The following is a 71,546-nucleotide window of genomic DNA, read 5'->3' as shown; positions in this document are numbered from 1 at the left end:
GGGTTGTTCAAGGATCAACTGTGTTTATTTATTCTTATCCAATGGTTAGAAATTTTAAGAAGCAGCACTGGACCCGAGATCCTCCCACTGCACCTGCTGAAGAAGCAGGTCCTGAAAATCAGCTTCTTCCTTAGTCTAGGGTGGGGTCCTGGCTCCTGCCCACCCCTCTGTGGCTGGTCAGCTGGTGGGTGATGAACAGGTTTTCATTAGACCTTAACCTGGAGGGCATGCCTTCCCCACCCTCCAAGAGCCCACCACTCCAGAGGCACCTCCTCCTGCTATGTCGCATGCATGGGCAGTTCTCTCTCTGGCCCCACTCCCTGCTCACAAAGCAACTCTAGCAGGCCCGATAGACTCTCATTGCTGAAGGCTTTGGAGCTGAAAGGAAGCTTCTGTGACCATTTGCACATCTGTTCCCTGTTCCTTCCCAGGGCACACCTTTTCATGTCTCAATCTATTTGTCAAGCAGTTTTTATGAAGCAGCAGATGAATACAGAGGTTACATGTCTGCACTTGGGAGCTGGGCTATCAGGGTTCTAATTTCAGTTCTGCTATCTACTGGCTTGTGTGGCCTTAAGCAAGTTACTTAATATCTCAATGGCTCAGTCTTCCAGTCTGTGAAATGGGGACAATAATAATACGCTCCTGGCAGGGCTATTACAAGAATAAAATGAGTTAATACAAAACACCAAGAACAAGATCTGCTTATAGTAAGGGCTGGTGAATGTCTGCCTTCATTTTTATTATTGCAAAGTAAAAATTCACCTAGTGAAAATTATACAGAAGAGCATACAATGAAAAGTCAGTCTCCCTATGATTGTGTATCTTCTGCCTTTCTCCCCAGAGGCAACCTCTGCTCGTAGTTTCTTGGATCCACTGCCAGAAATGTTCTCCGTGTGTGGGGTGTGTGTGTGTGTGTGAGTGTATGATTTTTAAAATTATATGTATTACATATATATTGTAGAATACTGAATACTTTTAGATATTTGTATATACTTTGCTTTCTTTCCTTAACTCAGTGTCAAGGAGATTTCTCCAGCTAGGCTCAGTGGCTCACGCCTGTAATCCCAGCACTTTGGGAGGCCAAGGTGGGTGGATCACCTGAGGTCAGGAGATCGAGACCAGCCTGGTCAACATGGTGAAACCCCAACTCTGCTAAAACTATAAAAATTAGCTGGGTGTGGTGGCACAGGCCTGTAATCCCAGCTACTTGGGAGGCTGAGGCAGGAGAATCACTTGAACCTGGGAGGTGGAGGTTGCAATGAGTCAAGATCACGCCATTGCACTCCAGCCTGGGTGACAGAGCTTGACTCCATCTCAAAAAAAAAAAAAGAAAAAAGAAAAAAAAATCTTAATGCATCTAGATTCAAGGAATAGTGCTCTAATGGTGGAATTTTAGACTATTCATGACCTTAGGGAAGAGACTCATGGAGAAAAAAAATCCTCCAGGAGTTGTTCCTCAAATCCTTCCATTTAGCTCCTGACTCTGGTTATAACTTTTAAAGGTTTTGTCCAAAATTCACTGAGTAACCCTGGAAAGTCCCTACTCTCTGGCCTCAGTTTTCCCATCTGTTAAATGGGTATTGGACAAAGTTATCCCTAAGTCCTTCTGAAGCAAGACATTGTAGGGCTTCAGCGTACAAGTGGGCTTCAGCCTTGCTCGGGATTGAGGACATCAGGGTTCCGGGCTTCTTTTGCAGCCTAGGCGCTGCCCAGCCCCGTTCCACACAGCCTCTCAGGAGGCGTGGAGTGTCTGGTGACAAGGCCAGAGCAGGAACGAGGCAAATGTCCTGGGACTGCCTGAACCGAACCCGGGGCATTTGGAGACGCCAGGCGGGCGGCTTCGGTTTGTGTTGGATGCTTCACAGCCTGCCCGTGGTAATCGAACCGGCTTTTGTTTGTTTTTCTAAATAGGAAGACAGAAGCTCGGGGCTGCCTGGGATGGCTCCACAAACAGGCCCGTGGCCAGAGTAGGCGTCCGGGGACCGAGCTGGGCAGCCAGGGGCCGCAGGGATTGAGGAGGGGACTCTGGAGGCCAGGCTAACTGAGCCTGTGAGGGGACCGGCACGGTGGGCAGGCAGGGCTGGGGAGAGTGGGTCCGTCATGTCAGGCGTCCCTTGCAGAAGTGGGAGGGCAGCAAGGCAGAGACTGGACTGGCCCAGGGCAGGGCCTAGAGTGGACCCGCCTCCCTCAGCCCTGGCTCTGCCCTGCAGCCTCCCGCCTCACCCCAGGATGTGCAGGAATGGGCCCATCCCCTGTGAGCTGCCTTTTTCTTGCCTATCAATAGCAAACCAGTGCCAGTGTCAAATGGTCCATTGATGTCTCCCTTCTGCTGCAGAGGGGGCCGTAGCCAATGAATTGGGGCCTTCCCTGGTCAGCCAAGAGAGTGGAGGGGGGCTGCTTCCTCAGAGGCCAGGGGAGCCGCAGATGCTGCGCAGGTATCCACGGGCCTTCTTGGCCCTGGGGTTCTCAAGGCCTGGTTTCCTCTGCATCTCGGGGCATCCCGGAAGAGAGGGGAGGCAGTGGTGGTACCCTCAGACTTACAGGAATCTTTTGTGAAAAAAAGAGATATAGACAGACATAGATATAACTATAGATGATATAGGTACAGGGTTAAACTATTTGAAAGAACCACTCTAATAGATCAAAAATGGTCTAATATCAATTTTATGTGGTTCAGTCCAACAGCAGTAGTTACAAAGGTGTAAAAGTAATGATGACATAGATATAAACATACACACATATACACAGAAACACAAATATGTCTGCCTATGTTTAAATGATACGATAGTCATTAAATTTACCTGTTTTTCTGAACTGGCCGAGACAAATCTCACTGATCTTTTTTCTGCCCTCTGTGCCTGACCCCACAAACACTAAACACGTCGATGTGGTCTAAGGGTCTCTATAGTCTCAGGGCTCACTTCAATAGTGATCAGCCCTCCAGGGATTGCTGGCTAGGATTGAACCTCATTCACCTGTTGCCAGGCTAGACAGCAAAAAGAGAGCTTTGGCATCAGGAAAATCTGAAGCTGAATCCCCCGCCTTGAAACTTACTACTGGTGTGACCTTGGTTAAAGATGTCAACTCCTGGAGCCTAGTCTGTGAATAGGGGGTTAAAAACAAGACCTCCTTGGTTTTGCCTTTGTGGAGATGCAATAAGGTAATATACACCAGGACCCGACACACTGATACACAAAACAGCCTTAACAGGTTGGTGTTCCTCACCTCTGTTTTTCTTACTGGGCCCTTCTGGGCTACCAGGAGGGAAAAAAAAACTGCTTTGGCCCTGGTGCATGGGGAAGACAGAAAGCATTTTTTATGTAACTTTTTTTAATTACAAAAGTAATCCAAGTTTATGATATACAATTCAGAGAAGTAAAATAAAAGAAGAAAGTAAAAGCTCTCTAATCCTACAACCTGAGACTACCAGTGTTAATATTTTATGTTAAGAAGAAGTCTTTCATTTACAATTTGCAAGTAGAGAAAACCTGGCTCAAACCAGTTTAAGACAAAAAGGAATTTTTGAGGTCCTGTGATTAAAATGTTCAGAAGAAGCTTGTCAGGCATCAGGCACGGATGACCCAGGCATTACATGATGTCATCGGGGGATCTACTGTTTTCCATCTTTACATCTGCCTTCCTCTGTGTGGCTTCAACCTTTGGCAGGAATGATGGCCACCAGCAAGTCTAGGCAGACCTTATGTACAGCAATAGAAAGAGAGCATCTCTGTATCCTTTGCTCTTGCAGAAGTCCCAGAATTCCATTTGGTTGGCCCAGACCAGGTCATGTGCCCACTCCTGAACCAATCACTGTGATTCTGATGGGTCAAGCCTGCGTCACATGTTCCCGCTGGGGCTTGGGGATAAAGTCAGTCCCACCTGAATACGTGGCCTAAAAGAGGAGGTGGATCAGTTCCCCAAAGGAAATTGGGATGCTCTTTTCAACGCAAGGGTGCACAGATGATGGATAGGCAAAACAACTCATGTTCACCACACATTTTGAATGTAATCATATACAAATATATTTTTCCCAAAAAATGTGCATAAAAGTATTGGGTAGCTTGGAGAGGCATAGATACCAGTCACCTATCCAAATGCCAGACCTATGGTCCTTATTCAAGGCTGCACCCTGCGATTCTCCTACAGATGCTCTTTGCCTTTATGCCCTTCTAATGTAAGTCTGAAAATCAGACTTCCCAACAGACATATCTCCTCTAGAGAGAACCAAGGTGACTGCCGACCCTGACAAGGCAGAATTATCAGAAAAGAGACATTGGGCCTCACAGGCTTTGAAAAGAAACATGGCATCAAATTCCATATGCCACTCAAACAAAATGCAATTACTGCAACCATCAAGAGATCAAGGCTCCAGTTCTGCCTCTTCCCTGACTTCCCCTCTCCTGTGCCCAGTGGATCCACCTGTAAAGGAAGCATTTTAATCAGTAGCAGACACTCATTGGATCCCATCACCCAGTCTCCTGAAATCAGCACCCTTATTTCCTTTTGGAGAATTATCTCTCTCCCTCAAAGGGGTAGTTGGGTGGAATGATGAATTCAGGTGTTTGCTATGCTATGTGGAAGCCAACAGGACAAGATTAGTCCTCTCCCCTCCACTCTGCAATCAGAGAACAGGTGTGTGATCTAGGCACACCTAAAATCATGAGGACTTTGTTCATGGAACCAATGATTCATGGATGAAGACGTGAGTAGACTTTCCTTGCCCCAGGTGGTCTAACTCATAACCAGGCCACTCCTACTGTGACACCATGTTTGTAGTTGCTATTCCCTGGGTGTCCAGAACATCCCTGCCATATCTATGCTTGAAATTCCTTGATATTCTGCCAATGAATGTCTCAATGCTTATCTGTTTCTGTTGCTTACAACGAAAGGACCTAAACCAATTAGTGCTCTAAGGGCCCTTTCAATTCTGTAATTGTCTGAGAGGATAGTTGTGAATGAGACCACTTCTGAACACTCACATCCATGTCCTTCCCTTCCTCCCTGGGCACACCACAAGATCATATTTCCCAGGCTCACTTGCAGCTAGGCAAGACCATGTGACTAAATTCTGGCCATTGGAATGTGGGCATTAAGCAATGTGTGTCACTTTCAGGGTTGGCCCATAGAACCTCAATGCAATTCTCCCTGGAGTGGACTCAGGTCCTGGAGGAGGGCAGGGCCACATGCTGGGGGAGCTTGCAATGAATGCTTGCACTGAGCACAGAACCATCCTCATCTCCAACCCCTGTCACCATTTCAGATCTCATGGGTGAGAAATGGAGCTGCATCATCTTAAGGCACAGAGACTTTGAGGTTTACTTGTTATAGCAGCTGATGTGGTGTGCCCTAACTCATACAATAATTCTCCAGAAAGGGATCTATGCCTTCAAATTGGCAAAGAAGACATCATCAAAGCCAAGAAGTGAACATCAGCTACTGTTTCTCTTGTCAGCCAGAGCAGTAAGTTTCCCCAGACCATGGGCCAGGCCACGTCTCCTGTAATGCGGAAGGGGTTTGATCAGCAAAGAGCCTCAGCCTGAGGCAGGCCACTCTGTGATGACTGCTCCTTTATTGCTCCTTCAAGTAGAACCTCCAATTACATGAAGGGTGAAGTTTCATCAGGGACCCTGGGATTTTGAAGTGACTTTTGGATGTTCTGGAGTCTTCCCTTCAGAGTTCACTGGGCTGGACTCCTTTTCCCAGAGCACTTTGGGAAGATCCTTCCCTGAGTAGATGAGCAGATGTTGATTTGCATATATGCATGTTTCTGGCCTCTGATGAGATTAGGAGGTGCATTTTTAATCAAAGCCTCCAGCGAGGCTGGGCCCTGGGAGGCAGACTCAAGGTGGGAAGAGGAAATGTCACAGCAAAGAGGGTGTGGGCCTGGGAGAAAGAAACTCTCAGAGCTGAGCTTTGTTTATAAAATTAGAGATGGCTTGGTGTACCTCTGTGGCTGGGAAACAGGGATGAAAATGGAGGGAGACACTCATCCAGCGCCCTGCACTCACTGTCTATAAAACCTTGGACAAGTCTTGTCTTTCTCTGTGGCTCAGTTTCCTGTATGAAATGGAGGGTTGGGGTGATGCCCCTGGACCTGTTAACTTTCCCAGGTTATTGTGAGATTTTTAAAATGTCATGGACATGATATTCTTTGCGAATATCCTGCCCTGATTATCCAGGTGGGAGAAATTCTCTCCTGACAGTTGCAAGCAGGAGAGCCCACCCACCCTCCCTACCCCAGGGCCCCTGTTGCTGAAGAAGGGTCAAAGGGTTTGTCCCAGAAGAATGTAGCCTTTTTGCACCAAGATGCCTGCTTGGAGCCAGTTGTAGGGTAGAAACTCTCCAGCAATCCTTCTGGTGAACGAAAGATAATCTCCTTTTATTGGAAGACAATGTTGAGAAATTATTCCAAGGTGAAATCTGGATTCCCCGAGTTATCTAATTCACAGAGTGAAATACCCTAAAGTCTTTAGAAAGAATAACCTGAGTCTGCAAGTATTCCTTAAACACATCAAGAACCTTTGCCCTGGCTGTCCTCTCTGTTTGGAAAGCTCTTCCCCCAGGGTTGACTACCAGTTTTTATTCATGTCTCTGCTGAAGTGTCACCCCCTCAGAATGGCCCTCCCTGACAACCCTGGCTGCAATACCTCTTTTGCCTCATTCTTTTATCTCTAACACAGAGCATTTAATCTCAGCACTATTGACATTTTCTGCCAGATATTTTTTTCTTGCAAGATCCTATACTGTGCATTGCAGGATGTTCAACAGCATCTCTGATGTCTATCCACAAGATGCCAGTAGCACCCACCCATGGAAAGCTATGACAATCAAAAATCTCCCCAGACATTGTCAAATGTGCCCCTAGGGAATGGAATCCATAATCCTCCCAGTTGAGAACCTCTGGTCCCACGCGTTTCTTTTTGCTTTTTTGGAGACAGGGTCTTGCTCTGCAGCTCAGGCTGGAGTGCAGCAGTGTGATCTCCGCTCACTGCAACCTCCACCTCCTGGGCTCAAGTGATCCTCCTACCTCAGCCTTCCAAGTAGCTGGGACTACAGGCACACATCACCACACCTGACTAATTTTTGTATTTTTAGTAAAGACGAGGTTTTGCCATGCTGCCCAGTCTGTTCTCAAACTCCGGGGCTAAAGTGATCTCTCCGCCTTGGCCTTCCAAAGTGCTGGGGTTACGGGCCCAAGCCACCACATCTGACCCTGTTTTTTGTTTTTTGTTTTTGTTTTCTTCTATATAGGACTTGGTGCCAGCTGAAATACATTTTCCATGTTTTTCTGATCATTTGTTTCTCAGCCCTTTCCCCGACTGGAACGTGGAGTCTGTTCAGGCAGGGATTCTGTCTGCCTTGCTTACCAGGTTGCTCCCAGGCCCAGAATAGCACCTGACAGGCCTAGGAGCCCAACAAATGCTTGTTGAATAAGTAAGCAAGTAAGGAGAAGAAGGAGCAGCTTCAGCAATCATATATGGCATGATCCTGTTAGTGTCGGTGTGCATCTGTGTAAAAGATGCAGAGGGGCATATTCTTGTGGCAGCTGGTGCAAAAAGCCTCTTAGGAAGAGGCCAATGCTCTTCTGCCTGAAGAGCATCGTTCTTCACAAGTCCACTCTGAGCAGGGTATCCCGTGGCCTATTGAGGTCAGCTCCCTGTTGGCCTTCTTAACGGGGCTGAAACTGCTCTGCAGGAGATAAAGATCAGAACCCTCTGCTGGTTCCCACCACACTCAGAATAAAAGCCAGTATGTGCGCAGTGGACTGTAGAGGCCCTATCAGAACTACACCACATGCTTCTCTGGCCTTCATCTCCTTTATTCTGCCCCCTTTAAATTCATTCTGACCAACTGGCCTCAGGGCCTTTGCACTTGCTGTTGTCTCTCGCTGGACACTTTTTTTTTTTTATTTTACTTTAAGTTCTGGGATGCATGTGCAGAACTTGCAGGTTTGTTACATAGGTATAAGTGTGCCATGGTGGTTTGCTGCACCTACCAACCCATCTTCTAGGTTTTAAGCCCAGCATGCATTAGGTATTTGTCCTAATGCTCTCTCTCCCCTTTGCCCCCCACCCCCCAACAGGCCCTGGTGTGTGATGTTCCCCTCCCTGTGTCCATGTGTTCTCATTGTTTAACTCCCACTATGAGTGAGAACGTGTGGTGTTTGGTTTTCTATTCCTGTGTTAGTTTGCTGAGAATGATGGTTTCCAGCTTCATCCGTGTCCCTGTAAAGGACATGAATTCATTCTTTTATATGGCTGCACAGTATTCCATGGTGTACATGTGCCACATTTTCTTTACCCAGTCTATCATTGGTGGGCATTTGGGTTGGTTCCAACTCTTTGCTTGGAACACTCTTTTTTTTTTTTTTTGAGACAGAGTTTCGCTCTTGTTGCCCAGGTCGGAGTGCAATGGTGCGATCTCGGCTCACCTCAACCTCCGCCTCCTGGGTTCAAGCAATTCTCCTGCCTCAGCCTCCCGAGTAGCTGGGATTATAGGCATGCACCACCATGCCCAGCTAATTTTTTTTGTATTTTTAGTAGAGACAGGGTTTCTTCTTGTTGGTCAGGCTGGTCTCGAACTCCCGACTTCAGATGATCTGCCCGCCTCAGCCTCCTGAAGTGCTGGGATTACAGGCGCGAGCTGCTGTGCCTGGCCAGAACACTTAATACCAGCTATTTTCATGGCTTCAACCCTCCCCATCTCCTCTAGGTGTCTGTTCAAAAGTCACCTCTTCAGGGAGGCCTTTCCTGACCACCCTGTTTATTTAGTGTTCAAGTATGGCTGTCTCCCCCATGATAATGGCAGCTCCTTGAGGGCAGGGGCTTTTGTTCTCTCGCTGTTCCTCCAGCACCTAGATAATTGTTTGGCACGTTCTTGGTTTGTGTGCATGGAGATGGCATGTGTGTGACTTATTTAACACAGTGATGCCAGGCCTAAAACCATGCCTGAAACATAATGGATGTTTTGAGTGGATTCCCCAACATCCACCCTGAAACAGAGTTGGGTGAAAGTGATTTAGTAGACAGCATTTTCAGAAACAACCCACAGGGGATGGCAGAGTGGAACAAGGAAGGGAAGAAGGCCAAGAGACAGTGCATATCATGCAAAGTCCTGTGGAAGATTCCTTGGGCTGGAGATGGCGTAGGTCACACATCAGAGCTGTCCCAGTCAGGGGCAGGAGAGGTGAAGTTTTTTGTTTGTTTGTTTGTTTTGCTTGTTTGTTTGTTTTCTTTTTTTTTTTTTTGAGATGGAGTCTCGCTGCATTGCCGAGGCTGGAGTGCAGTGGCGCAATCTCAGCTCACTGCAACCTCCACCTCCTGGGTGCAAGCGATTCTCCTGCATCAGCCTCCTGAGTACCTGGGACTACAGGCACCCGTCACCACACCCAGCTAATTTTTGTATTTTTGGTAGAGACAGGGTTTCACCATGTTGGTCATGTTGGTCTCAAACTCCCAACCTCAGGTGATCTGCCCGACTTGGCCTACCAAAGTGCTGGGATTACAGGCTTGAGCCACCGCACCCGGCCGGCAGGTGAAGTTTTCACACCCTATCCCCATCAGGCTGCTCTAGAAGGCTGTATGTGCTGCTCTCCGTGCATTCAGACAAAGCACCGCAACCCAAGGGCAGCACACCAATAAAAGGATGCAGGTGCCGGCTGCTGGGAGAGATAGTGCATCCAGAGCCAGGATGTGATGAGCCTCAAGATGGAAAAAGGATCTGGGGGTTTGTTCATGGAGCCCCGACAGTGTCTGCCGCAACATGTGGGCTCCATATTTGTTGAATGAATACTCTGGCTTTGCTCAATTGCAACTGGAACATTCTTGTAGCTAAAGAAGTGACCTCATTCCATGCTTCCACTATTCATACTTCTCACTGAAATGAGGACACCGGGACCCACTCCCAGGGTTTGGGCAGGGTTACATGGGTGGCCATATGCACTCACATCCCACTCCCTGAACTTCAGGCAGAGGTGCCCCAGCCCAAGGCTGAGTGTGTTCCCTGGTTCATGTGCTGTGGACCCTGAGGTTGAGCCCACAAAGACGCTGTCCCCAGAGCATTGTCCCTGGGGCAGGCCTCATGCTCATCGGCTTCCTCTGCTGCAACTCAAGTCAGTTTCTGACTTGCTCTCTAACATCTCCATGCCTTCACAGAGGCCATGCACTATGCCCGGCATGCCCTTCTTTCTCTTCTTTGTTTCGAAATCTGAGTTTTTCCTTCATGAGCAGTTCAAATGTCACTTCTCAAGTGAGTAAAACCTCCCCAACTGCATTTTCCCTAGGCTCTTCCAACAAACACCCAGGAGAGAACCCCTATTCCACCTCAACACCAGCGCCCCAGCCTGTGCACACAGTCCTGCTCTGGGTGGTTTCCCTGTTAGGCAGCAGCTGTAGCTCTGTCTCTCTGGTAGCCCAGTGCCTGCTGGGTGCCTGGCTTCCAGATGTGTGACATGTGTTTAATCAACGAACTGATCAACTGACCCACCAAAAAGGAAGAGGAAGGACAGAAGTTACTTAAACCTGAATCCTTCTTCGTGGCATCTTCCCCCACCCCACATGGACCTGGGACTGAGCATTCAGAGATGGTTCTGACTTTTGAGGTTACCAATGGGGACCTTCCTTCTGAGGTTTCCTTTCCTTGCAGTGGTCTGCCATGGCCTTGGGGACTTCTCTCCACATCATTTCCTGCCCCAGAAACTTCTGGAGCCTGGTCAGACTCTGGAGCCCCAAGAGTTAACCGCCTCAACCTCAGCTCAAACTGCTTATTGTCAAATGGATTTCTTGAGCCAGCCAGAATGCTGGGGAGCCCGGGCTGAGCTGGGTCGAGCGGAGGTTTATTTTTCTGCTGACTACCATCTCCCAGTTGAGTATCTTTCCCAGGACAGATCTCCAGCCCCGTTTTCCCTGGCTCTCTCTCCCCATATAAAAACAACTTTATCTCTAAAGAGCAAATAACACCCAGGGCTCATAACAGATGCCAAGAACTGTTTCTATTTTGATTTTTGAAAATAAAAATTCAACTGTGTTCAATAAAATTCAGAAGCCGCTTCCCTCTGTGGAAATTAAAGGAATCCAAGACGCCCGAGAAGCCACCGACCTTCCTAATTAAAGCTGCAGCAACGGCGGGAATCCACTTTCTACAACCAGCCTGCTCTTGCTGAGCCGAGAACAAAGCCGGCCCCCATCAATATTTCATTCTCTCTTTTCTTCCACGATAACAATGCCGTGTGTTCTGAGTGCGCCCCCCAAAAAGACATGCAGAGCTATGTTAATTAGGGTTTAAATAATTGACGCCCCAGATCTCACTGTTTTTCCGGAAGTGTGCAGGGTGAGTTGTTGGCATGGCTCATAATTGCATCTGTTCATGGTCACAGCCCTTCTGTCTCTCTCTCTCTGTCTGTCTGTCCAATTTGGCAGGTATGGGCTCAGGGTTCTCCTAAATTGCTCCCATCCTGAGGTTTTAGGTGTGTTTTTTTTTTGCTTTCAGTAGTAGGCCTGAGTTTGATAAGATGTGTTAACTTGGGACCTACTCACAGGAGGTGAGCTCTGTACTTTGTCCTGCCTGGGCCAGGGGCCAGGCCACCCCCAGGCCTCTGACTATGTTCTGGGCACACTCCCTAGATACCTGATGTGATGTGCAGGGAAGGCAAGTAAACAGTTTTTGAACAGAGGGAAGGGAAGGGAAGGGGAGGGGAGGGGAGTGGAGGGGAGGGGAGGGGAGGGGAAGGGAGGGAAGGGGAAGGGAAGGGAAGGGAAGATGAATGAATTAGTCCTGTGGGCCCATGGTGACTTTTCTCCTCCTAGGTAAGATAATGAAAACAAGATGGACAATCCAGTGCAGGTCTTCCTGTGCAGATAGTACCTGATATGGTTTGGATGTTTGTCCCCTCCAGAACTCACGTTGAAATGTGATTCCCAATGTTGGCGGTGGGGCCTGGTGGGAGGTATTGAATCACGGGAGCAGATCCCTCATGAATGGTTTAACGCCATCCCTTTGGTGGGGAGTAAGTTCTCGCTCAGTTAGTTCACATGAAATCTGGTTGTTTAAAAGAGTCTGGGACCCCCCCTTTCTCTTGCTCTTGCTCCTGCTCTCCCCATGATGTGACATGCCTGCTCTCCCTTTGCGTTCTGCCATGAATGGAAGCTTTCTGAGGCCCTCACCAGAAGTCGAGCAGATGTTGGCATTATGCTTCCTGTACAGCCTGCAGAACGGTGAGCCAGTTAAACCCCCTTTCTTTATAAATTACCCAGCCTCAAGTATTCCTTTATAGCAATGCAGGGATGGCCTAATATAGTACCTTAGTACCTTGTTCTCTAGATAGCAATGAGAAAGCTTTGAGGTTGTGGTTAAGAGCACAAACTCTGAACAAGACAACTGAAGTTTTGATCCCAGCTCTGCCACTTACTAGTTGTATGACCTTGGACAAGGTACTTGGCCTCTCTGTTCTTCAGTTTCTTCGTCTGTGCAATGAGGATAACAATAGTACCTACTTCACAGGGTTGATGTGACCTCTAGGCTGTGGACATCTGATGTGTTACATCAAGTAGAATCCACTCTCACTATTCTTGTTGTTCCAGGTCACTGCCATCCCTGCCACCCCTGCCACCCCATGCACCTGAGAAGTACCTACTCCAGTGTTCAGAGAGGCCTCCCAGCTGGCAGAAGAAGTGTGAACTAGGATCCCAGTACTCTGCCCTCCAGTTCTCATCTTGGTCATTTTCTATCAAGCTGCTGCCCTGATATGCGAGGTCACTGTCACTTCTGCAGGGCTCTCTACTATGCTGATGGCCCCCTAACTTCCAGGACTCATGGCTCCATCAGGTGGTTTTAAATCTCGGGATCTGTCCTCTGAACTCCCCAGCCCCCTATCCTGCACATCACACAAGTGGTCAGTGTCCGTGCAGCCCTATCATTGGCCCCTGCACCCAGAAACCTGGGCAGCTGGAGTCCAGTTCAGAGTCTCACTTTGGCCACCAAGTCTGCCCAACCCCATCCAAACCCAAGAGGAATCTTAGCGCCCTCTCTGTAGATGAAAAAGTAGAAGTTTCTTCCCTAGTGGAAGACCATGGAGGGGATGGGTCCTTCTTTGCAGAAACCAAGCTTTCTGCCTACATTGTCTTGCCCTCCGGCCCTTCTTCCGCCCCCACCCCTCAACCCTCATCCCTGCAGAGTCGTAAAACACAGGAGTCTTTACTTGACTTTGACTCAAGTACTCAGAGGTCATCCCAAGGGCCTGGGGTTCAGGACCTGCTTATCTATGCACAGTCATTTTCTACCTCTTTTCTCCACTTATTCAACAAACAAACTACCATTCTCATTCAGACCTCCCAGCATTTACCCATGCCATTTCCTCCACCAGGAAGGTCCTTCCTCCTCTTCCCTGGCAAATCTTACACATCAGCCAACACTCAGTTACAATGTAATTGTGATAATTAGATGTTCCTTGGGGCTCCCACCATTGGTCACAGACTGACGCAGTGAGTGGTGCCTATAGCTGGCTTCTCAGTTGTATTGGGAAGGCAGCATGGATGGGGGTTGGAGATGAGATATGACTTATCTCCAGTGTCTGACCCAGCATCTGGCTCATAGCAGTTCTCAGTTATATGAGTGGATGGATGGATGGATGGATGGATGGATGGATGGATGGATGGATGGATTAATACAGGTGGATAAAATGGTTACATGGCTAGGAGGTGAGTAGGCAGGTGCTTGGTGGATGTATGGGAAGATGAGTAGATGACAGAGGAGAACATCAGTAGACAATGGCTAGGGGCATGTGCGAAGGTTGGATGACTTTTTTCACTGATCTCCCTATCCTGTCTGTTTCCAGTGTCCACTCTTCTGACCCTTCTGACAGACACATCTTCTCTGGCCCGGACACACAGACCTGCCTTTGTTTTATGAACACATACCTATACTGCAGCTCTGGAGCAGAGAGAGCTGAACTAATTGGGTGAGAGGTGGATGGATGGACCCGTCCAATAAGGAGGGACTGAAGAACCAGAGTCCTGGAGTTCCTGGAAGAGCCACCGTCCTCCAATGGGGACATAAGCTGGGGAAGGGAGTCTCTCTCCCCTTGGCTGTCTTTTGCCCTTATGTGTTGGAGTTCCTGGAGGTCCCACACACTCTGCTGCACTGCCTTAAATTCTATCCTTTGCAATGAGGCCTTGCCTTTTCCAGGAAGCCCCAGCTGAAAGCAGAGTTCTTACTTCTGGGAGTCACTGATGCCTTCATATGATTAGCTTGTAAGCCTGCTGAAAGAATCATGGAAAGGTCTCTGGTTGTCAAGAGAAAGGATAGCTTTAAGAACACACGACCACCAAATGGTGGGGTCCCTCGAGACACAAAATTCTGCTGGTTATCCTGCTGATGTCATGTTTGGCAAGCCTCTCTTGGATGATGGAAGGATTTAGCAGTGGCCTACTGTATGAACAGCTGCTCTTGGTGGGGCCCTCCAACCACTCCCTCTTCTTTTGGGAACTTCACCCTCATTTTCTTTTGAAGACATGCTCTGCCATATCCCATCTCCATGTAGTTCTTGCTGAATTGACACATGTCTCAAGCCAGGCCACACGACACCTAATGGGCACTGAAGCGGCAAATGCTCTCCTTATCCACTGGGCTTCTGACACTCTCAGGGAGTCAGCCTGCAGACTCCCAGCATACAGCCCCCTTGGCGGATGAGGGGGACAGAAGAACCAGAGTGCTAGGGTCCCTGGGAGAGCCACAGCGCAAGGCTGCTGAGAGTGAGGCTGGCACAGAGGAAAGCCAGGTTGAGCGATGGAGCCAGTCACCCTTCTGAAACTCTGTCCACAGCCCCGAGCCTCAGCTTTCTCTCCCTTACAATGGAAGAGCCCTGAAGCATCCACCTGCCTTCCCTCCTTCCTTCTGCCCAGGCCCTGAGCCTGGGTGAGCCTCCTTGGGATGACCCCAACATCCTCTGCTGAGACCCAACCTACCCCATGCCATCTCTCAACAGTTCCCTTCCTAGGCTTCCCCAGCCCCGTTTCCAGCTTGCCATGGCTGGAACCCTAGAAGGTTCCCTAGAAGGTCCCTAGCAGGACCCCTAGAAGGCAGATGTGGGGACTCCTCTCCCTCACACGTCTCTGGAATTGTTTCCGGAAGTGGAACAGCATTGACCAACCTCCAGCAACCCAGGCAGAGAAGCCATGGCCTTTCTTGACTCCTTGCAGTGTCTATCCCTCAAGCATTCATCTGATGGGCCCAGCACAGCACATGGAGAAGAATGTGGCATCTGTGTCTGAGACATGCACTGGCCTCGCGGAGGAGATTAACACACTCAGGGTCCTGCCTCCAGGCCTTTGTCTATGCTGAACTCCTGGCCAGGAAGGCTGGCTCTCTTCTGCATGATGAAAGCCTCTCCATTGCTTAAGGTCCTGCTGAGATGCCTTCTCCTCCAGGAGTCATTCCTGGATGCCGCCTTATGGAGTTCTCCCTCCTTGTCTGTTCCCTTTCCCTTTCCTGGGACTCTTTTTTTTTTTTTTTTTTTGAGACAGAGTTTCACTTTTGTTGCCCAGGCTGGAGTGTGATGGCGTGATCTCAGCTCATCACAACCTCAGCCACCCGGGTTTCAAGTGATTCTCCTGCCTCAGCCTCCTGGGTAGCTGGGATTACAGGTGTGCACCACCATGGCTGGGAAATTTTTGTATTTTTAGTAGAGATGGGGTTTCTCCATGTTGGCCAGGCTGGTCTCAAACTCCTGACCTCAGGTGATCCACCCACCTTAGCCTCCCCACGTGCCGGGATTACAGGCATGAGCCACCGCATCCGGCCCTTTTCTGGGACTCTTAGCTGGGCTCCCTTGAGGCTGCCTGTCTATGTCTGACTTGGTCTCCTCTGCAAACCAGGGAGTCAGGGAAGGGCATGGACTTTTCCCTGCTCCCTGAGAGTCCCCTGATGTCCCACATCACCACCTATCCTGAGACACCACTCCTCTGTTTGAGGCTCCTTCATCCTCCTTGTCCCATTTTGGTTGGCCTGGCCTTTGGGGACAGATAAGATAGGGTTGTTCTTCCATTTCTGCATATTGTTCCAGGACTTTCAATCAGACCTGATTCTGATGCAACCACAAGGCTGGAAGGGCCAGTTATATTGCACGAATGGGGGTTGGGGGTGAGAAAGGACTCACTTCCAGGGCCTGACCCAGCATCTGGCTCACAGCAGTTCTCAGTTATGTGAGTGGGTGGATATGCAAGCTCTAGAGAGGATCTGCATAGAAATCTTGCCCTCACTCGCTTGGCAGCTGGGCTCCCCACCAATGCTGCCCTCGAACTTGCTGGGAGACTTGCTTTTCAGAGCCTCGCTTCACTCATGGTGTGAAAGGAAATGTGTTCTTCTTCCTGGCTACCCAGAACAGGCCTAGGGGAGGCCTCTGAGCTCTACAAGCCCATCTGCTTCTTTGGGGCTCACAAGATGGTAACGAGTACCACCTGCAACGTGCTCATTGTACAGATGGGAAACCGAGACCTGGGGCATTCCCTGCCTGCAGCAGTCACCTGGCTGGTAGGAACTGGGTGCCAGGAAGACTGAGCCAGGCAGATCCACACCAACCAATGAATCATTCTTGTCCAGGAACAGAGCAGCTGGGGGCTATAAGCCAACATGAGGAAGGGGCCCCAGGTGACTCTGGACCTCTCACTATAGGCATTTCTGTATAGCTAGATAGCCCTAATGACCATGAGCTGACACAATTGAACACTCACCAAGATACCAGGCTATTGAAGTGCTTTGTAGTCATTATCTCACTTGATATTCACAACACTCCATGAAGTGGAACACTTCTTATCCCCATTGTATTGATAAGAAAACTGAGGCTTGGAAAAGTGAAACGACCTGTCCAAGATCACACAGCAAGCAGTTGAGTTGGGATATAAACCCAGATATCTGACCCAGAGGCCCCAACTCTTACATTTGAGCTTGACTCTTTCATCCTTACCTACATCTGATCGCCTCTGACCTTCACAACGGCCCTGTGAGTAGTTCAGTGGACATCACGTTCCCATTTTATAGATGAGGAAAGTGAGACCCAGCAAGAGAGGGACAGTGATTTGCCCAAGGAACCACAGCAAGTCAAGAGCAGAGACTGGGCTTGAACACAGGGCTCCTGACTCCCAGGTGCAAGCATTTCATCTGCCACCAGGCAACTGTGGAAGCCATGGGTTCTGGCTTCAGTCCTCACAGCTGCTGATCTCCTCAGTCACTCAGCAGTGATCTCTTTGTTCCTAAATCTAATGAGTTTGTCAGTCTTTGTTGATATGTACCCTTGACAGTATATGACATGTTAATCACTAGGTCCTCCCTGAGGCATGCCCTTCCCAGACTCCTCACTGGGTGGTTTTCTGACTTCTCTGATTCATCCCTCTCCACATCCTCCAAGCCACCTCTTTCTCAGCCCACGCCTTAAGTATCAAAGTCAGTGGGGGTTAGCCCTCTCCCCTCCCTTGTCTTTCCCTCCCTTCTCCTCCTCTTATTTAATCCTCTCTTCCTGGACACCCTCATAAACTTCCATGGACCCCTTGTCATGCCCAAGCCTTCAGATATCAGCTGAGATATGGACTCACTGTCAGTGTTGACAGACTGTCTGTTCTGTTGTCTACTTGATAGTACAACTCAGGCGTCCTACAAACAGTTCAAACTCAGAATCTCACATGGCAAGGTACTTCAGAGCCCACACTCTGATGCCAGATCACCCGTGTTCAAATCCTGGCCCTTATTCTTGCCATCTGTGTGGTCTTAACTACTTATCTTCCCTATCTATAAAATGGGAGCAATGATAGTACTCTCCCTATCTCACTGGGTTGCAGGGAGGATTTAAAGTGTTCATACAGCTAAAGCACCTTGGAACAGTCCTGCCTCACAGTCATTGTTTTTGTTTGTTTGTTTTGAGATGGAGTCTTGCTCTGTCACCCAGGCTGAAGCGTAGTGATGTGATCTCAGCTCACTGCAACCTCCACCTCCTGGGTTCAAGCGATTCTTCTGCCTCAGCCTCTGGAGTAGCTGGGATTACAGGTGCCTGCCACCATGCCAGGCTAATTTTTGTATTTTTAGTAGAGATGGGGTTTCCCCATGTTGGCCAGGCTGGTCTCAAACTCCTGACCTCAGGTGATCCGCCCTCCTCAGCTTCCCAAAGTGCCGGGATTACAGGCGTACCACCTCGCCTGGCCGCTCACAGTCGTTGTTATATGGATATTTCCTATTGTTGCTAACATTGCCTCCTCCTGCCCTCTAACCCTGTCCCTTCATCAGCCTTTCCATCTCAGCAAGTAGCACCATCCTCTGCCCCAATGCCCAAATGGAAACTGAACCTCACCTTGCTGCCCTGCTCTTTGCTTCCTGATATGGTTTGGATCTGTGTCCTTGCCCAGATCACACGTCAAATTGTAATCCCTCATGTTGGAGGTGGGGTCTGGTGGTAGGTAATTTGATCAGGAAGGCAGATTTCCTACTTTGGTGCTGTTCTCATGATAGAGTTTCATGAGATCTGGTCATTCAAAAGTGTGTGGCACCTGCCCCCCAACCCCTTGCTCCTTCACCGGCCATGGGGAGTGCTACTCCCCTTTTACCTTCTGCCATGATTCTAAGTTTCCTGAGGTCTCCCCAGAAGCCGAGCACATGGCCAGCATTATGCTTCCTGTTTGGCCTGTGGAATCACGAGCCAATTAAACCTCTTTTCTTTATAAATTACCCAGCCTCTTTTTTTTTTTTTTTTTTTTTTGAGATGGAGTTTCACTCTTGTTGCCCAGGCTGGAGTGCAATGGTGCTATCTTGGCTCAACGTAACCACTGCCTCCTGGGTTCAAGTGATTCTCCTGTCTTAACCTCCCCAGTAGCTGGGATTACAGCTACGGTAATCCTGGGATTGCGCCGCCATGCCTGGCTAATTTTGTATTTTTAGTAGAGACAGGGTTTCACCATAATGGTCAGGCTGGTCTCGAACTCCTGACCTCAAGTGATTCGCCCACCTTGGCCTCCCAAAGTGTTGGGATTACAGGCGTGAGCCACTGCACCCAGGCTCGTGTATTTCTTTATAGCAATGTGAGAACAGACTAACACACTTCCTTACCACTGCCCGCACCATTATGCAGTGCTATGCATTCTCCCAGCTTAATACTTTCCACAAGCATCCACATCTCACCTTCCCACCGCCACCCTCCTGGCCCTTGTCCTCTCACCTCTCTCGGGCCCTACAGCAGCTCCCTCCTGGTCTCACAGCCTCTAGTATTTCCCCCTTCAATCTGCCCTCCATCCTGAGAGCAAACAATCTTCCTAGGGCTCCTTCTGAACACGTCTCCACCCCCACGGCCCCCGGGAAGAAGTCCCAAGGCTCAGCAGCCTCCAGAGACCCTCAGGATCTGGCTTCTGCAGCCTCTCCTCCTCACCCCATTGCTGGTCTAGCTGCCCATGGGCCTGAACTGCTTAACTCTTGGACTTTGGACATGCTTTTGTTTTCCATTTTGTTTTGTTTTGTTTTGTTTTTTAGAGATAGGGTCTTGCTCAATCACCCAGGCTGCAGTGCAGTGATGTGATCGTAGCTCACGGCAGCCTCAAGCTGGGTTCAAGTGAGCCTCCTGCCTCAGCCTCCTCAGTAGCAGGACTGCAGGTGCATACCACCGTGCCCGACTAACTTTCTTATCTTTTATAACCACAGGGTCTTGCTATGTTGCCCAGGCTGGTCTGAAATTTCTGACCTCAAGTAATCCCCTCATCTGGGCCTCCCAAAGCACTGGGATTACAGGAGTGAGCACCTGGTTGGACATGGTTCTGCATCCTCCTGGGATATGCTTCTGCATCCTCCTGGGATATGCTTCCTCCTCCTTCTCTTTCTCCTCCTCCTCTTCCTCTCTCTCCTCCTTCCCCTGGAGCCTTCCTACACCCCCCCCCCCCCACTGAATCCTGCTCCTGCCCCAGGTCTCACTTAGAAGTGCCACAGCCTCCTGGATTTACTCCAGTGGCTGTCCCGGTCTCACCAGGCTGGAGCTGTCTGTGTCCCCCATCAACTCGGAGACCCCTAAAAGTGGTATGTTCATTTTCTACTGCTACTTTAAAAATGACCACAAACCTGATGTCTTGAAACAATACACACTTATTACCTCTCTGTGTCCCTGGGTCAGGAGGCTGGACATGGCCAAACAGGGTCCTGGGCTCAGGGTCTCATGAGGCTGCAGTCAAGGCATCAGTTGGGCTCCACAGTGCTTAGGTTGTTGGCGGAATTCAGTTTCCTGTAGCTGTGGGCCTGAAGTTCTTGCTTTCTTGCTGGCTATCAGCAGTGGGGGCAATGCTCTCAGTCTGTTTTGAGAGGCTACCTGTGGTCCTTTCCATGTGGCCTTTTGCAGACTCTCACATGTGGCAGGTGACTTCTTCAAAGCCAGCAGGAGAAATTCTCTTTCTTTAAGAAGGGCCCAGACTCTCTTTTAAATACATGTTACCTGATTAGGCCAGGCCCACTCAGGATAATCTCCCTTTGATTAACTCAAAATCAACTGCTTTGAGACTTAGTTACATCCAAAAAACCTCTTCGTCTCTGTTTATAGACAGAAATCCCATCATAGTCCCACCTGTACTTAAGAGGAGAGGATTATACAGGACTTGTACTCTTAGGGGTGGAAACTTTGGGGGCTGATATGGTTTGGCTGTGTCCCCACCCAAATCTCATCTTGAATTGTAGCTCCCACAATTCCCACATATCATGAAAGGGACCCAGTGGGAAGTAATTGAATCATGATGGTGGGTCTTTCCCATGCTTTTCTCATAATAGTGAGTAAGTCTCGTGAGATCTGATGGTTTTATAAAGAGGAGTTCCCCTGCATAAGCTCTTTCTCTTTGCCTGCCGCCATCCATGTGACTTGCTCTTCCTTGCCTTCTGCCATGATTGTGAGGCCTCCCCAGCCATGTGGAACTGTGAGTCCATTAAACCTCTTTTCTTTTGCCCAGTCTCAGGTATGTCTTCATCAGCAGCATGAAAACAAGCTAATACAGTGAATTGGTACCAGTAGTATAGGGCACTGCTGAAAAAATACCTGAAAATGTGGAAGCGACTTTGGAACTGGGTAACAGGCAGGTGTTAGAACAGTTTGGAGGGCCAGAAGAATATGGGAAAATATGGGAACATTTGGAACTTCCCAGAGACTTGTTAAATGTCTTTGTCCAAAATGTCAATCGTGATATGGACAATAAAATCCAGACTGAGGTCATCTCAGATGGAGATAAGGAACTTGCTGGGAACCGGAGCAAAGGTGACTCTTGTTATGTTTTAGAAAAAAGACTGGTGGCATTTTGTCCCTGCCCTAGAGATTTGTGGAAATTTGAACTGGAGAGAGATGATTTAGGGTATCTAGCAGAAGAAATTTCTAAGCAGCAAAGCATTCAAGAGGTGACTTGAGTGCTGTTAAAGGCATTCAGTTTTATGTGGGAAGTAAAGCATAAAAGTTCAGAAAATTTGCAACCTGACAATGCAAAGAAAATCCCATTTCCTGGGGACAAATTCAAGCTGGCTGCAGAAATTTGCATAAGTAATGGGGAGCCGAATGTTGATCCCCAAGACACTGGGGAAAATGTCTCCAGGGCACGTCACAGGTCTTCATGGCAGCTCCTCCCATCACAGGCCCGGAGGCCTAGGAGGAAAATATGGTTTTGCGGGCCAGGCCCAGTGTCCTTGTACTGTGTGCAGCCTAGGAACTTGGTGCCCTGAGTCACAGATGCTCCAGCCATGACTGAAAGGGGCCAACGTACAGCATGAGCCGTGGCTTCAGGGGGTGCAAGTCCCAAGCCTTGGCAGTTTCCATGAGGCATTGAGCCTGCAGCTACACGGAAGTCAAGAATTGAGGTTTGGGAACCTTTGCCTAGATTTCAGAGGATGTATGGAAATGCCTGGTTGTCCAGGCAGAAGTTTGCTGTAGGGGTGGGGCCTTCATGGAGAACCTCTGCCAAGGCAGTGCAAAAGGGAAATGTGGGGTCAGAGCCCCTACACAGAGTCCTGACTGGGGCATTGCCTAGTGGAGCTGTGAGAAGAGGGCCACTGTCCTCCAGACCCAAGAATGGTAGATCCACTGACAGCTTGCACCGTGCACCTGGAAAAACTACAGACACTCAATGCCAACCCATGAAAGCAGCCAGAATGGGGGCTGTAACCTGCAAAGCCACAGGGGCAGAGCTTCCCAAGGCCATGGGAGCCCACCTTTTGCATCAGCATGACCTGGGTGTGAGACATGGAGCAAAGGAGATAATTCTGGAGCTTTAAGATTTGACTGCCCTACTGGATTTTGGATTTGCATGGGGCCTGCAGCCCTTTGTTTTGGCTAATTTCTCCCATTTGGAATGGCTGTATTTACCCAATGCTTGTGCCCCATTGTATCTAGGAAGTAACTAACTTGCTTTTGATTTTACAGGCTCATAGGTGGAAGGTACTTTCCTTGTCTCAGATGAGACTTTGGACTGTGGACTTTCAAGTTAATGCTGAAATGAGTTAAGATTTCAGGGGACTGTTGGGAAGGCATGATTGGTTTTGAAATATGAGGACATAATATTTGGAAGGGGCTGGGATGCAATGATATGGTTTAGCTGTTTCCCCACCCAAATCTCACCTTGAATTGTAGCTAAACAGTTCCCACTTGGGAGGGACCCAGTGAGAGGTAATTGAATCAGGGGAACAGGTCTTTCTCATGCTGTTCTCATGATAGTAAGTCTCATGAGGTTTTATGAAGAGGAGTTCCTCTGCACAAGCTCTCTCTGTTTGCCTGCTGCCATCCTTGTGACTTGCTCCTCCTTGCCTTCTGCCATGATCGTGAGGTCTCCCCAGCCCTGTGGAACTGTGAGTCCATTAAACTTCTTTTTCTTCCCAGTGTTGGGTATGTCTTTATCAGCAGCGTGAAAAGGGACTAATACAGGGGCTGTCTTAGAATTCTACCTAACACAAAGGGGGACTTGCCTGCCTTATGACCATTATGTTCCAAGCTCCTGGCACATCGAAGGCACATGGAAGCAACCCTTTGTTGAATATGTGAATATGTGAATGAATTAATGACTGAATGAATGAGTCAAATGGCCACCAATCTCACACCTTTCTACTTTGGAGGGGAATGATGAGATGGAGTTAGATTAGTCTAGAAGATGACCCCTGGATTCACCTTCTAATCAATTCCTTTGAAGATACCTTCAGATGCCACTGAATTGTGGAGAACGTATCTCTGTCATTCCTTGGGGGTCATTGGTATGATGAGGTGGGTGGCTGTCACTTGAGTATAGGCCCCATGAAACATAAGCTCGAGCTTCCCAATGTCCCCAAGGCCACCCCAAAGTGAGAAGTTTCTCCTGTTTTCAAGGAGTCAGCTGAGTGGTTTTTTTCGAGCCCCACATTGGCATACATTGTGTCCCGCTAGAGCCAGTGAGGCATCCCAGGGGACACCAGACTTTGTGCAGGAATCAGGGATAGATGTTGTGTGTAGTGAGCTGTGAAGAGTCACTCACTGAGAGGCTCATGGCATCCTTTATTTATTTGCATTGAAATATTTATTGGGATGTGAGGCATCTATAATAGATATGTCAGCCAGGCGGGCAGGCCTGCTAGGGGGAGAAATCTGGGTGGCCTCTCTCCTAGGCATCACTATGTTTGCTCGGTGAAAAACTCACCTGGAAAACATTTCCTGGGCACCTATTACAGACCAGGCTCTGTGCTATAGAATCAGATTTGGTCCCTGCCCTTCAGGAGGGGTGGAGAATAGGAGATGGCAGGGGAGAAACCAGTGTTTATTGAGTACCTACTGTTTGCTGAATATTTCTAACACATTATCACACTTAAGTACCAAAACAACCTGGTAATTTCAGTGGCATCATCATGCATACTGTACGATGAAGAAATTGAGGCTCAGAGAATTTCAGTAACTTGCCAAAAGTCACACAGTCTCTTTCAATCTTAAGTCCAAGGTCTTTCTACCATGCTTTGCTTCTTGAGACCTGAATTCAGAGATCTTCATAAATTTCAGCACTGAAATAAGAGTGGGTATGTACAAATAGGCAGTAGACTTGGGGTGAATTTAGCTCTAGTTAAAGTTATAGTTCGATTTTAAAGTTATATCTAGAGAAATCAGGACAGGGAGGAGATGAGGGGTCTAATCCCAGCCAAGAGGCCGATGATGAGAAAATCACTGTAGTTCTCATTGTGGGGGGTTTCCTCTGTGCCAGGCCCTATTCAAAGCACTTTAGCCTGTTGAACTCCTCCAGCCATCCTATAGGGCAGCTCAAGGAGAGACAGCAACTTGCCCAAGCTTGCCAGATACAAAGAGGCTGAGCTGGGATTTGAACTCAGGCCTGCTGTTCCCATGTACATCTCAGAAATCGTTCAATGACAGTAGATGTTTCTTGGGTCCTAGCTCTGACCAGGCAATTATTCAGGGGGCTCCATGTATATTAGTTCATCATATTCTCAGAAGCACCCCTGTGAACCCTGTACTGTTAGTAGCCCCATTTTGTGGAGGGAGAGACTAAACCACAGAGAGTCCATCCCAGGACCTGGGAGGAACAAAGCTGGGATTTAAGGCCAGGCAGCTTGGGACCCTAAGCCAATGTGTGTAATCCTTGTGACCTACTGCCTTTCTGCTAAGCTCCTGGGGCCCCAGCATTGACCTGCAGACAGACACAAGCACCTCTAGAAAAGACAGAAGGAGCTCCCGTGGGCCAGGGCCAGAGTGCACAGGCCCAGCCACACAACACGCTTCCTGGCATCCCTCTGTCTTCACTCCACTGGCTTCCTGTGATCCTGCAATCTCTGCTCTTGCTCTGCTGCTGCCTGGGACCCCATCATTTATGCTTTGCCCTCTCTAAGCTTTCCTTGCTCAGCCTGTAATGCAGAGCTCTGCAGGGCTCCAGAAAGATCCTTCCAGGTTGCTGTTCACCATCCAACACCAAATCTCTGACCCTTAGCCCTGGTTTCCTGACCAGAGACTGGTAGACAGCACCTGGATGTATAATGTTCCATTCAGAGACAAACACACACATACACAACTGTAAAAAGCCCAGAAGAGAAATACCTTAAGTTTAACTTCTTGTTTGGGCTGGCCTACTTCAGAAAGGAAGGTATCTGTGTGGGGGGGGGGGGGCAGGGGGGGTTGACTTTATGTTTTTAATTTTAAAAAAGTAATAAATGAAGTGGGTTTTTTTGGTTCTTTTTTTTTGTTTTTATTTTGTTTTGTTTTTAGATGGAGTCTTGCTCTGTTACCAGGCTGGAGTGCAGTGGCGCTATCTCGGATCACTGCAACCTCCACCTCCGGGTTCAAGTGATTCTCCCACCTCAGCCTCCCAAGTAGCTGGAACTACAGTTGCGTGCCATCATGCCCAGCTAATTTTTGTGTTTTTAGTAGAGACGAGGTTTCACCATGTTGGCCAGGATGGTCTCGATCTCTTGACCTTTTGATCTGCCTGCCTCGGCTTACCAAAGTGCTGGGATTACAGCATGCACTACTGTGCCCAAACATGCAGGTGGTTTTAAAAGTCAGATTAGTTTACAAGACTTCACGGAGAACAGCAGTCTTCTCACCGGTCCTCACCTGGCATTCCCACTCCCTAACAGCAACCACTTTCAACTCTTAAAGCTCTTTCTTCTACTATTTACCACATTTTTATATAATATCCAGCTATGTTTAAACAGTTTTATCGAGGTAAAATTGATATAAAATAAACCGTACATGTTAAAGTATATAAGTAGGTCATCACTTAACAATGTCTGTAGGTTCTTGGAAACTGTGATTTTAGGTGAAACGATGTAATGAGGGCAATTTGACCATAGGCCAGTTGATACTAACAAGAGTGAAGTTTCTAGGCATATTTCTGGTTATAAAAACATCATTGGACTTCTAAATGAAGACCCCAAACACCTCTAATATTAAACAATGAAATAAATGGGAGCTATACATAGGTTTGAGAAAGATTAATAAAAACAAATAAGGTAATTTTTTACCCCAATTATTTTAGTTCAGAGTAGAAGGTGGCCAAAGCCCATCCCGGTCAGAGCCCATCCCCACAGCAGGTGGGAACCCACCCTCGACAGGACTCCATCCCATCGCAGGACGAACTCACCCCCCTCACTCAATCATCCTGGGACCATGTAGACACACCGATGAACCTCACATGCCCAGCTTTAGGATGTCAGAGGAAAGCTGAGGACCCAGAGAAAATTCACATGGACATGGGGAGAATATGCAGATTCCACACAGACAGGGGCCTCAGCAGGGATTGATGTCTTTTTCTCAACAACATTCTAATAAAATGACCTTAATGGAAACGTTATTTGAGGACCTGCTGTAATTTAATACATTTTAATATATACATGTCCCCATGAAATCACATCACTACAGTCAAGATGATGAACATAGCCAGCTCCTTCATAATCCCTCCCTCCTGTTCCTTTTGTGACTCCCATCTATCCCTCAAGAAACCAATGACCTTCTTTCCATCACTGTCAAGTTGTTTGCATTTTCTAAAATTTTATACAAATACAATCACACAACATGTACTCTCCTTTTTTGGCTCCTTCCACTTAGCATAATTAGAGACTTGTTTGTTTTATTACATTAACAAGCTCAGTTGGTTTTATTGCTGAGGGATATACCATTCTAGGGATATACCACCATTTGTGTATCTATTAACTCAATGGACATTTAAACTCTTTCCAGTTTTCAGCTACTAGAAATAAAGTCACTGAACATTCATGTACAATCTTGGTATAGACAGATGCTTTCGTTCTTCTTGGGTAAATACACAGAATTAGAGCAATTCAATCATATGACAGATGTATGTATAACTTTTTAAAGAAACTACCAAATGGTTTTCCAAGTGGTAATACCATTTTACTTTCCAACCAGCGCTGTATTAGAGTTCAAGCTGTTCCACACCTCCGCCAACATTTGGTGTGGTCAATCTTTTTACTTTTAGCCCTTCTACTTAAATGTATAGTGGTGTCTTGCTGTGGTCTTAATTTGCATTTACCTAATGACTAATGATGTTGAGCATGTTTTCGTGTGTTTATTTGCAACCTGTATATCTTCTATGCGGAAGTGTCTGTTCAAATCCTTGACCCATTTTTTAATTGGGTTGTTTGTTTTCTTAAGTTTTCAGAGTTCTTCATATATTCTATATACAGATGCTTTATCATATATGTTATTTGCAAATATTTTCTCACAGTTTATGTCTTGTATTTTCATTCTCTAAAAGGTTGTCTTTTAAAGAGAAGTCCTTAATTTTGATGATGTTCAATTTATCAATTTTATCTTTTATGAAGTATGCTTTTGGTGTTTCTAACTATGGCTAGCCCAAGGTCATACAATTTTTTTCGCCTTTATTTTCTCTTAGAATTTTAGTTTTAGGTGTTGTGTTTTAGGTCTATGATCCATTTTGAGGTCTATGATTAATTGTTATATATGGGGAGAGGTAACAAGATCAAAGGTTATTTGTTTGCATATGGATATCTAATTATGCTGTCATCATTTATCCAAAAAAAGTCCTTTCTTCATTGAATTCTCTTTGCATCTTTGTTGAAAATTGGTTGTCCATGTATATATGGGTCTATTTATCAACTCTCTCTTCTGTTTCATTGATCTATTTGTCTGTCTCCATATCAATACCACACTGTATTGATTACTATATTGAATACTGTATTCATTCATCAGTATAAGCTAATTTAGTCTTCCAACTTTGATCTTCATTTTCAAAAGAGTTTTTGCCTATTGCAGCTCCCTTGTATTTCTATATGAATTTTAATATCGGCTTGTCAATTTCTACAAAGAAACCTGCTTTTTGATTAGAGTTTGCAATGAATTGATAGATCAATTTGGGAGAAATGACATTTTAACAATATTGATTTATGACTATGATATATTTCTACATTTATTTAGGTGTTATTTAACACCTTTGATTGATATTTTGTGATGGGCACAGATCTTGCACATCTTTTGTCAGACTTATTCCTAAGTATTTTATATTTTCTGGTGCATGGCATATCTTATTTCAATTTTCAATTACTCATTGATAGTGTATAAAATACAATTGATTTTGGTATATTGATCTTGAATGCTACAACCTTATTACACTCATTTATTAATTGTGGTAGTGATTTTATAGAGGTCATCAATTTTCTATACAATCATGTCATCTGTGAATAAATATTGTTTTGTTTCTTCCTTTCCAATCTGGATGCTTTTTAGTTGCTTTACTTGCCTTATCACACTGGCTAGACCCTCTAGAACAATATCAAATAGAAATGGGGAGAATTGACATCCCTTGTTCTTCATCTTAAGGATCAGCAATCAGTATGTCATTTTAAAGTATGATGCTAGCTGTAGGTTTTCATATAGGCCATTGTGAAGAAATTTGCTCATAATATACTGCAAGTTTTTTTAATCAGAAATCAATGTTTAAGTTTTTTAAAATGTTTTGCATGTATCCATTTGAATACTCATCTTCTTGGTTAATATAACGAATTATATTAACTGATTCTCAAATGTTAAACTAACCTTGAATTCCTGGGATAAGCCCCACTTAGTCATTGTGTACTATTCTTTTTATGCATTGCTGGATTCGAATTGCTAAAGCTTTGTTAAGATGTTTTGCCTCTATATTCATGAGCAATAATGGTCTATAGCTTTCTTTTCAAGTAATGTCTCGGTCTGGTTTTAGTATCAGCATAATGCTGGCCGACAAGAGCTGGAGAAAATTCCCTCCTCTTCAATTTTCTGGAAAAGTTTTTGAAGAAGCTGTATTGTTTCTTTATCAAATATTTGGCAGAATTCATCAGTGAATATTTTTTGGCCAGAAGTTTTCTTTATGAGAGGATTTCTTAACTACAGAATCTATTTACTTAATAATGATGCTATTCAGAATATCCACTTCCTTTCAAGTGAGCTTTGATAGTTTGTGTTTTTCAAGGGATTTGTCTATCTCGTGAACATTATTAAATTTGGTGGCCTAAAGTTGTTCATAATATTTCCCTATTAGTATTTTAATATAGGATTATATACAGTGATTGCACTTCTCTCAATTCTGATATTGGTAATTTATATCTTTTTTTTCTGATTAGCCTGGTTAAAGGTTTATTAATTTTATTGATCTCAAAGTATCAACTTTTTCTCTATTGTTTTTCTACTTTGTATTTTATTCATTTTCACTTTGATCTTTATTGTTCTGTTTTTTTCTGCTAACTTTGAGTTTAATCTGTTCTTTTAATTTTTTTTCTAGATTCTGAAGATGGAAGCTGAGGCATCGATTTGAGACCATTGATTCTTTCATACTAGAAATTTCCCTGTATACTATTTTAGCTGTATCACACACATTTTTATATTTGGTCTTTTCATTTACATTCATTTCAAGAAATTTTTCTAATTTTCCTTTGATACATGCTTTATTGAGCAGTGTATTATTTAGTTTAGGTTTCAAATATTTGGGGGGTTTCCAGATATTTTTCTGCTATTGAGTTTTAATGCAATTCCATGGGATCAGAAAACATACTTTGATTCTTTTTAAATGTACTGGGACTTGTTTGATGGCCAGAAGATGATCTATCTTGGTAAATGCTCTGTGTGCACTTGTGAAAAATGTGTGTTCTGCTGTTGTTGGGTGGAGTGTTCTATAAATGTCCATCATGTCAAGTTGATTGATATGGCTGTAGAGATCTTATATAGCCTTACTGATATCCTGTCCACTTCTTCTATCAATTATTGAGAGAGGAATTGATATTTCTAACTATAATTGTGGATTTGTCTATTTCTCCTTGCAGTTCAATCAGTTTTTGCTTCATATATTTTGAAGCTCTGTTGTTAAGTGCATAAATGTTTAGGATTACTATATTATCTTGATAAACTGACCTTGTTATCATTCTGAAATGAACTTCTTTTTCTCTGGCTGGACGACTGCTGCATTTCGTCCAGGGCTAATTATTCCCTGACATAAAGGCAAGACCCTTCTGAATATTTCACTCAATGCTCCATGAATTCTCAGCGTTTTCCACTCTGCCTGGTGGGAACAGCAATCATTCTGGACCCTGTGTGAGCTCCAGATACTATTACCTTTAATCCTTTTGGGTGGTTCCTTCCCCACCTCGGGAAGTTTCTTCACATGCCTCTGCTGGTTGGGACCCTGCTGAATAATTAAGGGAACCTTCTGCAGATCTAAGTGCAGCTCTCTCTACTCTCTGACACTGTTCCTACGTGGTCTCCCTGGACTCTTCCTGCCATCTCCCCAGCTTGGGCAATTTGCCAGGCTCTGCCTGGGTTCCCTCTCCCTGTGCCACAGCCTGGAAACTCTCTCAAGACACTAAGCAGAGCAATCATAGGGCTGAGCACATTTGATTCCCATCTCTCGGTGATCAGTGTCCTTCGTCATCTCATATACAGCATCTAAACCATTGCTTCATCTATTTTGTCCAGTTTTATTGTCTCTGGTGGAACATAAATCTGGTTCCCATTAGAACTGGGAGTCTTTATTTTTGTGCTTTATTCAGTTTTAGGTATCTGTGTTGACCTGGGGCTATGAAAGTTAATGCTTTAGGCCAGGCACAGTGGCTCATGCCTGTAATCCCAGCACTTTGGGACACGACACTGAGGCAGGTGGATTACTTGAGGTCAGGAGTTCAAGACCAGCCTGGCCAACTTGGCAGAAACCCCGTCTCTACTGAAAAAATACAAAAATTAGCTAAGTGTGGTGGCGTGTGCCTGTAATCCCAGCTACTCAGGAGGCCGATGAAGGAGAATCACTGGAACCCAGGAGGCGGAGGCTGCAGTGAGCCGAGATTGTGCCACTGCACTCCTGCCTGGACAACAGAGTGAGACCTTGTCTCAAATAAAAAAAGAAAGTTAATGGCTCAGACTTCTTACAAATGATCCTTTCCCCTTCCATCTCCACATCCTTTCCCTCCCCATCATCTTCTCAAAATAGATTTGGTTATAATAACATTAAATTTTCATATGACTTTGAAACTATTGCTCACAGCTGAGTCATATGGTATACTGGGAATGGTTTACTTTCTTTTACATCTTTTAGTTTTCCATAGAGTTAATTATTTGCCTTTTTTAAAAAGGTTTGCTTTCTTGTCTAATGGTTAGTTCTTTTAATCTGAAGTTTCATACTCAAATAACATGAAAGTCAACAGTGTCTGGAGGAAGGAGGTTACTGCAGCAATTGCCGTATGTGGGCTGAGACCCTTTTTGTTTCCCTAACATAGCAGAGGGGTGGGGCAGGGGCTCTGGCTTTGACACACAGCCGCTGGCCTTCTGTACACACCTCACATGTCTCTGGCCTATTCTGAGAAATAAGAAAAACGTGTGAATTGAAGTAGATAGAGAAGGTAAGAAGCCAGAACGCAAAACAGGACTCTGGATTCTAGTTCTGCCTGTGTTGCTAATGTTCTGTGTGACCTTGAGCAAGTCCCTTCTCTTCTAAGGCCACCACTTATTATCTGTGGCATGGGCATGAGGCAGCTGAGGGCAAATGTCTCCTCTAGATTGCCTTAAGGTCATCCAGGAATGGGGTGGCCATGAAGACACTGGGGACCTAAGAAATGTCCCCGTTTCCTGCCTTAATCCGGCTAAGACCAAAGTGGTCCTTTGTATCCAAGAGGGGACAGACAAGGTCATAATGGATGAGAACCTCAAGGAGAAGATTTCAGACCAAGATGATGATAGATTGATAAAAGGTGCTTACACACCTCCAACAATGGGGAACTCCCTACTTGCAGAGTCCTCTGCAAGGTTGGAGGTGTGTAAGCAGAGCTTAGACCAACCCTGGGTGAATTTTCACTTTCCCCAGTTACAATCGTGACACTGTATTGTCATTGGCCATTATGTTCACTGGCTTCTGGACTGAACTGTAAGACCCGTGAGGGCTGGAACTTTGAGAGTCTAGCCCAACTAGACACTCAACTGGGACATTTTTCCCCCAGGGGACAGGGGACACTTGGCAGTGACTGGAGACATTTTTGGTGGTCACAACTGGAAGGAGATGCTTCTAGCATCTAGTGGGTAGAGGCAAGGGATGCTGCTGAGCATCCTACAAAGTTCACCACAGACCCCCACAACAAGGAATTATTTGGGGCAAAATGTTAATAGTGTTGTGCTTTAGAAGCCCTGGTCTGGCCTATCACTCCAACCCAGCACTCAGCACAGGGTCCAGCACCTGAGAGGGTATTTGTACATGGGGGGGTAAACAATGATGCTTGGCAGGGACTTTGATTGCCAGACTGTCCCCCAGGAGCTGGTATGGAGCCCACAGCAACCCACGCCTACCCAGGGCCAGCTGCCCAACATGACTTAGGGGAGGATCCCTTGCCCCAGAGCACAGTGAGTGGGCTCCTGGCCTGACCTGGCCCTCCCCTCCTTGGGCTTCTGACCCATCCTGGCCAGACAGGGGCTATGCTGGAACTTCAGTCCTGCCTTGATCTTTGGCACTAATGTTCCCTTATCAGTGGAATGATCCAAGACTCCAGTTTTCTCTCTGTACCGTGGGACAGTTGTCAGACCTGCTTGTGCTGTGGGACCAGTAAGAGCCAAAAGTGGTTAACGGATGGCCCATGGGTGGGTGGAGGGGAGAGTCACAGAGTCTCACCCCCAGCTAGACTCTCCAGAGGGCAGCTGACAGGATCTGACAGTGCAGGAGGGAGAAATTCATTCAACCATGTAGTCAACAAATATGTATTGAGCAACTACTATGTGCAAGGCCTAGGTAGCAGGAATACAGCACTGAATCAGACAGACAAGATCTCTGCCTTCAATGGAGCTCACATTCCAGTGGCGGGAGGGCAGAGTAGGAATAGACAATAAACAAAAACCAGTAAGTAGCTTCTGGAAGGTGATGCACATTATGATACAAAGGAAAAATGGAAAAACAAAAAAACAAAGCAGGCACAGGGCAGCAGGACTGAGTAGGGCAGGAAGGGGTTTAAGTGGTGTGGACAGGGCAAGGCTTGTTGAGATGGCGACATGTGATCAGTGGACATTATGGGGAAGAGTATCCAGGCAGAGGGAACAGCTGGTACAAAAGCCCTAATGTGGAATGTGCCTGGTGTGCTTGAGGACAGCAAGGAGACCCATGTGGCTGGAGCAGAGTGGGTGAGGCAGGCAGCAGGAGACAGGAGATGAGGCCAGGAGGGAACAGAAACTTGCCACACTGGGCCTTGGGGATGCCCCAGCTTTGACATTGTTGTTTGGGAGCCACGGAAGGGTTTTGAGCAGAGGAGTGGCGTGATTAGAAAATTACCCCTGTTGAGAACCACTGGGCTAGACACTCAAGATTCCAGCCCTCATGGGGCTTACAGTTCAGCCTAGGAGCCACTGGAGATAATGGCCAGTCATAATACAGTGTCATGATTATAATTGGGGAAAGTGAAAATTCACCCAGAGCTGGTCTAAGCTCTGCTGCTGAAACAGCGTGTCACATACTTAACAGCCTAAATTTATACAGATGCGTTCTCTTACAGTTCTGGAGGCCAGAAGGCCAAAATCAGTTGAAAAGGCCAGGTATCACGGGGCTAGATCCCTCTGGAGGCAATAAGAGAAGTATTTTCTTACTTTTTTTTTTTTTTTTCCAGCTTTGGGAAGCCAACTGCATTCCTTGGCTTGTGCCTCCTTCCTCACATCCATGTCACCTTCTTCCTGTGCTGTAATTGTACCTCCTTCTGCCTCCCTCGTATGAGGAAACGTGATTCTACCATTGGGCCCTCCTGGATCATCTGGGTTACTCTCCCACTTCAAGGCCCCTAATTTAATCACATCTGCAGTCTCTTCTGCTATGTAAGGTAACATTCATAGGGTCTTGGGATTAAGATGGGCAGATCTTAGGGGGGCCACTCTTGAGCCTACCAAGAGCCAAGTGGGGAACAGACCACAGTCCTCAGTGTCTGAGCTGGGGAGGGACCCAGAGGCCCAGCCCAGTGGCCAGGACAACTGCAAGACCCCTCAGAACACTACACGTGCTGGGGAGAGGGCCCATGGGTGAATTCATGAGACCAGTCCCTGTGTGACCTCAGCCCACCTCCTGTCTTTCCCCAAGCCTCAGTTTCTAGATCCAAAAAAGAGGAATAGTTAACTCCCGCCTTGCTTGCAGGGCATTGTTTAAATTAGATGATCTGCATGCCCCTTCTCTTCCCCACCAACCACACTAGGCTTCTTGATGTTTCTTAAACATGCCAAGCATTTCTTATCTCAGGGACGTTGCACAGGCTGCTGTGCTACCCCAGGGCCCTTGCACTGGCTGCTGTGCTACCCCAGGGCCCTTGCACAGGCTGCTCTGCTACCCCAGTGCCCTTGCACTGGCTGTTCTGCTTTGGCTGCTGTTTCCTAGACACTGCCATGGCTAACCTCTCATTTTCTTCATGTCTTCATTCAAATGTTCCCTTCAGAGAAACTGTCCCTGATCACCCTATCCAAAGCCACATCCCCATCAATCTATCCCCTTACCTGGATTTGTATTTCATCTTACATATTTATTTGTTATCTGACAAGGTCTTGGGAGGAAACAGAAGGCACACTTGGCTGGGATTTTGAAGGGAATTTAATGAGGGGACTAGTAAGGGATGTTGAGATACAACAGATGGGTGACCATGGGAAGCTGCTACCCTCCCTAGGCCTAAAAGAGGCAGGGCAGGGAGTAGTGGTGCCAGATCCCAAAGAGAGCCGGGGTGGGATAGAGGGCCCTCCTGCCAGGGGCCAGAACCACAGTATCAAAGCAGGAACAAGCTGGGGAAGAAGCAGCTGGACATCCTCTCCCCTGTCTCCAATCTCAAGCCAAAGCCTCCAACTGGCCAAACCCACCAGCAGCCAGAGCCCAGGTGAGCGTGAGAGTCGTGGTGCATGGAATTTAGCCTCCCTGGGCACAGAGCAAGGTGAAGAATGGCAGACAGTAGATGCAGGGGCAGGGGCGGGGGTGGCCAATAACCCACACATTAGTTTAAGATTTTTAAATTATCTGTTTTCCCACTCAATGTGGAAGATCCATGAGGACAGAGATCATATCTCTTCTGATTATTACCAAGTTCTCAAGTAGCTTGAACATTGCCTGGGTGCTGGTAGGAGCCCCATAAATGATTGTAAGGGAAATGAAGCGAAGCCCAGTGATCTGACAGAAGTCTGCAAGCGGGAGGGTAGCACGCACATCTATGAAGGACCATCCTGGTCATGGCTGCCGCACTCCACCTTTGCAAGGGATTTTAGAACTGCCCAAGTCAACCCAGGAATTCATCTTGCTACTAGCCAGCCCTGCCACTGTTCATTCCTTATCTCCACCCAACCCCAGTTTCAAGGGAGACTTCTAGAAACTCATCTTTGCCACCATGTTGCAGAAAGCAGGTTAAGGGGAAGGAAGGAAAAGTGCAAGCATCGTTTCTTTGTCTTGGCAAAGGAGGGAGTGGAGCCCAGTAAGTGGAATTTGCTCCGGATCCCAGGGGGGCATTCTTCAGGGTCTCCTGCTCCACTCTGGGTGCCCTGCCCAGAGAACATTCTCAGTCAGACTGCCAGATACAAAATGCTTCTTTAAGGAAACTGAAGATCTGCTCTGAGCCCCCCACAGATCCACCCAAATAGGACATCCCAGGTTTTCCCTGCATGGAACCATAAGCCCTTTTAGAACCTTGACTGCTCGGTTCAGAAGGGTGGCTGTCATGGTGGACTTCAGGCCTGGCAGCCAAGCGAACGGGGCTATGTCTGGGATGGCTCTCCCAACCACAGAGCGGCTTTGCTAGGCTTTAAGAAATGGATGCTCATTTTGGGGACCTGGGATGCTGGATCCACCCTCAGCCCACACCAGTTTGCCCCTCATGTTACCCAGGGAGGTGCAGAATGGCTTGGGAGAAAGCATATTTTGGGGGCAGAGGCCCTTGGGTGCAAATCCCAGAGCCTCCTCTTGCTAGCTCTGTGACCTCTCCTTGTTCGTAAACTGAGTGTCAGGCCTTTTCTCCGGGATTGTTTTGAAGACTAAATAAACCTGAACCTCCCAGCAAGTGACGGGCACACAGTAGGCACTCCCAAGCCGCCCTTTCTTCTCTGGCTTCTCCTCTGAGTCCTGGGAGACCACGTCTTCCCTGAAGCAGGGAGAGTAGCCAGAAAAGCCAGCCCACCCTCTACCCAGATCAGCCTCTCCGCGTTTGAAAACTTCCAAGGCAGGAAAACTTTTTTCCCCAGGCCGGTTCTGTCGCAGCTGCCACCATGAAAGCCCCTACACCTTCCCCCCACGGGCCCGCTGCTGTCTTAAAAAACCCTCATCTCCTCTGCTGAGATGAGCGTCGTCGCCAGGAAAGGAGGGAGCAGAGGGGGAGGCACTAATGGGAGACGCCTCGGCAGAGGAGAAGACACAATGGATAAAAGAAGAAAGCGCATCCAAACACGAGTTCTTGTTCTCGAGAAGAAGGGCCAAGTCTGACTTTATAGCAACAGCTTTGAGAGCAGCAGCGGTGGGATTTCTTGGCAGAGGTTCCGCGGGAAAATCAATAAGCGGGGCCGCTGTTTGGAGATGCAGCAAGAAAGGCCACTAACGAGGCCAGATTGTAACAGTTCTGCGAGCAGCCACAATGCTCACCTTACACGGCGCGGCCGCGCGTTGGTAAATAATAAATCACAGCGGCCGGCGGGCGGCGGCGGCGGCGCCGGACAGAACGCAGCGCGTTTGACTGCAAAGCAGACCCGGGGCCATGAATTATTCACCGCCGCGCCGAGATAAAACACCGCAGCGGAAGGAGGCGCAGCCCTGCAAACAGGTGCCCGGCGCGGAAATCTGCCTTTTGATTACGAGCCTGGGCTGGGGATGGGCCCGGCCGGCGGCAGTTCTGGGGCTTCGGCGCTTGGGGCGCGGGAAAAGATGGGATTAATCTGGGGCCGCAGCCGACGCCCCACAAGAGCGTTTTGCCAGACTCCGGGGCTGGGAGCAATTACAGCCAGGCCCGGCAGGGCTGGCAGCGAGAGCCTGAGAGCGCAGGCCTGTGTGTTGTGCACGCCTGCTGGCATGCATGCTCTGGGTGGCGAGGTGTGCATGTGTGAGTGCGTATGCAATGCATTCGTGTGTGCATGGGCATATGTGGTGCATGCATGTGTGTGCTTTCACATGTGTATGGGGTCCGTTTGTATGTATACACATAGTGCATTTGTGTGTATATGCTGTGGTAGGTATGCTTGTGTGCACATGTGGCATGTGTGTATATGTGAACAAGTGTGGTTATGTGTGTATGATTGTGCAAATATGATTATGCTTGCTTAATCCCACACATGCCTGTGCTTTCATATGTGGTGCGTTTGTATATGCTTACATGGTGCATGTATGGGTATGTATGAGGTTACACATTCGTGTGGGCATGCCTGCGCAGTGCATGTATGTTTACATGTAGTGTATATGGGGTGCAAAAGCAATTATGTGTGGTTAAATCTTTATAGGCAGACATGTATGAGGGTATATGCAGAATACGTGTTTGTGTGTGCTCATACCTGCATATGTGGGGTTATGCACACACAGGCATGCATATGTGGTGTGTTTGTGCATATATACATGGTATATGGGTGTGCATATGCAGTGTGTGTGGTGGGCATATGAAGTGCATGGTTATGCAAACATGATGCATGTAAGTGTATGTGAATCTGTGTGATTATGCGTGTGTGTGTGCATAGTGCATTTGTGTGTGTACATGATGCATGTTTGTATGCATACATGCTTTGTGAAGTTTTAAAGGTTTGTGTTGTGCATATACAGTATATGTGTGCATGTATGCATGTGGATAGTTATGCATGCATGCATAGGTGTGTGGAAATAAATAAAGGGAGGAGGTTGGGATTACTAAAATTTGCAAGCTTAGAGATGGAGCCCCATGGGCCAGGGATCCAGACCTCTGAGGAGGAGCCACTAGTTGGCTGGTGCTGGTGACTCTGGGGTTGGTGGAGGGATCCCACCCCATAAGTCAAGAATGAAGACTCCTGGGAAGGGGGCACTGTTGGCCGATATTGATTTCTCTGAGGGAGCACAATGAGGCTTGTTCTACAAGAAATGGAAAAGTTAAAAACCAGGTTCAGCCATTGCCTCAGAAGAGAACTGCTGCTGCCGAGGTGAAGCATCACGGGGATGATGCTTGCAGGAACCACAGCAGACAGGAAGTAAAGAGGAAGGGGCAAGACCCTTCTTGCTCCTCCAACCTCAAAGTCTCCCTCTAGTGACCCTATTGGCAGATCTTAACAAGGAGCCAGAAACAGGATTTGCAGAGTTGCAGGATCCCAGCCCTGGCAGCCCAAAGCTGACCTAGAACAGGTTTGGAGTTGAGACAAATATTTAATTGTCACAGTCCACCCCTGGCTACTCAGCAATGGTCCTCAGCCTTTATACATAATTGAACTTTCATACCCTAACAAAACAACTCTGCATTTCTGCCTAAATCTGTGCTTTATTCATAGAAATAAAAACACGTTCACCTTCTCCCCAAATGAGGAGACACATTCTCAACTGATATTGTATCCGTCTTAGGAAGATAATGACAGGGTGGGGAAAAGGTGGTCATTGTGGGAGCAATGAGAAGTCCAGACTGGCCTTCCTGACTTGAGTCTCACAGAAGGGCCTTGAAGAGGGGTCCACAGTGGCTTAGGGAGGCATCTGCCCACCCACTGGAACAGAAAGCTCCTGACCTCTGCCCCTTAGAGCCAGTTCTGTAGACCCTCAAAGTGGCAAGTGTTCTGGGTCCCATAAGTTTTATCCAGCCATTTTCCTACCCTGACTCTATGCTTTGCCGTTGGTCAAAGGAACTGCAGACCTGCATTGAAAGCCAAGAGAAAGCCCTGAAAGAGCAGCCTGTGAATAGTGGGATGGTGGCTTTCAAAGCCAGATTTCCTGTCCACTCCACTACCTCTCACGGCTCATGCTCTGACTCCAACAGCTCTGATTTAGAATGGGCTTGAGAGATGTGTGTGTGGGTCCCACAGTGGGGGAGAGACCAAGCCTGGTGAGGCTGGGACCCTGATCCAGGAGGGGATCCCTCAACATCCAGCTCAGCTCCACCCTGGTCTTGCAAGAGAAAGGCATAGAGAACTTTCCTATGAATGAAGGCCTCCTGGTTGCAACTTCACAGTTGGGGCACAGATGCAGAACAGGCCCACAGAGGGCAGAAGTATTCTCTGAGGCAGGACATTGCCACGTCCTGCCTCAGCCCCTGCCTAGGCCCCACCTCATTATAATAAAGCCCCACATGGTGTAGAGTTCAGTCTATTTGGGTCAACCTTCCCACCAGGATGGCTGCTTTCTTATAGATACTCCAGGGGCCTGCCATGCTAACCCCCAAGAAGACTAAGCATAGAATATCAGGCATCTGCCAGGCTGCCATATGCAGTTGTGTAGTGTGTGCACTGCCAAAAAGCTCCTGGCCAAGGAGGCAAGTGGGAGCTGAAATTTATCCTAAAATCCTACTTGAAGATAGGGAACCATTATCAAGTTCACACAAAGATACCATATGGACTGGTGTTGGTGCTGGGTATTGAGGTACACTGAACAAAGTCACCAAGGTGATTTAGTGCATGCCTAGGCTCCCAGGGGCTAAGCAGTCCTCTTCCACTAAATGGTGCTTGAACAGCACCAATTCATAGCTAGTATCTAGTCCAACACCCCATCCGTCGACCTGCTCATTGCACCAATGAGGCCTCAGAGGCCCAGAAAGAAAAAGAGTGAACCCCAGGCTTTAGGGACCTAGAGGCCAGCTCAGACCAGCCCCCAGCTGGGAGTTCTGCCCAGCCCCTCCATCCCAAGATGTCTTAGGCTCTGTAGGAAGAAAGACTTTCCTATCTTCGTAGACTCAGGCAACACTATTATTCAAGCCCGGCCACCTTTGTGTGATTTGGAGCAAATGATCAAACTTCTCCATCCCTCAGTTTCTGCCTCTGTGAAATGGGGACAATAATAGCTCTTCCCAGAATCACCTCGAAGATTTAAATAAAGTGACAATAAAATAGCTACAATCGTGTGTGAACCATTCCAATTGCTTCATATGCATTAACTCCTTTAACAAGAATGCTTTGAAGCGAGAACTATTAGGAGCCCCATTTTAGGAATAAGAAATCTGAGGCTCGGAGAGGTTAAGTAACTGACTCAAAGTCACAACGACTAAGGGGCTGGAATCTGAACCCAAGCATGTGCTAATCGCTGTGCAAACTGCCTCTCTTAGGTAGAGGATATGTGGACAGCTCCTAGCACACTACCTGGCACAGGTAAATACTCAGTAAGTGTAGCTGTAATTCTAGTTTGGGGACTAGATTGGGGCCTGGGATTATCTCTGGAAGTCCCTCGTTGCTGCAGGCCTACAGTGAGAGCCCAGCCTTCCATTCTTTCTGACGCCAGCCCCTGGGTCTGCAAGAACTCCAGGCCCTGATGCCCGCAGCTCAGACCCTGGGGCGGGGCCCCAGTGCTCTATCCTCAGAGGTAGCCAGAGGTCTGCAGTTGACATGCATTTAATTAGTTCAACCACTTGCCAAGCCCTGGTGAGGGCATTATCAACCCTTCTCTGTCTCAAGCGGTGATGAGCTCCCTTTAAGCAGCTTTGGAGAGAGACAGTGGAGAGGTCTGAAGGCCAGAAACACATTTTCTCCCGCCCTCTTACAGATAAAGTAGGGAGTGACCACACGGTCTTCTTTCTGGAGGAAGGCCTCCAGGCTTTGCCGCTATGCATAGAAATGACTCATTTCCAGCCAGGGAAGGCTCCTAATCCCTAGGCCTCTGGCCTCTATGTGCCATCCAGATGTGATGCTCTTCGGATGGGCGGCAGGGCCTGGGAGGAGAGTGAGGGCACCATAGCTCCAGCTGGATACAGAGAGGCCCAGTGGTTAGAGGGTACACTGTGTGGTCCGGACCCTCTGAGCTGTCCCCAACTCAGTCAAAGCATGTGCACTCTGTAGTCCAGGACCTCCCAGGCTGTGCAGTGCTTCAACTGGCAGTGTTGTCTCATAATTTAGGATACGTTGAAATTCTCTATCACTTTGATGAATGGAGGTTAACTGTTGGAGGTGGTATTTAGTGACAACTTGACTTTGAATCCAGGCTCCACTATTGACATGCTGTGTGACCTTTGACAAGTGACTTGACCTCTCTGTGCCTCAGTTTTCCAATTTATCAAAAGATGATGAAAATATATATTTCAAAGATTATCATAAGATTTAAATATATTATTCCATGTGAAGTACCTAGAACAGTGGCTGGTGCAGAGTAAATCCTCAATGCCTATGTGTGTCGTCATTATTACTTTATTTTTCCACACTAAATACCTTAGATAAAGGGTCATTTATCATAAAATGTGGCTATGTGTTATATTTCCCTCAGCAGGTTGAGAGTCTGTTGTAGCACTGTTTCTGGACAGTGGTTACCACTAACCCCATGAGAAAAGATCTAGGGATGGAATTTTTATAGTAGAGTCCATTGTTCCATGGGATGATTAATCGTGACTGCACAGGTCATTGTGTAGGGAAGGATTCTGAAGCCTCGTCTGAGTCTAAAAGGAACAAGCAATGTGATTGATTAGTGATGTCTGCCACAGGCATGGGTAGGGCAATAAAGGTGGTTTTTGTTTGGCCTCCCCCAAGAGGGGGCTGAGACAAGATGGGTGCAAGGAGTTTATTTGGTAGGTGATGCCAGGAAGTCCAGTGAGTGAGCTGGGGAGTGAGACAGGGAAGGTGGAAATCCAATGAAGGGGCAGTACCGAGAGGGTTACCACAAGGCACTGGGGGCTCATTCTTTCTGGGGAGCTTCTGGAGACTGTATCACATAACTCGGAATCACCCCACCTGGGGGCAGGTGTATGTAGCCACTGATTCCCATCGCTCATTCATGGAGAGCTGCTCCTCTGGCATTAACTCCTTGGCACTTGCAGCTGCCCTGAATGTGGTCTGAGAACACTCCCGCAGCCAGGAAATTGCCCTCAAGCAGAAAGCTTCACTTAGCTCAAAGATCGGCCAGGATGGTCTGCAGTGACTTTTGGGTGGGCTGGGGATGTGGATGGAGCACCTGGTACAGATGCTGTGAGTGCTGTGTGCATGTCACCATGAGGAGCCGTTATCTGCCTTCCCTCCTCCCCGCCTTCCCTCCCCACTTCCTTCCCTCCTTTCTTCATTTTTCTTTTTTCCTTCTTCCCCTCCTCCCTGTCTTCCTTCTGCAAACATTTTCTGTTCATCTCTGACTTGTCAGGCCTTATGCTAGAAACCAGGAGTAGCAAAATAAATAAAAGCTTGTCTCTGCCCTTAGCTCTTCAGTCTGGTAGAAACAGCAGAGACCTCCCTTCTCCCCAAAGGGGGAAAAAGACACCCAAAGCAGCTAATAAATGGTTTCAAGTGGTTCCTTTTCAGGCACTTTCATTTTTAAAAGCAGGGCCCAGGGGCTGAGCTGGGACTGGCAATTAGAGGCCGAGTTTCTGTATTTGAGAGACGGGGGTGGGGGTGCAAGGAATCTGAACACCTTGGAAAAAGTAAACTTATTAGGCGGAAGAAGATCTTACAGAGTATGAAATTTACAAAAGCTCTATCCGAAATAACACTAATGACAAGACATTTTATTGATGTTTAATTCAAAAACAGGAGCTAATGCAAGTGCCCTTCCCTTGGAGTGGGAAGGAGGAGGGCACTTTTCTTTCTAATAATTTACTTAAACTGAATTTCATATGGGAAATTAATTTGCCTGGAATAAAAGCAAGACATCACTCCAGAAGTAAGAAGTCACCTTGGATGGGGCTATCCTTATGGGGACAGCCCACCGCTGTCCTCCAAAGCCAGAAAGTTCTATCCGGTGGGCAGGCTGGGGGTAAAGTGCATTGTATTTGGGGTCTTGGGGGCCGTAGTCATTTTGTATTGCTTTGTAACAGATCACTTTGTAAGGACAGCATCTTAAAATAACACAAATTATCATAGTTTTCATGAATCAGGTGTCTGAGCATGGATCAACTGGATCCCTCTGCTCTGGTTTTACAAGATCTCTACCAAGGTGTTGGCCAGGGTAGGCCTCATTTGATTCTCAGGCCACCGTTCTAAGCTCATTCAGATTGCTGGCAGAATACACTTTCTTGAAGCTGTAGAACTCGGTAGTGTTCATGTTCTCTGAAGCCAGCAGGAGAAATATCTTGCTGACCTTTATTCTTGATTAGGTCAGGCCCACCAGGATAATCACCCTTTGGTTAACTCAAAGTCAGCTGATTAGTAATCTCAGTATAGGAGTGAAACCCCAGGCTCTTCCCCTACTCCCTGGGGCAGGTACACTGGAGACAGGTATCTTGGGGATCATCTTAGACTTCCCCATACCATGTGAGCAAAGGAGCAGGATCCAGCTAAACATGGACCAGCTCTGAGACTGTGGGCAAGCTATTTTGTGTTGCTTAGCTTCTATGTTCTCCTCTGTAAGATAGGTTAGCAAACTAAATCCAGCTGATCTGAAGAGAAACAGGAGATGCATCTTAAACGACCAGCCAGGTAGGAATTCAAGTAATCAAAACTGAAAGTTAAAGTATAAACTCACTAGAAACAATATGTACTTATCTGCTCTAGGCGTTTTATTTTAACTTAAATATGATAAATGAATGAGCATTCACTGACTTTTTTTCACATAGGACCAGGGCAATTCGAGAATGACCTCTCCAACTGGAGTTCCAGGTAATCATTCTTCTTTTTTTTCTTTTTTTTAGACGGAGTCTCACTCTGTCGCCAGGCTGGAGTGCAGTGGCACGATCTTGCTCACTGCAGCCTCCGACTCCCTGGTTCAAGCGATTCTCCTGCCTCAGCCTCCCGAGTAGCTGGGATTACAGGCACACGCCACCATGCCCAGCTGATTTTTTTTTTTTTTTGTATTTTTAGTAGAGATGGGGTTTCATCATGTTGGCCAGGATGGTCTCGATCTCCTGACCTTGTGATCCTCCCACCTCGGCCTCCCAAAGTACTGGGATTACAGGCGTGAGCCACTGCGCCCAGCTGGTAATCATTCTTACATGAATGAAACTCATAACATCTCACTTACAATTTCTACTTCTCTTCCATGTGAGTGAGAACTTCCGTGCATGTGCAAAGCAGTGTGAATGCTGAATATACCCAGATATTGACCATTTTCATGGTCTTTTGTAGTTATTTTGCTCCATTCTAATATGACGGTACCTTTTCTTTAGAATATTCCCTATACTGAGACTTCCAAAGCATTCACCTCCTTGGTCTTGCACTCCCATTTCATTGGTTCATGTAATATTTAATGCATTTATGTCATCACAATAACAAGCACAACTGGCATAAAAGCTTAACCCCCTTGGGATGGATTCGCCAGCTCCACCATGGAACACAGGTGTGCGTGTGCACTCAGAAGTGATGGGCCAGGTGAGCATTGGGCCTTCAGTGAGCAGTAACCAGGCTACCTGCAGAAAGAATGAATGATACTGGCTAATCTGACAAGTTAGAAAAAGCTTGGTTAGGAGAGCTTCTGCTGAATTCTGAAAATGGAAAACGCTGTGGCCAAGTCTGAAGTTTGGTATGAATCTGATGGGCTCTGGGGACTGTCACTACTGTCCCAATGCCACCTCCTTATTTGGTTGGCTTGAGGCCAGGCCTCCTGCTAGAAGTCATGGGGGTAGGGGTAAAGCCCTCAGGGAAGGACAGGCCATCTCAGGGGGCTCCACAAGCTGAGGCTAGAGTTTCTCTGGCCAGTACCGTCACTACCTCAAGGGGGCTGTAGAGAAAGCTGCTTAGGGGCCAGAACTGCAGCTGAGTCCCCAATCCAGCAAAAAGCAGTCAGTTTCTCTGTCCGGATCCAAAAGGAGCAAAGGAAACCCTTGGTTTCTTGTTCCTGTCCTCAAATTCTGCATAGCTTCCACCACCTCGAGCTTCCCCGAGGGACTCTAGGTGCTCTGAAGTAAAGCAAGGAAAGAGAAAAGCCTGACAACAGCCACCATCATTATTATTCATAGTAATAACAATTATTATTTTCTCCCTTATATTGAGCACTTACTATGAATCATGTCAGGGCTGTGTATTTTATATTCATCAGTTCCTCTAATCTTTGGATTAACCCTGTAAGGTAGATACAATTAACCCCACTTTACAGATGAAGACACTAAGGCCTAGAATTGTTCAGTGATTCTCCCAAAGTGATGAAAAGTGGTGAAGCTGAGATTCAAAGATCCCTTTGATCCCAAAGCCATTGCTTTTAACCCAGAGAATGGTTTCTTGGATTTTAATGTGCAAAGAATCCCTTTGTGGGGAAAAGCCAGATTAAAAATGCCACTTTCTGCGGCCCTACCACCACTGATTCTGATTTACTGGGGCTCGGGTGCGGCCTGGGGATGTGTGTTTCCAACACATGTCTCCCGTGACATGAAAGCTGAGGGCCAGTGGGCACACTGTGCAAAGCAATTGCCCTGCAGTAGTGCCCCTTCCATAAGATTTGCCCAGCTGTGTTCAGGAGCAGCGATGGATTCCAGTCTAGATCCTGAGTCTGCTGGGGACCCTTCCCCGAGGGGACTCCTCCCTACCCCAGTGGAGACTTCCAAGAGGACCCCTGGTCATCCTATCCAGTGAGCCAGTGGTTGTAGCAATGGCTCTCCATCTGGCTGCATACAACAATCACCCGGGAGGCTTTAAAAAGACCCATTCCGGGACCCCTCCCAAGAGGTTCTGATTCAGCATTTCTGGTTCATCTCAGCTGATTCTAAGGTGCAGCTGGGACTGAGAACCACCAAGACAAAGGAGAAAGATTTCAGCCCAGCATAAGGAAGAGCTTTCTACCATTTAAAGCTGTCCAGAACAGGGAAGCCTACCTCGGAAAGTAGTGAGCACACCGATTTAGAAGCATGAAGGTCAAAACTAGAAGGCTATTCCCAGTTATGGGAGATGTGAGGGGCACTGGTGGGCGGAGAGGGGTAGAGGCTGCTATTGGGAGGCAGATGGAGTGCTACAACCTCTGACTTGGGGATTCTATACTGCCATATGTGAGCAAAAGTTAATGCGCTGGGACAAAGAAGTCAAAGGAACATGGGAGGGCAGATCCAGGCCAGACCACCTTCCCATACAAAGGAAGGGCAGCCCATCAGCCCGCCATCATTGATGACATCACCATCACTCATAGCGGCAGCACAGTGAAGTCTATCTTGGACCCTTTAGATCATTAATTGTTATGAAAAGCTGTGATGTTTGTAATCTAGCATCCATTTTACAGACGGGGAGACAAAATCCCAGAGATGTTAAAAAAAATCTCAGCCAAGGTCACAAAAGATTTTAACCCAGTGGTCAAATACTTTCTGCCTTTCTGCTCAACCAGGCTGCTTCTTTTGAGACAACACACACACACACACACACACACACACATGCATGCAGTCAAACACACAATTCCCTGCACAAGAACACACTCACAGAGAGGAATGCCTCTGAGCATCTGCCTCATTTTTCCTCTGCCCTCCTCGTGTCCTCCGGTCTGTTTGTTGCGCTATCTCTGTGTCAAACTACCACAGGCTGCCTAGTTCTAACTCTCCTCCAAGTTTTCCAAAGAAGCCCCACCCACCAGCCTAAGCTTTACAATTTCCAGGGAGATACGCTGGAGATGCCACCAGCTCCAGCCTCAAAGGAGTCTTTCACCCCATTTGATTTGCAGGGGATGTCAAGCAGAAACTTCAAAATGCACAAAGGGCTAGAAGACTCTGGTATTTTCTAAACACAGATGAATCCATGAAGACCACCTAAGGAGGAGGATGAGGTAGGGAGGAGGTGCAGATAAATTGCATGGCCCCAACACAGCCAGGCTGAAAGTGGGCCTTTTTCTCTTCACCCACTTCCAAAAGCACACAGCTCTGAGGGTCACACTAATGTCTATTAACACCGAATAAGCCTTGGAGAGGGAATGGGCAGACAGCATTGGCCCTATTGTACGGAAGGGGAAACAGAGGCCAAAGGGATCCAAAGAATCCACTCAGTGAGCTGGAAGTGGCAGAGGCAGGAATCGAACTCGGGACCCGGGGTAAGAAAGAAACATCATAGAAGCTGCAGCTGAGAATTCAGCAGGGCTCACAATCAATCTGTGGGTATGTATAGCTGGTTCCTTTCTGATCGGGCAGTGCCCACACCTTACTGATTATTAAAAACCTCCACGTACTGAATCTCACTGTGGCCCCAGGCTGGACACAATTGAAAGCTGGCAGAGATTGGACATGGAGAAGCTGGAAGTCTCTGGGCATGCTACAGAGCCCATCTCTGAGAATGTGACTGTACCTTGGCTTAGCTGATGAGGTTGCAGGGACCCAGCCCAACTTCCAAACGGGTGTGTTCACCAGTGGTTCCCACCTTGCATTTTTAGTCCCTGAAACAGGAATACATTGCTCCATTCCTCCGGCCCCTTTCCAGTCCAACTATCCATCTGATCTATACCTCTCCCTCTGATGGATTTACAAGCCCAGACTTGGCCCCAGTTTTTCTGGGCCTTCCCGTGTGCTGCTCAGCACGGATGCCTTAATACGCCAGCTGAGACTTCTTAAATCCACATTGAAACAACTGTTGGGTTTTTATACTGTTGTAAAACTCTTTGTAGGGTATTCATAGAAAATGTTTTATTAATTGCCATATGTTTATTGATTTCTCTTTCATGTCGGTTCTTTTGTTCTTTCTTTGTAGTGGCAAAAGATCTCTCTGCATCATCATTTGCAAGTTATCTAAAATGTCAAAGGTGTTCTTTTGAAGTTTATTACAGATCACATGCCATAAGGCCCGGACGCTGGGTATTTACAGCGAGGGGGGAATTCCCGCACGGACTTTCAAAGCCCACAAAAGAATTGAGATCATATTGGTTTAAAACAAGACACACACACAAAACCCCAATTTATCATTTTTTACAATTTTTCCCATTTTGAGGGGTGGGGGCGGATATTGCAAAGGAAATTTCAAGAAGGAGAAATGAACAAATGTGTTGGCCTATTTATGCTGTGGGACTCCCTCTGTATCTTGCAGTCTCATTATGGTCCCTGTTAGGGAACTGTTTCCCAATCTTCATCCAGCCCTTGCAAACCTACAGCAGGAGGTTCCATCAGCTACCCTGTGGGACCATCATGCTCCCTTTTCTGAGCAGACACTAGCTTTGGCTTCCCCAGAACAACAGGCCCCATGCCACAGCCCCGGTGAAGATCCCAGGGGAACCCCCTGGGAAGAGCGTCTTCCCCCATAGAGCATTGCACTATTCCTCCGGCCCCTTTCCAACATGGAGAGCAGAGGGCCTGGAGGTACCTGGGCTCTGCCCCCTGGGATCCAGAGTAGTAAGAATTGGAGGAGGACCAGTAAAAAGGAGGGAAAAAAATGTTAATAGTGCAATTCCCTAAGATTTAAGTGAGCTATTGATGTATAAGTCAGCAGAGCATTTTCTTTTGAAAACCCAAAAGTCATTTTTTAAAGCTTAACCAGGGAAAACTCGCACTTTGATCTAGAAGGGGTTCAAATGAGATCCACACACACTTATCACGGAGGCATGAGGAAGTATTTTCCACTCTCCCTCGTTTCCCAAGAAAAAGGATGGATCAGGCGGGCTGGATCCCAGCTCATGCTGAAACACCATCATGCTGGTGTCCCTGGGTGGTGCACTGTCTCTGTGGAAGCCTCGATGACCTTATCTGTTAAATGGGCATACTGATCCCTAGATGACGTTGGTCTTCAAGAATCTGAGAGGGTCCACTGAGCTCTGAGAAAAGGATGTGCTGTCTGGAGTTCCTGCCTCCTTGGTCTCCTTGGCTCATTGCCAGTGCCCTCTCCAGGCGTTTGTCTGGGAACTGGGAAAAAGGGTGGAGAGGCGGGTGGAGGGAGAAATTCGGGTTGAGGACTTCATGCTTTGAGTCTAACCTCAACCAGCTGTGCTCCCTACTTTAAGCCTGAGAACAGTCCCTGCAGCTGGAATCTGGCAAGAGGAGACTGAAAGGAGACAGGGCCAGAACCTGCACTGGCTCTGCAGGAGAGGGAGGGATATACCCTAGATGGAGGGGTGGAGGCTGGAATCCCAGGAGAGATGGCTTGGGAGAGACCTGTTTAAGCATCTGTCAATCACTGTGGTCAAGACGCTGGTGGGGACCTAGGCACCCCCCTGCTTCCCGGCAATGCCAGTGTCAGGCTTTTGTGCTCCTGAGCACGTCACATCCTCCGTCAAAGCCTTGGTTTCCTCACTTATGAAAGGGCTGGGATGAGGGTGGGGCAATGGAAGCACAGTCACTTAGAAAATTTAAGGCAGCTCTCACTCGGGTGCTTATGCAAGTGCAGAGGCAGCCACTGAGAGTGAGCGCCTCCTTCAGTTTCTCGCCTTATTTCCAGATGCCCTACCAACAAGATGACCCAACAGAGCTGCTCAGCTCCTAGGAGCTCTCCAGGGGCCTCCAGGTGCAAGCTCTAGATGTGGGTCATTGGGATTGAGCTGGGAGAAGCCAGGAGAGGTGGCAGGGACCAACGTCCCAGGTCTCTGGCCTTCGTTCCTCTTCTCTCCTCCTCTCATGCCGTCATTGCCCTTCAACAAAACTCCTTAGCCTTGGCTCTGAAGAAAAATGTTGATTTGATCAGGTCCTTGAGTTTTGTGAAGATCTGATCAGCTACTGGCTGGGATTGTGTGTGTGTGTGTGTGTGTTTGGGGAGGGGGACTACCAGGCTCTGAAGCCAGATCCTGGACCTCCCAATTTGTAGCTGTGTGGCTTGGGCAAGCTACATAACATCTCTGATCCTCAGTTTCTTCATCCGTGAGAAAGAGATATTATTAACCCTTTCTTTGCAGGTTTGCAGTGAGGTTTAAATACCTGAGTGGAGGTAAAGTGCCTAAGATAGTGCCTGCTACGTGGTGAGGACCCAGCATGGGCCAGCTGTCACTAACACCTGGGTCTCCTTGGTGAGGGCCTCCTCCGGAGCCCTCAGTCCTTCCTTTTCTCTCCTCTCTTCTTGCCACAAGGAGGAGCTACTGCTGTCCCCCTGGGCTTCTCCAAGCCCCTTTGCTTGACCCCTCAGGGTATTGTGAAAGGGGCTGTACCCAACTCTCTCCCTTCCTAGGCCCAGGAAGTGGGTGGGATGACTTTGGGGAGGTTTCTGGGGCTCCCTACAAACCTCAGGGCAGGCAGAGGAGCCTGAGACAGAAAGTGTTCCCAGCCATGAACAAGCTACTCCCACCAGCCACCCCACTGCACAAGCCCCCACTCCTCCTTTCCCAAAGCCAAGAGTTGGCTGGAGACCCAGAAAAAAAACAAAAAACAAAAAAACAAGCTTTGTTTACTCAGCACATCTGCCCCTCACTGGGCCAGGCTGTGTGCTGGCATGGGGGACCCAAAGTGCCTTCAGCCCTATCCCTGTGTCCCAGGAACTGACAGTCTCAGAGGGAAGGAGACTCCGAGCCCCCTCTGGTGATGCCCTGGGGTGAGCCGGGAGCCTCGTGGTAGGTGCAAGAGTCGGCGCAGAGGCAACAGCACTGGGGGCAGCTTCTCCCCAAGTGGGGGCCTTTGAACAAGGTCTTGGGGTGTGGGACCTGCTCATCCCCAGCCCCTGGGCTCAAGTTCCATCCTTCCTACTCTTCACAGTGGAGAAGCCATGTTCAAGGCCCCAGTGTCAAGATTCTCTATCACTCGATTTGTGGACACCCCACACAGCTCAAGTCCCCAAGAAGTACCAAGGCCCAGAGCCTCCCTGCAGGCTCTCTTGGGTCACTGGGAAGCAAGTAGGGGATGATTCTTCACCTTGAGAAGGCCTCAAACAGCTTCCCAACTGTGCGGCCTGTGGCTGGACTCAGCCTCGAGAGCAGTCCACTTGACATGTTTCCAGGTCCCCAAGCAACAAGATGACTGAACAGAGCTGCTCAGCTCCTGGGAGCTCTCCAGGGGCCTCCTGAAGGCAGCATCCAGGTGTGAGCTCTAGATACAGGTCATCGGGTTTGAACTGGGAGTAGCCTGGAGAGGTGGCCCAGGGCCAAGGTCCCAGGTCTCTGGCCTTCATTTCTCCTTGCTCCTTCTCAGACATGATCGTTGCCCTTCAACAAGAGAGTCGAGTCTACTCACAGAGACAAAGCTAAGTTCAAATATCAGCGCCACGCTCTCTAACTGTGTGACCTTGGGCAAGTTGATTTATTAGAAGGGCTTCATGCGTCTCTGTTTTGTTCACTGTTCTATTCCTAGAGCCAAAAACATAGTGGCAGAGGGTGGAATCTAAAAGGCGCTCAATAAATTTTTGTGGACTGACTGAACCTCTTGAAGTCTTAAATGAATCAGTTTCCTTATCTGTAAAATGGGCACAATAATAGTAACCTACCTCAAAGATTTGTTGTGAGTATGAAATAAGATAGTCCGTCAGAAACGCTAAGCCCAGTTCATGGAACTATTAGATAATAGTGTTATTACCATTGGAATCATCACCACCCCTTTAACCTTAGAACCTCCAAAGCACTTTCAGTCCCATCAGCTCTCAGGATTTTCTCAACAACACTACAGGGGCAGCACGTGGGCTGCACTGAGGTCCAGAGAAGTTAAGACCCCTTCCCAAAGCCACACTGCTCCTTAGTGGCAGAGAACCCAGGTCCCTGACCACCCTACCATACATATCTTAGCTCCCATCTAGAGAGGCAGGCCCATCCTAAGTTCAGCATGGCACTGAAGACAGGAGTCATTGAATAGACGTCTTGATTGAATGGGGAACTGGGTTTCATTTTACTTGCTGCTGGTCCATGATATAGGAAGCATTATCATGTAAGGCAGAGTTCAATTTCTTCTGTAAAGGTCCAAAAGGTCAGTATTTTGGGCTTTGTTGGCCACATACAGTCTCAGTCTTAACCACTCAGCTCAGCCATGATAGCACAGAAGCAGCCATAGACAATACATCCATGAATGGACATCACAGATTCCAATAAAACTTTATTTACAAAACAAGCAGCAGGCCATCGTTTGCCAACACCTGATGTGTGACAACAAGTCTAAATCAACAGCTAAACATTGGGTCTGGTATCAACTTACTGTCTCTCTCCCTTTGGGTCTCAGTTTCCCCATTAGTACAATGAAAGGGTTGAACTAGACCAGGGATCTCAAACTGAAATTCCTCCAAGGGCAGGCAGGTGGTATAGATGTGTGAGGTGGTTTGGGCAGGGACTGGGAGAAGCCCACCTCTCCCACTCTGGGCAGCAGCCATGACTTAGCTCCCACTGATTTCGGTCATGTGGGAATTCAGTCCAGGGTGACCAGATCTCCTTAGAATCTGGACAAGCGGAATTGTATTTGAAATGTTCAGGCTTTTAAAATATTTTTTCTGAAATATAACACACATACAGAAAAGTACACACATCTTAATTATCCAGCTTGATGAATTTTCTTAAACCGAACACACTCATGTAACTAACACCCAAATCAACAACAGGAGGTGACCAGCACACCAAAAGCCTTCCTCAACCCCTTTCCAGGAACCAACCCCAAGGGAACCATTTTTCCTGACTTTGTTCCAATTTTTAAAGCTGCACCTAATTCACTCTTTTTTGGCTCTGTGTGGACTAGAGGCAATGGTGGGCCAGTTTGCAACACCTGGCTCCGACCCTCCCAGCACATCGTGACCCGTGCCTTGTTATTGATGTTACTTCCAGGCACTGCAAACACACCAATGCGGAACACACACAGCCTGTGCATGACAGGGTGGGCAGGGCCCTGGGAATGAGAGGGGCGGGCGTTTTTGTTCCCCTAAAGGCGTGTGCAGTGAGGAATCAGAGTGACAATGCGGCCCAAGGGGCGTCCTAAGTGCCTTCCAAGGAGGGCAGCGGGAGGAGGCCAGGCTGGGCAGGCACACTCGGCTGGCTTATTAAAACGACTTTGATCCCCGGCCGCTTTGATATCCTGGGTCTTATAAAGAATTCACTTTCAGGGGTAAATATAGGTAGTTCAGAGAGATTTTATGACATACTGTACAGGCTCCTCTTCCAGAGACTTACTTAATTACTGGGATGGGGAGGGCTGGGGGGACAGCAAAAGTGCTGACGGAGGGGGCTGGGCTTCAGCTTTTGCCGCTGCCCACCAGCGCATGCCAGGCACTGCCCGCACCCTGAACGAGGCTCAGTCCACCAGTCTCTGGCAGAGGAAGGACCATTTGCATGGAACTCCTGCCCAAAAAAGGCCAAAGCTAGGAAAGGTGGGAGGGGCTGCTTCCTGCAGTTTAGTCCTGGACATTGGAAGAGAAGCTGGGTGGGAGATGGGTGGGAGATGGGGCTATGCTGCCTAATGATTAGTGCTTGTAACAGTGTGACCTGGGCTTGAATTAGGCTCTGCTGCTGAGTCCCCGTGGGCAAGAATGTAACTTCTTAGCGCTTTCGTCTTCTCATCTGTAAAGTGAGAACAAAGCAGTGCCTACTTCCCGGGGTGGGAATGAGGAGGTTAAAGGCATCCATTGCCAGGCGAGGATGTAGCACCATGCCTTGCATCCCGAACAGAGTAAGGCCTACCCTTGGATGGACCCCAGGCCCAGTGCCGTTCCCTCCAGGCTGTGGGGGGAGTTGCTGTGCTGCTGACCTCCTGATAGCCCCCTAGCCCCAAGGCTTCCACACCTACCCTGGTCCTGCAATGTAGACTTGAAAACAAGCAGGACCCATGGGAAGAGCTACCCGTGGTGGGGTGGAAGTCACAGATAGGAAGTGCCCATGGCTGGACAGAGGCAAGAGGGGTGAAAGAAAGGGGGTCCTGGGCTGCAACGGAGAATGTACTGGAATAGTGCTTCTCAAACATAATATGCAGGACTTCTTAAAATGTAGATTCTGATTCCACAGATGTAGAGGGGGTGAAATTATGCATTTCTAACAAGCTTCCAGGTGACTCCAATGCAGCTGGTCAGCAGTGTCCTCTTGCGTTGAGGTACTGAAGCCATAGACAACCCCTCGGGCTCTCTCCGAGGCCTTCCCCTAAAAGTGAAGAGCACTTTCCTGTCTGAGTCACTCATGGGGTGCTCAGTCCAAAACAATTCCTAACCTGTCCCCGGATTCCCAGGATTTGACTCATCCAGAGAGATGACCTATGTAAAGCACCTAGAATAGCGCCTGGATTGTAACTAAGTGCTCAAAAATCAACAACTGAAATTGTCATTATATTGGATTGGCCTTCAGGACAGAGATTTGGCTTCCGGGGCATCTACAGAAATTTCTTGATTGTGCACCATCTCTGCATACTTGATCTTCTTAAAAAAAACTCACTGGGATAATAAAGTGTTGGCACAAAAATTCCCAAGAAATTGCAATCATTAGCCCAATTTTATGGATAAGAAAACTGAAGCTCAGAGAGATGGAGAGATACTCGCAAGGTCCCAGAGCTGATAAAACACCTAAGCCAGGATTGGAAGTCAGGCAAAACGGCTGTCAAATCCACGTAAACACGTGGCAAACGCCCCGCAGCATGCATCCTTTGATTTCTCCCATCCATTACACATGTACAGATGCACACACACACATGCACAAGCATGCACACACACACACACACACACACATATTTTGTGCCTGCCACTGAGCTGGGCACATAGAACTCATTGTCCCTTATTACCTTATGGGGTTGTTATATTGTTTTCATGCCCAAATTCTCCCATTAGCTATAAATTCCTAACAGGCAAGAATCAGATCTTACATATCGCAGATTCCCTGAACCTGATACAGGTGATGCCATTTAGTGAGTGCCCCCTAAATGCCTGTGGAATGAGTGAATGATGAAGACAAGAAGATGGACAAATTTAGCAAATATCCTTTGAGAGGGTAAGTGATTTGGTTACTTTTCCCGGTGATCCAGCTAAATAAGTTCCCCCAGTCTTCTTGCTGGATCTATACAATAGCTGCCATGTGATAAACAGAAACATGATAGTTTAAATCTAGAAAATACCTTGTTTTTCTGTGATGGCCTGCTATCTAATCCCCTGTTCTCCCCCAAACTGCAGTCGAAGACGGATTAGATGAAAACAGAATTGCAAAGCAGAAAGGACTCCAGGACAGAGGATAAGTACCATGCATTGTTCATTCCGGGAGACCCTCAGTGCCCTGGCAAAGGCCTTGCACATAGTAGATGCTCATAGATGCTCATTAAATAAATGAACCAGCATTGGCTATTTCAAGCAAGGAAGTGGCACAACTGTCCCCAGGCCCTCGTTGCCCAAATCTCTCTCTCTCTTTCTCTCTTGCATGCACACACACACACACACACACTCACACCACTTGAGCCCCTTTAGCATGGGGAAGGAAACTGCCTGTAGGTTTAAGGGACTCTGGCACCCATCAGTCTGGGGACAGGAGCCCTCTGTGTGTTTCTCTTTCCCTTCTTCTCTTGCTCCTCTCCTTGCCCTGGAGCAGAGGCAGTAACTAATATTGTTTCCTGGCCTAAATAGATAATTGCCCTTCTGGCTGGATAAAAGATGTCTCACAGAGCAGAGTGAAATATCATTAATAAAGGAGACTGATTTACTCAGGAATTCCTCCAGAAGTGAGATTAATAAGCCATCGCCTGGCGTTAGATATAATCTTCAGTTCTCTCCTCACCGCATGACTTATTTTTGCAACAACCGCACTATTCTATCATTAATCATTATGGGAGGCCAACGGTTTATCTAGGCTAATGGGCCTGATACACAAACACAACAACTTTTTCCTCCCATTTGACAAGGAAGAAATTCAAGGGGAAAAAAATTAATCAACTGTGTGTTTCTTTTTAAGGAAATAAGCCACCACCTTACCCAGAAACCAGAGTAAATACACACTTTATGGATAAAATGAATAAATGTGCATATAAATTAATATGACGTGTGGCTATAGATATGTAAATATATATGGAGTAGAACTGTGAATATATAAAAGTATCCGGGGCATGATCATGTGTGTGAAAATGTCTATGGTGTATGATTGTATGTGCATACATGTCATGTTGTTCTGTGTGTGCATAAATGTATATAAGATATGTTTGTGTGTGAGTGTATATAGAATATGGAGTAAGATACCTGGCGAATATAGGGTATGGGATCATGAGCTAAGCTTTACAGGTAAATGTATACATGGTATGAACACCTGTGTGTGAAAATGTGCATGACGTATGATTGTGTGTGTAAATGTATATGCCTATATATGATGTTATGCCTGTAAATATACGATGAGTGATTTGGGCATGTATATCCTGGTGAATGACAGTATGCTTAATAAATGCTTACTATATTAAATTAAAAGACAAATTCTGTTCCATTTGAAAAAACAGAATTAGCAAACTTTTCGTGTGCCCATTTCCGCTGCCTGGATTTGCTTTCTCTTTTTTCCTGTCTTAGGCTAGGTATCCTGAAAGCAGAACGAAGACAGGGATTCCCCTGCAGTGATTTATGGCAGAAGGGGTTAACTTCCCTGGCATTTCAGCACAAGGCAATGTCTGAAGAGAGCAGCAGCTGTGAGCCTTAGTGGACAATATTCACAGCAGCTGGCAGTGGGTGCAGCTGCCCAGCCAAGGGCATCTAGGAGGGCCAACTTAGTGTCTAAGTTACCTACGAGATAAAGTTTGGAGTTGCACTGGGAGAGCTCTTCATAACCATGATCAGAAATTTTTTACTTAATCTTGTGTGCAAGGAAAGATTTGGGGTGGGGGCACTGATGGGCTTCTGGAGCTTCAAGATTAGAAGTGGGTCAAGATCAGAGGTGGGCTTCAGGACAACAGCCCTGGGGATGCTCAGAGGATTGAATGGAGGAGGGAAGGGTGTGATGGTCCAGGACAGAGACCATATGGGCCTTTGACGGAGGCAGGGCTGCAGGTAGTGAAAAGAACAATACATTTTGCTAAACTCCCGGCCCTGCTTCCTCCACCCTTGTCCTTCAGGAGCCTACAGGGCCACAGTGCCCAGTGGGGCCCCAAGCGCGTGGCCTCAGAGCCTGCATCCGGCCTGCCTTCCCCCAGCACGAAGGCAGTTCTGGCTCGCATCAAAGGCAGCATTCAGCCAGCTGGGTTCCTGTCCTATAGCCACAGAAATGCCCAATCCCAGTGAGAAGGTGAGAGGCCAGCTGGGTGCATATTTATAAACCAAACTCCCTGTCTTTGTGGAGGGCAGCAAGGCAGTTCCCGGGTGGGCAGTCAGCCCTAAGCCTCAGCTCTGACAGAGCCAATGCTTGTCTGGGCCGAAGGAGGGCCGCCAACTTGGGCCCCTGTCCCGGGCAGGAACCGGGTAGCAGCGTGCAGCTTGGGTTGCACCCTTGGCCCCCTGTCCCGGGCAGGAACCGGGCAGCAGCGTGCAGCTTGGGTTGCACCCTTGGCCCCCTCCCTGTGCCATGGAGGAGTCAGGCTGGTTACAGTGGCATTCCTGATGTTGTCTCATGAAATCTGAGTGCTGAATCCTGAATTATGGCCACACTCCCACTGCTCCACTTGGTGACTCAAAGGAACGCAAAATGGGGTGATTCTGGTCACCCCTGCCAATCGTAGCTCAGAGAATGTGGTATTTGTAGATGGAATTAGAGGCAGCTTTCATGTTAACAGACTGAAATGAGCAGGGTTTGGTTTTGTAAAATAAACTCCTTTGGTCCCAGCTGCCTGGAGGTGACCCAAGCTGCAGACACCCCAATCTGACTCACACAGGCACCGACGCACACACAACACTCTCACACCCACACCACATACACCATGGCCACATGTGTGTACATCTGAAGAGAGGCAGCTCTGGCCTAGTGGTTAAGAGCTCAGAGCCTGGCTGGGTTCAAATCCCAGCTCCAACACTTAATGAATGAGCTGTGTGAACTTGGGCAAGTTCTTCAGCCTGACCTGTAAAATGGGGCTACCAAGAGCACTTAACTCCTAGTATTTATCTATCACAGTCCCTAAGTGTCACTGGGACTAAGTGAGTTCATGTTTGCATAAATGCTCCAAAGAGTGCCTGGCTTATGTAAGTGGTTATGCCTTAGGTCTGAGCAGGAAGCCGCCTCACCCCCATCTCTAAGGGACCTTGGGGAGACCCCTCACCAGTCCCTGGAACTCTCTCCCTTATAAAAGGGGTCGTCCCCTCACCTTAGCAATCAGTGAGTGTGTGAGAGGAAGAGCCTGCAGGGTCCTGTTATCTGCTTTCAACATCCATCTCTCTCCCTGGCTCAAGGCAAGGGAAGGTCTCATGACTCCCACCCAGCTCAGCTCGACTTGGTACTGAGTTCTCGGTCAAGCCTGGGAAACTTCAACTATTAGAATGCACTCAAAGCCCTCCTTCTGCACAAGTAACTTGGAGCCAATGGAGAGCTCACCGTGTGTGGCATCTTTGCACAGAACTTTCCTTCCATTCCCTTCAACTCTCCCTACATACGTCCTGTTTTACCTCCATTTTAGAGAGGAGGAAACCAAGCTTGAGAAACCAGCCAGCTTTCCCAGGGGTGCTGGGCAGCGGGGATTTCAAAGCCCAGTCATTTAACCGCTCACTGGCGCCACCTGTGGGCTTAGCGAATATTTGGGTAGCACCTGGGAGTGACATTCACTCCAACCATCACCATGCAGTGAACATTTATGCGCTTTCATTTCTGGATGACATCAGAAAGAAAGCCATTGGTGCTAGACTTTCTTAACACTTCCCTAACATTTGCTAATGCTTCTTTTCAACAAAAGGAAAGCCCAGCCTCGAACGTGGAACCTTGAACTGACCAGAGTAGCTAGCTGGAATTTAAAATCTCCTGCTATTTTCATTGTGTTCATTTTTATCACTATCTGCTATTTATGTCAAGTGATATTGATTTTTCCATTTCTGGTAGCAATGAAACGTTTCTTTTTAAAATAAATTTCAGTTAGGAAATGAGTTGGCTTAATGAAAAATAATGTAACGAGTCATGGTCAAAGTAGCCTGTGAATATGAGGCACAAAAGTGAAGGAGGTCCTCCAGGGACCTGCACATGGGAATGGCTGCATTTTGCTTTACTGCTTCTCTGGACCTGGGCAACTTGATCCTTGGGGCCCCTTTGTTGGGAGTGTGAGCACTGGGGCAGCTGATAAGTGAATTCTGCCAAGAGGGGCAGTTGGGGCCCAGACCGGCCCATCGCTATTGCAGGGCAGAGGAGCTCCTTCCTGGCACCCTGCTGATTGAAGCTGCCATCTCAATAACCACCCCAGCCTTCAGCCCTGAGCTGGAATTCTAGAAACTCAACTGGACAGTCTAAAGGATGGGGAGACTGTTCTAAGGAAGCAAGTGGATACAGGATGCTGCCATAACTTCTTGCAGTGAGATTCCAAATGTGAGAAGAAAGAAATAGGGAGACAGAGAGGAAGGCATCCCTACACACACACACACATATATCCACAAAGATGCACATACACACAAATATACACATACACACGAGCACATATAATGTGCAAACACACTCATACACACAAGCACACATAAATATACACACAAACATGCATGTGAAAACACACATACATGAACACACAGTCACACAATTGCTTCGTCCCTTGAAGTACCAATCTGGGTGGCGGCTGGTGCAGTGCAGAGACCAGTTTTTCCCGAGCCCTGTTCACGTCTAGTTCAAGACACTCCTCTCACCTCCCAAAATGGAAGTCATGAGAACGCCACACAGCGCCTGACAAAAAAGGTATTTGCTCCATTCTGGCCTAATTACAGGGGCCATTCTGGGCCTGGCCTGGCTAGCGCTGCCTCTCCCCACCCCTCTGCCCGTCCACTTTCCTGTACGGAGGGGCATCTCTGGCCAAGCTGTTTCCCGGACATGGCGTCCATTAGGGCCTCAATTACCTGGCTGGGCCATGGCCTTTGAAGTGGCCGCCGAGGCCTCTGGGAGGCTATTTTTCTCTCACCTGTCGCCACTTATTTTCCTGGGCTCCTGGCCTGTGGCCCGGCATTTTTAACTAATGGGGATTAAATAATCCAGCTGTAATACAAATGCCCACTCCCGGCCCCTGGGTTTGCGTCGGAGTCATTAAGACCTCAGCCGGAGCCGGCAGGCGCTCCCCGTGGAAGGGTTAAGGAGAGGCCGGGCGGCACATTCTGGATTTTTTTATTGCCTCCTCATTATAGCTATTATCCACAAACACAACCGCTAATGAGAGGGCTGAGGAATTTGGGAGAGGAAAGGTTTCATTTGGGCTAGAGAAGGAAGCCATTGTCTGCCCTGAAATAGCAGCACCATGCCTGGGGATACCTCTCCCCTGAACACCCCCACGTTCCAGGGCGGGAGCGCTGGAACCAGGGACAGGAGAGGGTTGGAAGAAGACCCATAGCCTGGGGTTCTGGATGCCTGAGAAGAAAGGGATGCCCTCATCTCACCTGTGGGTGGCAATGTTTACTGCGCACCCTTAGGTGCCCGGGCCTGTGTTAGTGTGGTGAGGTGCCCGTGGAATCCAACACATAATCTGGGACACTCCTGAGAGTAAAAGGTGACACTATTAATAGTTTCTCCAGGACAGCAGACACCAGCCAAAACTAGCAGGAAACAAGTGAAGCGTTTGCCTCAGATGCAAAATTCCAGGGGCTCCAAGATACTGAGTGATCAAATAATATTTTAATGCATTATTTTTTAAAATAATATTAATGCAAAAAAAAAAACCCACGAAGAACAGAGTATGAGCTTTTTTTTTTTTTTTTTTTGAGACAGAGTCTAGCTCTGTTGCCTAGGCTGAAGTGCAGTGGTGTAATCTCGGCTCACTGCAACCTCTCCGCCTCCCGGGCTCCAGCAATTCTCCTGCTTCACTCTCCTGAGTAGCTGGGACTACAGGCATGTGCCACCACACCCAACTAATTTTTGTATTTTTAGTAGACACGTGGTTTCACCATGTTGGCCAGGCTGGTCTCAAACTCCTGAGCTCAAGAGATCCGCCTGCCTCAGCCTCCCAAAGTGCTGGGGTTACAGGCATGAGCCACCATGCCTAGCCAGAATATGGGCATTTTAAATAAAGGAGGATCAGACAGGGTTGGGATTAGAGTAAGGACAGCAAAGCCAAGTCATGCAAGTTGTGCAAGCTCAGGGACAGATCTTGTCTTTAAAATGTTGATATTCTGTTCATCATGGATTTTTTTTTTTGCATCAATTTTGATTTTTTAAGATATTACATTAAAATAGTACTTATTTTAATTACTGAGCGTTCTAACATGCTCTTAAATTTTCCACCCAAGGCTGCCACCTCACTTGCTTCACCCTAGTCCCAGCCCTGCCAAACCAGGTTTGGAAAATTAAAGTCATGTCTGACCCCAGCTCTTGCCTCTGTCTCCCCAGTCTTCTGTGCCCAGACGGAGAGAACTTTCTCATTTCCCCATTTCTCTCTCACTTCTGAGCTTCCCTACAGGCTGTTCCCTCATCCTCAAAATCTCCCATCCCCTTCCCTGTAATAATGACAAGAATGATCACTTACAACCATGTCCAATGAGTCAAGCCCTATACTAAGTGCATAGCACACCATAGCTTATTAAGTAAACCCAACAACCTGTAAAGTAGGTGCTGGGAGGATCCCCGTTTCACAGATGGGGAAAATGAGAAAGGGTGTCTCACTCATGCAGCTCCTGAGCCATAATCACCGAAGCCAGTGCCCTTAACCCCTGTCTTCTCTTGCCTCCATGCAGCTAGTACCCACTCAACGTGTGGTCACGTTCAAAAGCACGCACTCTGGGTTCAGATCGTGGCTCTGCCTAGCTCTGGCTGGATGTCCTAGTCAGGTTACAAACCTCGTTCTGCCTTGGGTTCCTCCTACGTAAAATGGGGATAATAATAACACCATCGAGTAGAGTTATTGTGTGGATGAAATGGGTTAATATATGTAATGTGCTTACAACTGTGTCTGACACATGGGACTTTCTAGATTTTAGCGCTGAAAGTCCCATATCCCAGGAAACAAATCAGTCCAGGGCAAACGGAGGTGGTTGGCCATGCTAATGGGAGATGTCAATAAATGTGAGTTATTATTACTGTTGTTATTATTACTGCTCACCTGGTGTCACCGTGTCCAGATGTCTTCTCTCGTCACTGCATACACTCTCAGCCCAAAACCTGGGTTGGGCTCCCTTCTTGCTGCTCCCATAGCCCCCTGTATTACTCTGTCATAGCACTTGCTGAATGGGTTCATAAGCCACCTGTTATCTGTCTCTCCCGTTACACTGGGGCCTCTAACAAGGCAGGGACTGCAACTGTTCAGGCCCATGTCCTGGCTTATAGGGCAGTTCCTACCACGCTAGGTGCTCAGAAAATTTCTGTTAAATGGCTGAATGAATGAATGAAAGAGGCAGAGACATCAAAAAGAATGCAGTCTAGTTAGCCAGATAAAATTAAGCATATAATATTAGAAAATAGAAACTGTTAAAATACTAAAAGAAACACAGAAATCTTACAACTTAATTCATTCTTCTGCAGGGGAGGTAATAACACTTGGAGAGGTGAAACAGCCTGCCCCACCCGCACTGTCAAGTGACAAGAGAGGCGGAGTTTGAAGGATAGCCTGGAGGACTTCCTTGCCATGAATGGGATCCAGGCATTGCCCCTGGCATCTCATCATGAATGGGAGATAACCCAAACCTCTCTGTCATTCTGCCCAGTGAGGTCTGGGAGAAAGACAATAGGCTGAAGCTGGGAGTCCCGGGTTTCAGCCTTCTTAGGGAAGTTAATTCTCACCATTGTCCTCAATCTCCTTATCTGTCAAAAGGACATACCATCTGCCCGCCTAGACTTCTGACGCTATCATGAAGCTGAGATGCAACTATAGATGTGGGGACTTTGGGAAAATTAACAATGCCTCTGCAGATGACAAGGGTTGCTATGAAAGAACAAAACTGGCTCTCTGGTTCCCAGGGTCTGGTACTGTACCAAGTACACCAATCTCAGCATGCTAGAGTCAAGGCTGGGAATGGTGAGAACCCCAGGAAACATAATTGCCTAGAAACCTCAACTTGGTAAACAATAAAATCTTATTTTTTAATTGAAAAATAATCTGTGGGAGAAGTTCAACATAAAAAAATAGATGAGGCTGTTTAATAGGCAACCTTATAAATTGTAATTCGTACTTTTTTTTCAGACAGGGTCTTACTCTGTCACCCAAGCTGGAGTGCAATAGCACAATGACAGCTCACTGCAGCCTCAACCTCCTGGGCTTAAGTGATCCTCTCACCTCAGCCTCCCAAGTAGCTGGGACTACAGGTGCACACCACCACACCTGGCTCATTTTAGTACTTTTTTGTAGAGACAGGGTTTCACCATGTTGCCCATGCTGATCTTGAACTCCTGAGCTCAAGCGATCTGCCTGCCTCAGCCTCCCAAACTGCTAAGATTACAGGCATGAGCTATCACCCCCAACCTAAATTCATACATTTAATTATTAAGTTAATCACTACACTGAATGTTAGTTCCACTTTCAGCATAACCAAGTAAGTTCTTACCAGGCCTGACCCTCCTGCAGACAACAGCTATAAACTGCACAAAATACAAAAACACCATTGACCTGAAGGGATCAGAGAGTGAATAAATAAGGCAGATCTTAGAGAGCCAACCCTTAAGAGAAGAGAATGACACAGGGTGAGTTACCCACTTCTATAGCTTTTAGCCAGGCAGCAGGCTGAAATCAACCTCACAAGATATAGCTAAAACTTTGATAGAAAACCCAGAGCCTTTCTGGCCTGAAGAATCAAATAACAATGTTTGAAACAAGCAGAGTTACTGGAAGGCAAAGGAGAACCTTCCTTGGAAAGGAGTGAGCTAAGGAGAGAGCCCCCAAACTCTGCATATTAACTCTGCCTAAATCTTGGCTTGACCCCTAAAATATGCATGCATGGGAATAAATCCAGCTAATGATAAAATAACTAAACTGAGAATTGACTTGCTTCCCAAAAGATAGAGTTTGTGGTTTAAGTCTAACCAAGGTAATTGCTTGCCAAAACAAGCAAATCAAAATCAATAATCTTCAGAGAAATATAACAGAGTCCAGAATCTTCACAACATAGCATTCATAACTTCCCCAGTACAACCCACAATCATTCAACATAAAAGAGAGAACAAGAATTTTGTGACCCATTCTTGAGCAAAAAGATAATCAATGGAGACCAATGCTGACATGACTCAGCTGTTAGAATTAATAACAGAAATGTAAAAGCCACTATTATAACTATGCTCACGGACCAAAAGAAAAATAGCTTCACAGTGAATGAAATCTTAGCAGAGAAATACAACTATTTTTAAAAAATGATAGAAATTCTGGAGCTGAAAAATACAGTGTCTGGAATAAAAATTAATCTATTAGGCTTAGCAGCAGAAGTTTGTCTCTGAACAACAGAAAGAACAAAGATTAAAAAAATAATGTGGATCCTAAGGGAAAGCCTATAGTACATGTAATTGGAGTCCCAGAAGTAAAGGAGAGAGATAATAAAGCAGAAAAAAATGTTTTGAAGAAATGATGGCTGAAGTTTTCCCAAATTTAATGAAAGATATAAATTTACAGATTTAAGAACCTCCGTGAATACCAAGCAGGATAAGTACCAAGAAACCCACACCTGGGCACATCATAGCCAAACTCTTGAAAATTAAAAAATAGAAAGAAAATCATGCACCAAGCTAGAAAAAAAAATAACATTACATACAGGGACATCATTTGAAATTTCACTAACTTCTTGTCAGAGATATAAAGACCAAAAGATTGTGTCTTCAAAGTACTGGAAGATAAAAAATAACTCGGAATTCTATATCCAGTGAAAACATCTTTTAATAATGAAGGTGAAATAGAGACATTTCAGATAAAAGAAAATTAAGAGAATGTGTCCTCATCAGATCTGTACTACAAAAAAATGTGAAAAGGAACTCTTCAGGCCAAAGGCAAATGAAGAGCATAGTAAATGGTAAATATCTGGGTAAATATACAAGGCTATTTTTTTCTCTTAATTTATTTAACATACATAAAGTACTTTAAAGCAAAAAATATGATATTGTAGTGTAGAGTTTATAAATGTAAATATAATATAAGAATAGCATACAGGATGGCTGGATACAGTGGTGGAGGGGCAGTAAATGGATTTATATGATTGCAAAGTTTTTATGTCTCATATCAAGTGGTACATATTAATACTCATTGCATGTGGAGGTGTAAGGATTATCTAAGTTCTTTAAGAATGCCATAACAAAATATCATAAACTGGTGGCTTATAAACAGCAAATATTTATTTCACACAGTTCTAGAGGCTGGGAAATCCAAGATCAAGGCACCACCAGATTCTGGTAACAGCCTGTTTCCTGGTTCATAGATTGTGCCTTCTCCCCATGTCCTCCCAGTGGAAGGAGCTAACTAGCTCTTGGGGGTCTCTTTTTTTTTCTTTAATTAAAATGCTTTTATTCATTTTTATTTTTTAAATTTTTTATTTTTTATTTCAATAGATCTTTGGGAAACGTGATGTTTTGTTACACAAATAAGTTATTTAGTGGTAATTTCTGAGATTTTTGTGCACCCATCACCTGAACAGTGTACACTGTACCCAATGTGTAGTCTTTTATCCCTTGCCATCTCCCACCGTTTTCCCCTGAGTCCCCAAAGTCCCATGTATTATTCTTATGTCTTTGAGTCCTCATAGCTTAGCTTCCACACATGACTGTGAACATATGACGTTTGTTTTTCCATTCCTAAATTACTTCACTTAGAATAATAGTCTCCAATTCCATCCAAATTGCTGCGAATGGCATTATTTCATTCTTTTTAATGGATGAGTAGTATTCCACGGTGTGTGTATATATATATATACACCACATTTTCTTCATCCACTTGTTAATTGATGGGCATTCTGACTGGTTCCATATTTTTGCAATTGCAAATTGTGCTGCTATAAACATGCATATGCAAGTATCTTTTTTGCATAATGATTTATGTTCCTCTGGGTAGATACCCAGTAGTGGGATTGCTGGATCAAATGGTAGACTTACTTTTAGTTCTTTAAAGAATCTCCATCACTTATCAGCCTTTTGGCTAAGACCAAGTGTCAGAATCTCCACGTTGTTTTCTGTAATGGTTGTACTACTTTACATTCCCACCAGCAGTGTAAAAGTGTTCTCTTTTCATCACATCCATGCCAACATCTATTTTTTATTATTATTATTATGGCCACTCTTGCAGGAGTGAGGTGGTATCACATTGTGGTTTGATTTGCATTTTCCTGATAATTAGTAATGTTGTGCATTTTCCCATATGCTTCTTGGACATTTGTATATCTTCTTTTGAGAATTGTCTATTCATGTCCTTAGTCCACTCTTTGATGGGATTTTTTTTTCTTGCTGATTTGTTTGAGTTCTTTATAGATTCTGGATATTAGTCCTTTGTGGGATGTATAGATTGTGAAGATTTTCTCCCACCCTGTGGGTTGTCTGTTAACTCTGCTGATTATTTCTTTTGCTGTGCAGAGCTTTTTACTTTAATTAAGTCTCATCTATTTATCTCCATTTTTGTTGCATTTGCTTTTAGGCTCTTGGTCATGAAGTCTTTGCCTAAGCCAATGTCTAGAAGGGTTTTTCCCATGTTAACTTCTAGAATCTTTATGGTTTCAGGTCTTAGATTTAAGTCTTTGACCCATCTTTAGTTGATTTTTTTTTTTTTTGAGAAGAGTTTTGCTCTGTTGCCCAGGCTGGAGTGTAGTGGCATGATCTCAGCTCACTGAAATCTCTGCCTCCTGGGTTCAAGCTATTCTCCTGCCTCAGCCTCCTGAGTAGTTAGGATTACAGGCACATGCCACCATGCCTGGCTAATTTTTTTTCTTTATTTTTAGTAGAAATGGGGTTTTGCCATGTTGGCCAGGCTAGTCTCGAACTCCTGACCTCAGGTAATCCAACCACCTCAGCCTCCCAAATTGCTGGGATTACAGGCATGAGCGACTGCACCTGGCCTCGAGTTGATTTTTGTATAAGGTGAGAGATGAGGATCCAGTTTTATTCTTCTACATGTGGCTTGCCAATTATTCCAACATCATTTGTTGAATACGGTGTCCTTTCCCCATTTTATGTTTTTGCTTGCTTTGTTGAAGATGAGTTGGCTCTAAGTATTTGGCTTTATTTCTGGGTTTTCTATTCTGTTCCATTGGTCTATGTGCCTATTTTTATACCAGTACCATGCTGTTTTGGTGACTATGGCCTTATAGTATAGTTTGAAGTCAGGTAATGTGATGCCTCCAGATTTGTTTCTTTGGGTTTTTATTTTTTATTTTTTCCTTAGTCTTGCTTTGGCTGTGCGGGCTCTTTTGTGATTCCATATGAATTTTAGGATTGTTTTTTCTAGTTCTGTGAAGAATGATGGTGGTATTTTGATGGGAATTGCATTGAATTTGTAGATTGTTTTTGGCACTATGGTCATTTTCACAATATTGATTCTATCCATCCATGAGCATGGGGTGTGTTTCCATTTGTTTGTGTCCTCTATGATTTCTTTTATCAGTGTTTTGTACTTTTCCTTGTAGAGGGCTTTCACTTCCTTGGTTAGGTATATTCCTAAGTATTTTATTTTATTTTTTGCAGCTATTGTGAAAGGGGCTGAGTTCTGATTTTATTCTCAGCCTGGTTGCTGTTGGTATATAGCGGAGCTACTGATTTATGTACATTAATTTTGTATTCTGAAACATTGCTGAATTCACTTACCAGTTCTAGAAGCTTTTTGAATGAGTCTTTAGGGTTTTCTAGGTATATGATTATATCATCCGCAAACAGCAACAGTTTGACTTCCTCTTTATTGATTTGGATGCCATTTATTTCTTTCTCTTCTCTGATTGCTCTGACTAGGATTTCCAGTACAATGTTGAATAAAAGTGGTGAAAGTTAGCATCCTTGTCTTGTTCCAGTTCTCAGGGAGAATGCTTTCAACTTTTCCCTGTTCAATACAATGTTGACTGTGGGTTTGTTGTAGATGACTTTTATTACCTTAAGGTATGTCCCTTCTATGCTGATTCTGCTGAGGGTTTTAATGATAAACAGATGCTAGATTTTGTCAAATGCTTTTTCTGTATCTATGGAAATGATCATGTAATTTTTGTTTTTATTAATAATTCTGTTTATGTGGTGTATCACATTTATTGACTTAGGTATGTTAAACCACCCCTGCATCCATGGTAATGAAACCCACTTGATCATGGTGGATTCTCTTTTTGACACGCTGTTGGATTTGGTTTGCTAGTATTTTGTTGAGGATTTTTACATCTATGTTCATTAGGGATATTGGTCTGTAGTTTCCTTTTTTTTGTTATTTTCTTCCCTGGTTTTGGTATCAGGGTGATACTGGCTTCACACAATGTTTTAGGGAAGATTCCCTCTTTCTCTATCTTTTGGAATAGTGTCAATAGGATTGGTACTAAATCTTCTTTGAATGTCTGGTAGAATTCAGCTGTGAATCTGTCTTGTCCTGGACTTTTTTTTGTTGGCAATTTTTTTATTGCCATCTCAATCTCACTGCTTGTTATTGGTCTGTTCAGAGATTCTATATCTTCCGGGTTTAATCTAGGATGGTTGCATATTTCCTGGAATTTATTAATCTCATAGGTTTTAGAGTTTATGTAAAGGTGTTCACTGTAGCCTTGAATAATCTTTTGTATTTCTGTGGTATCAGTTGTAATATCTCCTGTTTTGTTTCTAATTGAGCTTATTTGAATTTCCTCCCTTCTTTTCTTGGTTAATCTTGCTAATGGTCTATCAATTTTATTTATCTTTTCAAAGAACTAGCTTTTTGTTTCATTCATCTTTTGTATTTTTTTCAATTTCATTTATTTCTGCTCTAATCTTCGTTATTTGTTTTCTTCTGCTGGTTTGGATTAGGATTGTTTTTGTTCCTCCAGTTCCATGAAGTGTGACCTTAGATTCTCTATTTGTGCTCTTTCAGACTTTTTGATATAGGCATTTGATGCTATGAACTTTCCTCTTAGCACCACTTTTGCTGTACCCCAGAGGTTTTGATAGGTTGTGTCACTATTATCATTCAGTTCAAATAAACTTTTAATTTTCATCTTGATTTCATTGTTGACTCAACAATCATTCAGGAGCAGGTTATTTAATTTCCAGGTATTGCATGGTCTTGGCTCCTTTTGGAGCTGATTTCCAATTTTATTCTACTGTGGTCTTAAAGAGTACTTGATATAATTTCTTAAATTTACTGAGCATTGTTTTGGTATTATATGGTCTATCTTGGAGAATGTTCCATGTGCTGATGAATAGAATATATATCCTGCAGTTGTTGGATAGAATGTTCTGTAAATATCTGTTAAGCCCATTTGTTGTAGGGTATAAAGTCCATTGTTTCTCTGTTGACTTTCTGTCTTGATGACCTGTCTAGCGTTGTCAGTAGAGTATTAAAGCCCCCTACTATTATTGCATTGCCATCTATATCATTTCTTAGGTCTAGTAGTACTTGTTTTATAAATTAGGGAGCTCCAGTGTTAGGTGCATATATATTTAGAATTGTGATATTGTCCTGTTGGACTAGACCTTTTATCATTATATCATGTCCCTTTTTGTTTTTTTTAACTGCTGTTGCTTTAAAGTTTGTTTTGTCTGATATAAGAATAGCTACACCTGCTTGCTTTTGATGTCCATTTTCATGGAATAGCTTTTTCCACCCCTTTACCTTAAGTTTATGTGAGTCCTTATGTGTTGTTGAGTCTTCTGAAGACAGCAGAAATTTGGCTGGTGAATTCTTATCCATTCTGCCTTTCTGTATCTTTTAAGTAGAGCATTTAGGCCATTTAAAATTCAATGTTAATATTGAGGTGTGAGGTACTATTCTATTTATCATGCTATTTGTTGCCCAAATACCCTTTTTAAAAAATGTGTTATTGTTCTATAGGTCCGGTGATATTTATGCCTTAAAGTGGTTCTATTTTGGTGTATTTTGGGGATTTGTTTCAAGATTTAGAGTGCCTTGTAGCAGTTCTTGTAGTGCTGGCTTGGTAGTGGCAAATTCTCTCAGCATTTGTTTGTCTGGACAAGATTGTATCTTTCCTTCATTTATAAAGCTTAGTTTCAGTGGATACGAAATTCGTGGCTGACAATTGATTTGTTTAAGGAGGCTAAAAATAGGACCACAATCCCTTCAGCATGTACGGTTTCTGCTGAGAAATCTGCTGTTAATCTTACAGGTTTTCTTTATAGGTTACCTGATGCTTTTGCCTCATGGCTCTTAAGATTCTTTCCTTCATCTTGACTTTAGATAACCTGATGACTATTTGTCTAGATGAAGATCTTTTTGCAATGAATTCCCCAATGTTCTTTGAGCTTCTTATATTTGGATGTCTAGCTCTCTAGCAGGGCCAGGGAAGTTTTCCTCAATTACTCCCTCAAACATGTTTTCCAGGCTGCTATTGGTGGCTCATGCCTGTAATCCCAGCACTTTGAGAGGCCAAGGTGGGTGGATCATGAGGTCAGGAGTTCAAGACCAGCCTGGCCAACATAGTGAAACCCTATCTCCACTAAAAATACAAAAATTAGCCGGGCATGGTGGCGTGTGTCTGTAGTCCCAGCTGCTTGGGAGGCTAAGGCAGGAGAATTACTTGAATCCAGGAGGTGGAGGTTGCAGTGAACCGAGATCGCACCACTGCATTCCAGCTTGGGCAACAGAGTGAGACTTCGTCTATATATATATATATATATATATTATATATAATACGTATTATATAAAATATATATATAATACGTATTATATATAATATATATAAAATATATATATATATTTTTTTTTTCCAAACTGTTAGATTTCTCTTCTTCCTCAGGAACAGCAATTATTCTTAGGTTTGGATGTTTAACATAGTCCCAAACTTATTGGAGGCTTTGTTCATTTTTTAAAATTCATTTTTCTTTGTCTTTGATGGATTGGATTAATACAAAAGCCTTGTCTTTGAGCTCTGAAGTTCTTTCTTCTGCTTGTTTGATACTATTCCTGAGACTTTCCAGTGCATTTTCCATTTCCCTAAATATGTCCTTGATTTCCAGAAGCTGTGAATGTTTTTTCATTTATGCTATTTCACTGAAGAGTTTCCCATTCATATTCTGTATTATTTTTTATTTCTTTAATTTGGACTTCACCTTTCTCTGGTGCCTTCTTGATTAGCTTAATAATTGACCTCCTGAATTCCTTTTCTGGCAATTCACAGATTTCTTCTTGGTTTGGATCCATTACTGGTTAGCTGGTCTTTTGGGGGTGTTAAAGAACCTTGTTTTGTCATATTACCAGAATTGTTTTTCTGATTCCTTCTCATTTTGGTAGACATGTCAGAGAGAATATCTGGGATTCAAGGGCTGCTGTTCAGATTCTTTAGTCCCACGAGGTGCTCCATTGATGTTGTGTTCTCCCCCTTCCCCTAGGAATGGGGCTTCCTGAGAACCAAACTGTAGTGATTGTTTTTGCTTTTCTGAATCCCACCCAGCGGAGCTACCAGTCTCCAGGCTGGTACTGGGGAGTGTCGGCAAAGAGTCCTGTGATGTGATCGGTCTTCGGGTCTTGCACTCCCCTGCTACCTCCACTGGAGCAGGTGCTGGTATCTGTGGATAAAAGTATTGAATATAGTTAGATTGAGGTCTAATTAATCCGTGGATACCAGCACCTGCTCCCCTGGAGTTAACAGGGGGGTGAAGTGGACTCTGTAAGGGTCCTTGGTTGTGTTTTTG

At 46.2% G+C, this 71,546-nt stretch overlaps 1 long non-coding RNA gene across 1 annotated transcript, besides 4 other annotated features; it reads left to right on the top strand.

Annotated features, from left to right (window-relative positions):
* Positions 10,647–10,824: a silencer, noted in NCBI's record as "fragment chr16:55116696-55116873 (GRCh37/hg19 assembly coordinates)". NCBI's record gives its function as "represses an EF-1alpha promoter that drives an FKBP-Casp9 reporter gene in an ReSE screen in K562 erythroleukemia cells {active_cell/tissue: K562}" and the evidence as "EXISTENCE:reporter gene assay evidence [ECO:0000049][PMID:32094911]".
* Positions 36,422–36,921: an enhancer, noted in NCBI's record as "H3K4me1 hESC enhancer chr16:55090599-55091098 (GRCh37/hg19 assembly coordinates)". NCBI's record gives its function as "activates a minimal SCP1, AML or CMV promoter by ChIP-STARR-seq in primed H9 embryonic stem cells {active_cell/tissue: H9 hESC(primed)}" and the evidence as "EXISTENCE:reporter gene assay evidence [ECO:0000049][PMID:30033119]".
* On the top strand, positions 44,306–50,610 carry LOC105371278 (uncharacterized). The gene is made up of 3 exons (XR_933599.1): positions 44,306–44,341; positions 46,608–46,709; positions 50,536–50,610. It is a non-coding gene; the product is annotated as an uncharacterized LOC105371278 (long non-coding RNA).
* Positions 47,091–48,283: an enhancer, noted in NCBI's record as "VISTA enhancer hs27". NCBI's record gives its function as "enhancer in: limb[4/6] | eye[4/6]" and the evidence as "EXISTENCE:transgenic organism evidence [ECO:0001131][PMID:17130149]".
* Positions 53,347–54,546: an enhancer, noted in NCBI's record as "CDK7 strongly-dependent group 2 enhancer chr16:55072974-55074173 (GRCh37/hg19 assembly coordinates)". NCBI's record gives its function as "activates an origin of replication core promoter dependent on BRD2, BRD4, P300/CBP, MED14 and CDK7 cofactors, with strong dependence on CDK7, by STARR-seq in HCT116 cells {active_cell/tissue: HCT116}" and the evidence as "EXISTENCE:reporter gene assay evidence [ECO:0000049][PMID:35650434]".

Source organism: Homo sapiens, chromosome 16 (assembly GCF_000001405.40).
Source record: "Homo sapiens chromosome 16, GRCh38.p14 Primary Assembly".
Taxonomy (NCBI): domain Eukaryota; kingdom Metazoa; phylum Chordata; class Mammalia; order Primates; family Hominidae; genus Homo; species Homo sapiens.
This window is presented reverse-complemented; position numbering and strand designations above follow the sequence as displayed.